This window comes from Salarias fasciatus, chromosome 13 (assembly GCF_902148845.1).
Source record: "Salarias fasciatus chromosome 13, fSalaFa1.1, whole genome shotgun sequence".
NCBI classification, from domain to species: Eukaryota; Metazoa; Chordata; class Actinopteri; order Blenniiformes; family Blenniidae; genus Salarias; species Salarias fasciatus.
In genome coordinates, this window is record NC_043757.1 from 27896807 (window position 1) to 27957754 (window position 60948).

At 44.5% G+C, this 60948-nt stretch overlaps 1 protein-coding gene across 1 annotated transcript; it reads right to left on the reverse strand.

The window, feature by feature from the left end:
* Window positions 1–17806: 17806 nt before the first annotated feature.
* LOC115399602 (cytosolic phospholipase A2 zeta-like) lies at window positions 17807–57913 on the reverse strand. Its single transcript, XM_030107091.1, has 21 exons — window positions 57734–57913; window positions 57062–57187; window positions 55075–55153; window positions 53732–53868; window positions 52709–52840; window positions 49484–49524; window positions 49344–49386; window positions 48311–48365; window positions 48102–48223; window positions 35535–35639; window positions 34902–34936; window positions 34662–34800; window positions 30290–30426; window positions 29984–30206; window positions 29786–29903; window positions 27870–28007; window positions 27669–27776; window positions 23879–24058; window positions 23108–23280; window positions 20200–20386; window positions 17807–18609 (listed from the first exon to the last, which is right to left on the reverse strand). The coding sequence occupies exons 2-21, from the start codon at window positions 57089–57091 to the stop codon at window positions 18401–18403; spliced, it is 2391 nt and encodes a 796-aa protein (XP_029962951.1). The 5' UTR covers window positions 57092–57187; window positions 57734–57913; the 3' UTR covers window positions 17807–18400.
* Between the last annotated feature and the right edge of the window lie 3035 nt (window positions 57914–60948).

Consider the following 60948-nt stretch of genomic DNA (forward strand, 5'->3'; position numbering starts at 1 on the left):
TCACCTGGTGTGATACATGGTCATGGTAACAGGTGTACTTATGCAGCGATGCCAGGTGTTGCGCTGGCACTGCTCATTATATATTGAGAAAAAAAAAACAGGTCTGAAAAGCCACGTTACTTCCCATATGATTCTTTAGTGCAGCAGTTTTCAATGTGTGAGGCGCGCCTCACTCCCCTGGGTGGGGGGGGGGGGCTTCTTGCACGTGGGCTTCCGTAGCAACCACTGAAGTGTGTTCATGTGCGGCTTCCATAACCCGCGTGCGGGACTTTTTTTTTTATTAAAACATTTGTTTTAATTTAAAAAAACACACAGCACCTGAAAAGATTGTTCTGAGTGAGCTCCCCCCCCCCTCCCCCTGCCCACGAGTCCATGACTTTGGAGAGGCTCGCTATTCCACACTTTGAAAACCCCTGCTATTGTGGATAAAACACACAGTTGCCGTCCTTACAGAAGTAGTTTTACTACATAATTGAATTTAACCAAGCTAACCTTAGCATAAAACGAGCTTAAAGCTAATTCGTGGTGTTCCGGAAAACTTTACTAGAGATTTGTCATAAACAATTGACATTAATTAAAGCTAGCAAATGCATACATGGGATGTTAACAGGACTTTGTGTCATGTTAACTTACCATTGCATAAAGTGCAGCATGACGAGCCTTTAAATGCCTCTTGAGGTTGGTCGTGTTCTTGCCACCCAGTTTGTAGCCACATTTTACACCTCCGTCTTCCACTAGGCATTCAGTTTTGTTTTCTGTGGGATTATAATTAAAATATATCCATATATCATTCCGTCTTTTCCTCCCGCCTAGCCCCTGCGCTAAAGTTGCTGTCATCATGCTCTCTGCTGCTGTGCCGGTGCCCGGTGCACGCTGATTGGCGTCAAACAAGAACAGGAAGCAGCTCGTGAATTGCTGATATTTTCAGAGTAAAGCACACCGGGTGCGTGAACAAGCTGAGGGAATCGTGTTTGTTTTAATTTATTTTGATAGTCAAAATACTGACATTTTCGTCTCGTCTCGTTAACGAAAACAACAGATAAGTCTCGTCAAATTTCCGTCTTTAAAGAGATGTTTTTAGCTCGTCACGTCTCGTTTTAGTCACGGAAAAAAGGGGCATTGACGAAATGTTTTCGTTGTCGTCATCGTTAACGAAAACAACACTGCATCTGGCTTGAAGGACCAATTTATGTCAGGTTCTTGTCCTTAAAGAAAATTAGGACACAAACATACAATAAACCAGGCAGAATCGAGAATACTTGCAAGGAGAGGAGAATCCTTTCGCTCAAGAGCTCACTTCATTTCACTCTGCCTGAGCTGAGTTTTCTCTCAGCTTTTATTGAGAACCACAGGGGGGGGCTTACAAGTGTTTCTTGGGATACATTGGTTTCAGCATCCTGCTTGAACAGAAACAATGCAACAGATGCATCAGTGACGACAGGACGCACTCAGTCAGCAGAGATAAGACATGCCAGTCAGCATTTAGCAGACTGCAGGCAGATCGCTCATCCTGCTCAGTCAACTTTCAGTTTCCTGTGCATGTTCAAGACAACATTTAACAATGAATGCATTTAACACTGATAATCAAACAGAATATTTCCAACACCTTGCCCTTAAAACTGATAAAAAAAAACATCAAAATAAAAAAGGCAGATTATGTTCTCTTTGAGATCGGTGTAGTTTCCCTTCATCCTTAAGCCTTTCTGCCTTGGCCAACAACTCGGGGTCCTCACTGAGGACCTTTGAACATTCCTGCACAAATACACTCATTCTCTGCGACCTGGAACAGCCCTGCAGAACATGGCAAGCTCTGGAATGGAGGCGCGGGTCGTAATGGTGTTTCTGTCGGCGTCCACAGCGTTGTAGCTCTCAGATTTTTGCCCTTCTGGAAATGACCCAGCACCTTCTTGTACCTCTGAACCACCTGGTGGGGATTAATCGCTGAAATGAAAAATACAAAGAGAAAAATCATTTTATGAAATTTGATATAGCAGACCTACTATTGTAGCTGTAAATCTCTGCTGTTATTTCTGTAGTTTTTCTTGATACAACAGCCATTTTGACACCAAATTACATAATACGGTTGTACCCTTTAAACTAACCGAAGACTAAAAGATCTAATATTTAAAAATAAGTTGATACAATAAAGCACAAGTTAGTAAAAAACACAGATGTGTGTGTATTGTGGTCACCAAAAAGGTCATGTTTGCACAACCCAGTTACCTCTGCGTCTTCCTTTGTCCTTACTGGACTTTCCCTTCTTCCTATTTGGCTGATTCTTCTCTTTCTTCCTCGCCTTCTTCTCTTTCTTCTTCTTTTTCTTCTTTCTCTCCTCCTCTGAGGTTGAAGAGTCAGAGGATGACAAAGAGGAAGATGTGAAGGTTGTGGAAATCTGGGAGTCACTGGATGTATACTCGTCTTCATTTGCCTTGGCACTTTTTTCTTATCGAAGAAAGCAAAACAATAGATACAAAGACAAACAACGAATGAGACACAATAAAGAGGGGCATCTTAGGGAATACCACAGCACAAACACTGAGCATGCAGCAAGGCCTGCATCACATCACAAACTACAAAAAGGAGCAGTGGGGCTCCACTAACCTGAACGATAGCAAGGCTAACGCTAGCTAGGTCTACACTGATGTTTGTGATGAGTTCATCGTAGTATTTTGGAGGACAAAATAAGTTAACAAATACACGTTTCAAGCAAGATATATGGCTTTCGTACAGTAGCTTACCTGTGCTGCCACCTTCTTCCTCATCTTCAATAATCGACTTTGGACGTTTAGTTCGTGCTCGACGGGTAGCGGTGTTCATTCTTGCAAACTTTTGATTGATTTGATTGAAATCCAGGCGCCTCAGCTCAGCGGCTCAAGAGCTTGTGCTTGACCCGCCCTTTGCGGGACATGATTGGCTAGTCGTCTGTCAAATCAAAGGCAAGCATCCTCCCTGCTTGCACGCTGATGTGATTTTTTTTCCTTTTTTTGGTTACATATTCTGGCGGGACAATATGAATGTGTGGCAAAGCTTTACAGCAGGGGTGGGGAATCCTGGTCCTGGAGGGCCGCAGACCTGCATGTTTCCCATGTCTCCCTGCTTCAACACAGCTGATTGCAATGAGGCTCGTTATCTGGCTTTCTGCTGGACTTGGCCATGAATCTTGATTCGATTCAGGTGTGTTGAAGCAGGGAGACGTGGAAAACATGCAGGTTTGCGGCCCTCCAGGACCAGGATTCCCCACCCCTGCTTTACAGCAATAGATGAGAACTGAAAGTGAGGCTTGCTGCAGAGATTTTTCGTTAGTGAGCTTGTTTCTGCCAAAATGCCTGGTTTGTCCAGTAAATTAAGAGAATTGACAGAAGGGAGGAAAACAACAAAAAACACACACAAACTGATTAAATGGCTGCAAAAGAAAAAAAATACTGAAAAGGAAGGTTAAATTCAGTTCATGCAGGCACAATATGAAGCTTGTTTGGACAGATTTGAGTGGTATGTATTTTATTTTTATTTTTTAAAATAGATTGTATTTTTAATGAAAAAGGCTAAAAATATAATGGAGATAACTACTGTTATAAGGATATGTGTGTGGCAGAGAGAGAGAGAGAGAGCGCGAGGGTGAGTGAGTGAGTGAGTGAGTGTGTGTGTGTGTGTGTGTGTGTGTGTGTGTGTGTGTGTAAGTAGTGTATATCAAGTCAGGTGGGCACTCCAGACATTTGGGCACCATATTGGATGACTGGGTTCGTGGACAACTGGGCGTTAATATTGTAACGGACTGGATTTTCATGCTGTGGCTTTAAGTTCTCGAGAGCTGTTGCTGAGTTTTCCCTTATGCCATTGAATGTATCAGAGCAGTGTTGGTTGTGCTGTTTAGTTGTCACTTACCGGTTATGCGTGTGATTGGTTGTACATGAATGAGAGGCGGGTGTACTACGTGGGATGTGTGTGTGTGTGTGTGGAGCGGCAGAGTGTGGTGGATGTCGCGAACGAGCAGTGAGTTAGTCGCTTTTCCTGGCTGTTTTTGTTGGCGTTGTCTACGGCCTACAGTAGCCTGTGTAACTTTCATAAAGCAGCATTAATCTGCACCGTCCTGTGGCTTCATTGCGTAGCTGCACGCTACAATATTTTCCTTTTTTTTAACTACTTCCATTGAATTACTTCCTACTTTAATTTAATTGTTATATTTTGGTACTTTTCTTTTGGCAAATACACTCTTCTATTTAATTGTGAAACTCTGATGTTATACTTTTGACCTCAGACCTGTCATGTTGAGGGTTTAAAGAACAGTGGGTCAAACAGCATGGTATAAATGTAGGTGTCTACTCGTCCAGGTGCCCACATGTCCATTGTTCCCAGTTGTCCAGATGCCCACATTTCTCTAGTGCCCAGATGGTTTGGTGCATAGACAGATAGATAGGAATATATGCTTGTGTTGTGTGTGTGTGTGTGTGTGTTACTTAAGTAGCTGTCAGGTTGTTCAGTAAACAATTAAACAGCATGTTTTTTGTTGTACATTTAAAAAGAACACCTGAATTATCCAGTATATGTTCCATTTCACATTTTCTTTTAGGATATGTCGACGCAACCACCGAACAGTGAGAAGGTCAATTCGGTACAAGAACCTGTTTTCCAAAACCAAAATCTCACTGTGCAATTGGATGAGATTCGTGTACAGGTTAGACAACACATGCCTTGTCTGTTTTATGTTTATATCTATGTAGCCAGGTATTGAGAACATCATTGCAAATTAATTAATATAGCCTAAATTGTCAGTTGTCAAATTGCCGCCTCAATTCCTCACTCCTCAGAGCCCCCAATTTCGCCACAGACTTCAGTAATTCCATCCGCTGTACCTTCGATGCCCTGGCTTTGGACCAGAAGAGTGATTGGCAGACCTTTAAGGAAAGTGTGCTCCAGTCAGCTCAGAAAGTACTTAGGTGCTCACGACCACCACCCAAAAAGCCGTGGATTTCGGAGAAGACACTCAACATCATCGAACAGCGGCGCGAGGCACGACTCCGAGGCGACCCGACGGAGTATCTCCGACTGAACTACGTGCGAAATGTGGCTATAGCGGAGGACAGGGAGCGGTTCTGGCAAGCCGAGGCCATACATCTAGAGTCTGCAGCCAACAGCAACAACATGAGCCGCGTATACAATTTACTTCGTCAAGCTCGCAATGGCCCCCGCATCAAGTCAGCCCTGGTGAAAGACTCTGACGGCAAAATCATAACAACAGAGACAAACAGCCTACAACGCTGGAAAGAGCACTTCAGCCTCTTACTGCACCGCAACACCACCCTTGCTCCCTCCATCATACCAGCTGCCTCAGACACAGCCCCCAACCGCGCCTGTAACATGGACCCCATAAGATCCGCGGAGGTCAGAGCCGCCCTGAAAAAACTGAACAACAGGAAAGCCCCCGGCATTTGCTCCATAACCGCCGAGATGTTAAAGTCAGGCGGGGATGGCACTGTCGAGTGGCTGACCCACATCTTTAACAAGGCGTGGGTAACGGAGCGGCTCCCCAGCGACTGGACCAGAGGGATCATCCTGCCCTTCTGGAAGCGCAAAGGTGACAGGCTTGTCTGTGGGAACCATAGAGGCATTACACTACTCTCCATCCCCGGCAAGCTCTTTACTAAGATCTTGCTGACACGTGCTCTCCCAGCCCTTAGAAGTAGCCGCCGTCCCCAGCAGGCTGGCTTTATGCCCAGCCGCTCCACATCAGATCACATCTCTGCCGTCCGTCTTCTGACAGAGAAGGTCTATGAATTCCGGCGAGACCACCATCTCTACGTAGGATTCCTAGACCTCAAGGCTGCATTCGATACAGTCCACCATTCATCATTGTGGAGTATCCTACAAACCCTTGGCGCACCCCCGAAGATCATCACTCTCTTCAAGCTGCTCTACAGCAACGCACAGAGCTGTGTCCGTGTCAACGGCCGTGACTCCGACTGGTTTTCCATCTCCAGTGGTGTCCGCCAGGGCTGTGTAGCTGCTCCAGACCTGTTTAACTGCATCATCGACCACCTGATGCGCAGGGTCTGTGAGCGAGTACCCAGAGTGTCCTTTGGCAACTACCAACTGACTGATCTGGAGTACGCCGACGACACCATCCTGCTCAGCACCTCCTACAGTCAGCTGAGGGACTCTCTGAGTGTATACAGTGAAGAGGCAGAAAAGCTTGGTCTCCATGTGAGCTGGACTAAGACAAAGTTCATGCATGTCGGTGAGGGACCAGACCCACCTCCTATCCCGCTTGGTAACGGCTCTGTTGAGCTTGTGAAGAACTTTGTGTACCTGGGATCCACAGTGACAGATAACGGGGATCTTAAACCAGAGATTCTCCGCAGGAGAGCCCTGGCAGCCTCTGCCCTGCAGTCTCTCTGGAAACCACTCTGGCGACATCAAGCCATCTCACGCAAGACGAAGCTCCAAATCTACAACACCACCGTACTCTCCATTCTGTTATATGGCTCTGAAACATGGCCCCTAAATAAGACCCTGGCCACAAGAATAGATGGCTTTGACAGCAGGGCTCTCAGAACCATCAAGAACATTAGGTGGCCACAGCGAATATCCAACAAAGCGCTTAGAACCCGCACAAACCAGCCCAGAGCCTCCTGCCTGGCTGCACAACGCCGCATCCGCTGGTTCGGCCATGTTCTCCGTCTCCCCCTTGACCACCCGACAAAAGCCATCCTGAAGTTTGATCCAAAGGCCGCAGGCTGGAGACGACCACGAGGCAAGCCCCGCACTCGATGGCTTGACATTATTGCGGACGACCTCCAACAACACGGAGTAACCGTGAAGGACGCAGACCTGCTGGCACAAGATCGCCTGTACTGGAAAAACCTGGTTTCTCTGGTCGGCTCTACGCAACGGGACGGGACACCAGCCCAACGCAGGAGCATTAAGTAAGTAAGTAAATTGTCAGTGTTGTAGGTCTGCTATAAACTGGAATTGTTTTCATCATGATGTATTATGCTTTTCAAGATTCTCCCAAGGGCTGAGGTTGCGGCAGATCGACCTTATCAGTGATGGCATTACGGGATCATCAAGAACCCTGTCAAAAATGTTGAAGACCATGAGAGAGGTCTGCAAAAGATCCATGAACAAGCTGCAGAGAAGGAAAGGACAGCAGATAGGGGGGAGGAGATACTTTGTAGCTATAGATGAGAGTCACTTCAGGCATTAAAGAAAGGAAATAACTAGAGCTGGGCAACGGTTACATTTTTTTAATCGTGATTAATTGCACCCCAATCCCGGAGTTAATCGTGATTAATCACGATTTAAATGGCTCATTTGAAGTCTGCCGATTCCATTCAAAATGTGTGTGTGTGTGTTACATAAATCATTTTACAATTCATCAAATATGATTTATAATAGCTTAAAATACCAAGTCTTTACCAAGATTGGCCCCCAACACACACGCACACGCACACACACACACACACACACACACACACACACACCACCAATAACAGAGCAGATGAAAAATAGAAGTTTCTTATGAGCGCTCACTTCCTCAAACTTCATTCTATCTCCAAGACAGCCTAAATTCAGTCACGCCGAATTTTGCCTCATCCTTACCTTTATTAAACCAGATTGTGTGTCGAAGGGCAATGTACTTTATTACCTCCGCCAGGAGGTTATGTAATCATGTTGGTTTGTTGGTTGGTTGGTTGGATTGTTAGCAAGATCCTGGAAAAAGTAATTGACGGATTGCAATGAAACTTTGTGGAAAGGAGGGTCTTGGGCTAACTTAGAATTGATTAAATGTTGGTGATGATCCGGATCACTGTCTGGATCCAGGAATTTTTTAAAGGATTCTTTATCATTGAGAGATAGGGAGTCTTTCACATGGTTTGGCAGGCCCGCCGACAGGGGGGACAAACGCCTGGTTCACACAGGACGTCCCACTTCCACGTCGGAAGTGGGAAGCCCCGCGCACCGACTGTCAGATCGGCACCCCGTTAACCTATCTGACGGTTCATACAGGAGGTGCGGGACAGCACCGCGTCCGTAGCGGCTCGCACTGTGGACCGCGGCCGCTCTGCTCCTCTCTATTTTCTCCACGAGCTGCGCGCCGTGCACTGCCAATTAAAGCTGGACAGAGCAGATCGCACCTCACAGGAGGTCGGGAACGGAAAATACGAGAGAATCCGGTCAATTTTCAAATTAAAATGAAGTAAAATAACATAAATTATGTTGCTTTTCCGTTTTCCTTTTCAGATAAACACACACACACACACAGGGAGAGAGGGCGACAGAGAGAGGCACCGCACGCTGCAGCGCTCCACTCTGATCACACCCGCGATCACAATGTGTGATTATATATGGTGTTCTTATGATTGTTGGTGACTGATTTGAGCTGTGGCGGAGGTCTGCGCTCTCTGAGTGCCAACTTCTAGTTCTGCATGTTTTCAGCGCCTGAAAAATGCCCAGCTGGCCGAAACGCTGCACCAACAAAACACACAATTTCAGTTTCACTTTCATTTTCTTCATATTTGCGCTCCTTATTTCAGTTTGTGCCTTATACCAGCCTTTTCCTCGTGATTTTTCTGATAATTCGGCTGAGTTCAATATGGAAAATAATGAGGAATGGGCCGTGTTTCACCGCTAAAAGTGCGTGTGTATTTTTTTACGCTCAGCTTGAGCGCGGTGTGACTCTCGGGCTCGGGGCACAGGACAGATTAGATTAACGGCGACATTTTTTTTCTCGTGCAATAAGACTCTCGCGATACGATCTTGTCATACGAGATTGGGTACCAAGGCCCAATAACAGAGCTGAACACGAGTGCAGCTGACCTGAAGGAGAAGATCGTGATGGCCTGGGGGAACTCAACACCCTCCTGGCTGCCAAGGCTAAGTAATGATAAAGTACCATCGGAATCTCTACCGGAAGATGTGAAAACAGCACTGCTAACTATCCCTACCAGCACCATCACTGAGACCAATCAGCTGATATATGCAACAGTGACAGTCATCCTAGAGATGCTTGGCTACAAGATGAACAGCATGAGTAGCCGGAGTGACCAAGAACCTCCATGGAAAAGAAGGCTAGAGGCAAAAATCATGGCAACACGGAGAGAAGTCAGCTTCCTCACAGAACTAAGCAGAGGGGTGAATCTCAAGAAAGAACTGCCCAAAAAATACAGAAAGCTGTCAATAACTGAGGCACTGGAGACTGCTAAGTAAAGACTCACAGCCCTAGCTCCCCGCCTAAAGAGATACACCAGAGAAGTGGAGACCAGGAGAATAAACAGGGTGTTCTCCAACAATCCAGCTAAGGTCTACTCTCAGTGGCAGGGTAGTAAGACCACAGCAGACCCACCCAGGGCTGAGACTGAGCAATACTGGAAGAGTATCTGGGAGAAAGATGTGTCACACAACACTAATGCCCAATGGCTGGCAGGCCTGCAGGCATAGCACAGCAACCTCCCAGAACATGACCCAGTAGTAGTTACAACAGCAGATGTACAGGCAAGAGTGGCCAAAATGAAGAGCTGGACAGCTCCAGGGCCCGACAAGATCCACACCTACTGGCTTAAGAAGCTAACTGCACTCCATGAATGCCTTGCAGCACAAATGAACCAGCTGCTAATATCAGGGACCCCCCCAGAGTGGCTAACCCAAGGCCGGACAGTCCTCATCATGAAGGACACCCAGAAGGGAACAATACCATCAAACTGCCGGCCCAGAACCTGCCTCAGCACCACATGGAACTCCTATCAGGCATCATAGCGGCCAAGATAAGCAGGCACAGGGATCAGTACATGAGTAAAGCACAAAAAGGGATTGGCAATAACACCAGGGGGGCCAAACACCAGCTACTGGTTGACAGGGCAATCGCCCAAGACTGCAAGGCCCGCAGCACCAACCTGTGCACTGCCTGGACTGATTACAAGAAAGCTTATGACTCAATGCCACACACGTGGATACTGGAGTGCTTGAAACTGTACAACATCAACAGACTCTAAGGAGCTTCATTCAGAACTCAATGGGGCTGTAGAAGACCAGTCTGGAGGCCAACTCAAAGCCAGTGGCACAGGTGAGCATCAAATGCGGCATATACCAAGGTGATGCCCTGTCCCCCCTGCTGTTCTGCATAGGCCTGAACCCCCTCAGCCAGATCATTACCAAGAGCGGCTTTGGATACCGGTTCAAGAGCGGAACAACTGTCAGCCACCTCCTCTGCATGGACGACATCAAACTGTATGCCAAGAATGAGCGTGACATCGACTCCCTGATTCATACTTGTCTGTCTGCGACTGCAGACAGACAAGTTTAAAAAATTTCTGAATTGTGGGAATCATTTCGAAAGAACTTCGTCACATTCTTCAGACCTGGTCGTCACATCACAATCGATGAACAGCTCTACCCATCAAAGACACGTTGCCCTTTTCTGCAGTACATTGCAACAAAACCGGATAAGTTTGGCATCAAGTTTTGGGTGGCTTGCGACCTGAAATCAAATTACATCTGCAACGTCTTTCTGTATGTGGGCAAAGAACCCGGTCGTCCCAAAGAAGAGAGACTTTCTGAGAGTGTGGTGATAAAGTTGATGGAACCATTTCTGAACCAGGGCAGAACTGTCACAACGGACAATTTTTTTACATCACTGTCCCTTGCAAAAGGTGCGCAGCCAGAAAATTACCATTGTTGGGACACTCAATAAGATTTACAGAGAAATTCCCCCTTCTGCTCGAGTGATAAACAGCAATGACTTCTGCACCCAGGTGTTTTCCACAACTGACACCACTCTGATAGTGTATGCAGCCAGCCTGAAGAAGATGGTCTATTTGTTGAGCAGTATGCACAGAGTGATTCATACTGAGAACAGCCGCAAAAAAAAGCCAAGCACCATCACCCAGTACAATGCCACCAAATGTGGTGTCGATGCCATGGAACAAATGGTGCGGGCATACAGCGCACTGGCAGTAATACGGAGATAGCCCGTCACTGTGTTCTATAACATGGTTGACATGGCAGCCCTGAATGAGCTACTGGTCAGTGTAAATGGTTTAGCTGCACGCAGGGGCTATGAATATGCAACACAATGGGCTTGTTTGTAAAACAATGAAGGCAGCTAGCGGGCTGAGATGAGTGGGAGGCTAACACATTATGATCACAACGAGCGACTGGTCAGACCACATTCCATGGCGTGGAGAACGGATGAGCCTCTTCAGCTCGGATCAAATCATACCACGTCAGTCTTTAAGCATCTTGGAGATAGGTCGGAGCCATCCCATTTAGGATTTTGTAAGTGAGGAGAAGGATTTTAAATCTAACTCTAAACTCGACAGGAAGCCAGTGAAGAGATTTTAGAACGGGAGTAATGTGTTCACGTCTTCTAGTTCCGGTTAATAACCTGGCGGCCGCACTTTGAACCAACTGAAAGTTTTTTAATGCACTTTTTGGGCAGGCTGCAAGAAGGGAGTTGCAGTTGTCCAGTCTAGTGGAAACAAATGCATGGATGAGTTTTTCTGCATCGCTTCTAGGTAGAATGTTTCTTATTTTAGCTATGTTGCGCAAGTGGAAATATGCTGTTTTACAAGCCAGGTTGATGTGTGCTTTAAAGGACGTGTCCTGGTCAAATAAGACCCCGAGGTTCCTGACAGTAGAGGAGGAGGATACACTGACGTTATCTAAGGTGATAATCTGTTCAGATAGACACTCTCTCAGTTTATGGGGGCCTAGTATAATGACCTCTGTTTTGCCAGGATTAAGACGGAGATAGTTCGTAGTCATCCAGGATTTAATTTCTCTGATACAGTCACTGAGTCAGCCTATTTGATTAGTTTGATCAGGTTTCAGAGATAAATACAATTGTGTGTCATCTGCATAGCAGTGAAAATTGATATCGTGACTTCTAATTATGTTCCCTAAAGGAAGCATATATAACAGAAATAAAATTGGCCCGAGCACGGACCCTTGAGGAACCCCATAACTGACCTGGGAGCACGGTGAGGACTGTTGGTTAACGTGAACAAATTGGTACCTATTAGATAAATAGGATTTGAACCAGCAGAGGGCTTTTCCTCTGATGCCGACCTCACATTCTAACCTCTGCAGGAGAATATTGTGGTCAATTGTATCAAAAGCTGCACTGAGGTCTAAGAGAACCAGGACTGAGACTAGACCTGCGTCAGCCGCCAATAGCAAGTCATTAGTGACTTTAACTAACGCAGTCTCAGTGCTGTGATAAGCTCTATATCCTGACTGAAATTTCTCAAATAAACTACTGTCCTGTAGGTGGCGGTAAAGCTGTTAACCACGACTTTTTCCAGAACTTTTGAAATAAAAGGCAGATTTGATATTGGTCTGTAGTTGGCTAGAATATCAGGATCAAGATTAGGTTTTTTCAGCAGTGGTTTGATTACTGCGAATTTAAATGACTGTGGCACATAGCCAATTTCTAGAGACGTATTTATTATAGTTATGATCGTATTTAAGATAACTGGAAGAATATCTTTGAAAAGCTTAGTTGGAATTGGATCAAGGAGACAGGTCAAAGTTTTAGAAGACATTACAATCAAAGTAATCTCAGCCCCATTTACTGATGAGAAACTATCTAGTATTTCAGGTATTTCAGGTGGAGGCAGTGGCTGGATTCCCTGAGCTTGATCTGAGGAAAACGCTTCACTGATTTTACCCTCTGATGGTTATGATTTTATCATTAAAGAATTTAAGAATGTCATGGCAGTTTAAAGATTCTGGGATTACTGGTTCCACTACAGTATGACTGTTTGTCAGTCTGGCTACAGTGTTGAACAGAAACCGAGGGTTATTTTTGTTTATTTCTATTAAACAAGAGTAATAAAATGTCTTGGCTTTAAAAAGAGTTAGTTTATAGCTTCGCAAGCTACATTTCCAAGCCTTCAGAGATTGTTCTGATTTAGATTTACGCCACAGTCTTTCTAATTGCCGAGTTTTTTGTTTGAGAACACGGTTTTCAGAATTAAACCATGGAGCAACGCGCCTGGGTCGATTGGTTTTCAGCTGCAATGGAGCCACTACGTCAAGGGCCGATTTTAGTGAGTGCATAGCACTGTCAACGAACTGATCACTATTATCACCACTGGTCAATAAGCTCATTTCTGTGAGTTCACAAGATAATGCAGCAAATGCAGGCTGGATCAATTCTTTGTACCGAGCCACAGATTTTTCAGATAATGTCCGTATCAGCTGAATTTTATCTTTTTGAGCAGAGTAGTCTTCAATCAAAATCTAAAAAGTAATCAAAAAATGGTCTGAGAGTATGGGGTTCTGAGGGAGAACATTTAGGTCCCTGACCTCTATCCCATATGTTAAAACTAGATCCAGGGTGTGCTTGTGACTATGAGTGGATTCATCAACATTTTGAGTGAAACCGATACTATCTAATACTGCAATAAACACATTACTCAAACTGTCACCAGAATCATCCATCATCCCATAATGACTTTAGTGTCCCAAATACTGTCTGACAAGCCCTGCATCAGTTAGCTAGTGTTGATTACATGTAGTTTAACATAGATGTTTAGTTAGCCAGCCGTGCCTGAATTGACAGGGTGTGCCGGCGCGGGAGAGCCGAGCCAGGGGTAAGGGGGCTAACATGACTTGTTCATGGACTTACCGTGTACAGATCGCACGGGACTTAAATGATACTGGATGAACGATCGGGCTAGGTGTAGGTCATATATTTTTCTTCCCGAACCTAGTCGTATCCCATAACTTCAGTCTTGTGGAGTTGACAGCAGGTGCATCAACACCCAGCTGTTACAGGCGCTGGGCATACAGGTGAACTATGTAGATTTGAAGGTTTCCAATAGATTCTGGTAAGGGTCCTGTAGTCTTCCGACTTGCAGACATAGTTCACCTGTTCATCTTTACCCTTGGCTCGGCTCTCCCGCGCCGGCACACCCTGTCAATTCAGGCACGGCTGGCAAACTACACATCTATGTTAAACTACATGTAATCAACACTAGCTAACTGATGCAGGGCTTGTCAGACAGTATTTGGGACACTAAAGTCATTATGGGCTCTATGCACAACTCAACCACTTCCTTAACTTCAGGAGGCTCCTTTGCTTCCTACCTTTCATGATAGGATGAGCTGATTATGCAGGTGTGTCTGACCATTACTGTTGTGGTTACAGAAGTCAGACACACCTGCATTAATCAGCTCATCCTATCATGAAATACAGGAAACAAGGAGCCTCCTGAAGTTCAGGAAGCGGTGAAGTTGTGCATAGAGTCCATTTAGCTCATTTAGCTACACTAAACAAATTATTCAGCTGATACTGAACCCCATGAGTTTCACAGCAGTGGTGCCACCAGTGTGCCCTGGCTGTGCTTTAGTATCCGCTCTGTTAACAGCACCCCCCCAACCACCACCACAACACCCCCCCCCCCCCCCCCCCCCCCCCCTTCAACAACCACCACCATGCACACACTGCATCATGTCATGTCCAGCTTGGAAGCCTTGTACAGAAAGATGCTGCACATACTAAGGTGGACCTCTAATTTAATAGAATATTAGGATTCTGGGACCGATATGTGGTACAAGGAAGCCTGTGAGTAACTCCATGGGTCCAAATTTGGATTCTACATAGTGATAAATGTACGATTTGATACCAAAATCATTCAAATAGGATAGGTCTATGCAATTTTATTGCGAAATGCAATGTTACTGTATATTAAATGGCGGCCATCTTGCAAAATGGCCGCCATCATGAAATTATTGGTGGCTAATGGGTTTTATCAAAAAAGCAATGCCCAAGGAGCATGTGTGCCAATTTTGGTGCTTGTTTCCACAAGTGAACAATTCTCCTGTAATTTGCAGTTATCTGCCCCACTACTGCGACCACATGCGAGTTAGCCAGGCGATAGCATGCGCTGCAATGCTACGAGCAGGAGAGAGAGAGACCTTACCACAGTCAGTGTGGAGAACAGACTCGCACCAAGCAGAGACACACCGGTCACTCAGCAAACCCAGGTGAGCCTGATCACTTCTGCAGTGTGACAAACACTCAGAATTGCATGGATGTGACGCAGAGAGAGACACAGGGGAGAGACCGGAGCTTAAATAGCACTCCCAGCTGATTACTCATCAGCTGCAGCTGCAAAAAATTATGCCAAAGCATCATTTCTGAGCTGAAAGAACAGTTACATGAGTTTAACGGGGCAGTCACTTTGGACATGTGGACTGATGACTGTAGAAAAATAGGCTACATCTGTCACATACTACACTATATCAACAACAACCGGGAGCTGGTGGAACGAGTGCTTTCTAATCCCCAAATTCCACATACTCCATGTCCGGTCCGGTCCGCTCCGTATTCTCAAAACCCACAGCGCACGCATCGCTCACCTTTGTTCCGCTTTGTTCCGCCCGGCCGGAGAAGCAGAGAAGTGCATGCGTGAGGAGCACATTCAGGCCATTCAGAATAAAATGCATACATGGTCCTGAATATGTATTTTATAGAAAACATGAAATTTATGGACAATATCCTACAAATAGGCCATATATGCAGCTGTGGAAACATTCAGAAACATTTGACTATAGCTTGATTACAGGCAAAACAGAAGTTTATGTCATATAAAACTTGAAAGTGTGTGTTAATTTTTTGTTTGTACCGCTTTTCAAAGTGTATATTTTAATCAGTATTCTGTGTCTATTCGTGATACGTGTATCTGAAAATTAATGTTAGGACAAATAAAACATCTTTAAACAGTTTAAAGTTTTTAATAAAGACAAAATGATTTTATTTTGTATAAAGCCGGAGGTTGTTGGATTTCTCTTTCCTGTTTGGTGCATCTGAACTGTGGACATTTATGCGTATGGAGACCTGGACGGACCAGGCCAGAGAGAAAAATAGATCTTGGTTCTATTTTGGACTGACGGAGCCGAATATGGTGGAACGGAGGCTGTGGAATCAGCTACAGTCATTAAAATAGCAACGCATTTGCTGCGGGGGTCGGACCGGAATGGACCGGACCGCACCGGACACGGAAGATGTGGAATTTTGGGGTGAGTCGGAGTGGGACAGTACACTACGTAAAACGGCTGAAAACATCAAGCCAGCAGTCATCCAAGCCCTGAGAAGATACAACATTGAGGAGTTCTTGTCCAAACTTGTGTACGTTACAGACAGGGATTCAAACATAGTGGCAGCCCTTCGCAGAGTCACAAAACTAAGCTGTGCTGCACATGTGCTAAACACTGTACTGGCCACAACCACTGGGAAACCAGGCCAGGAGGATGTGTTTGGAGAGGAGGTTCCTGCACTTATCAATGGAGCAAAGTCACTGGTGACCTACACACAAATCTCCAGATGCGGCTGAAAAAAAAAAAAACTGGAGGCATCAGTGGAAACGCGCTGGAATTCAATCCATACTATGCTGGAGTCAATCAGCTGTCAGTATGAGGACGTTTGTTCCTTGCTGCTAGAAAGAGGGGAAGAGAGCTGTTTCAATGACTTGCCTGAAGAAACAGTGATGTTTCTTGAGAAGTTCAAGAAGGCTACCAAGGCACTGGAGGCATCCAAAACTCCATCCCTTCACCTCCCTGCTGTGTGGTTTGACCGCCTGAAACGCCACCTGCAACCATCCTCCACTGATAACCAAACATTTTCCTCTCTGAAGGGAAAATGCCGCAAAATCTTGCTCGACAAGTACGAGGTCCACCTCCTGCATAAGCTGGTCATGTTTCTGCAACTAAAGCCGAAAAGTCTTATGCCATGTTTCCACCGGCCGCGTTTAACGCGACTGCATTCGCACGACAAATGACACTGCGTCGTGCTGGATGCGCGAGCTTAAGCGAGCTTCTCGCTGTATTCTGAGCTAGCCACAATGGTCCCGCAAGAGCCAGGTTCCACCTGTCAGAGTGGTGCAGAGGGTCTGTCTGGTGACAAGTAAGGAGCTGACAGCCGAAGTCGCTGACATCCAGGGTTCCCACATCACTGAGGCTGCTCTTTGGGGGAGGAGAGGGAATGGGTCCTCGGGGGCCAGAAACTTCTCAAACAGAGACTCCATCAAGGCTTCAGGTATTGTTTGTCGTGAACTGTGGATATTTTCACCTTCCTCCATAAGCAATCTAATTATTTTCACGGACCCTTATTTTAGTTAAAAGATAAGTCCTGGTCAAAGGTCACTCCCAAGTTCCTCACAGCATTCTGGTCACGGTCTAAAGTAACTCCAGGTCCCTCTCAGTGGTTCTGCTCCTGGTCTGAAGTAAGTCCAGTTTCCTGTCAGTGGTTCTGGTCCTGGTCTAAACTGAGCCCAGGTTCCTCACACTGTTACTGGAGGTTAAGGTAACACCATCCAGAGTTACTAGATCATTTCTCTCTCAGATGCTTTGGGCCAAAAGTAAAAACTTGTCACGCCCTGTGCCCCAGCGGCCATGTGGGGATGCTCAGGGCCGGTTTTGGTTTTGTTTGTCCCTTGTGCTGGCCCTGCCCCACCTGTTTCTGTCTGCTCCTGCCTCCTTACCACCCTCATGTGTTGCACCTGTCTTGCCCTCTATTTGAGTCCTACTCCCCTGGTGTGTCTTGTCCGCTCTTTTTGGGTCTGTCTGTATGCTTCTTGCCTGCATGTCAGCTCAGCTCAGCGTTCCTGTATTCCTGCGTTCCTGTATTCCTGCATTCCTGTATCCTATTATTCTGTATCCTATTTTTCTGTATTCCTGAGTTCCTGTTCCTGAAAATAAATGAGTTTGTACTCCACCTGGCTGCCTGCGCATGGGTCCTTCCAACCTGCACCCAAGACAAAACTTGTGTTTTATCAGAGTTTAAAAGCAGAAAATTTCCACTCACTCATCCAGACTTTTATATCTTTAATATAGAAATTGAAGTGTTGATCATGCAAAGTTTGTGTTAAGGGAAAACTTAAATCACAAGTGATGCGATTGGGAGTTCATTGTCCTTTTGAAGTCAAAGAACCTTTAATTGAAACTACAGTTGGCATAAAAGAAGCAAACCAGGCAAATGTCCAGTTAAATAAAATGTTCTTCAACCCTCATCACATACGCACATTACCAACCACAACTGCTAAACAGATGCCATAAGGTCATCTTCATCAATAACAAGAACTTTGAAACATCATCCAACAACTTCATGTCTCATTCAAGAAAAAAACCCAAATCCCCAAACCAACTCAATCATGCTACAAGCTAACTATAATATTCCAACCACAGCTTCCCTCTTTCAGCATTCTGTGTCATTTATGAGCATCAAGTTGTGGAAACTGTCTCAACACTGAATTTCATTCATTAAGCAACTTCTTCATATGATTATTTAGACTAATATTTTACTTATTTTCAACCCAGTTCACAATAAGTTTGTCAACTGGATGCAGAACAAAAAACATTGTGTGTTTCCGTTTCATGTGAAGAGCTCTTCTTGGTCCTGGACTCAGACACTGGACTCCTTCTTCTGCAGGGCCTTGCGGAGGACCTCCTGGATTTTCTCCTTGTTGTTTAAGATGTTGTAGGTGGTCAAGTCCCCGAGAGCATCATAATCCTCCGGGGAGTAGGTGAAGTTGTTTGTTGTGTATGGAGAATCTTCACTGGTCACATCCACCTTCCCAGCCTGGATTTCCTCCTCAGTCTCTCGTTTCACACCTGGAAGGGCACACCATGAAGGAATCTCATTCAAACTAAACAATTCCCACGGAAATTGTGGCTTTGTGCCTGCAACCTGCTGCCGAGTATTCTTTAAATCACTGATTTACCAAGACAACCTGAAAATTTGGAAGTGTTCCAGAGTCAGTTTCACCAGTGGATGCTCAGAGGGGGACACCACTCTCAAAATACGTACTGGGCAACATGGTTCCTGTCATCACTGTTTCATTAACAGCACAACTTATCCAACCCATCAGGATCTGTCAGACTCCGCATGAACCTCATCTCTCTGACATCTTTGCATGGATCAAATATCAGTGGTGGGCACAGCTAACCAAAAAGTTAGCTTTGATAACGCTAAACCGATAAACTGCTAGAAGATTTAGCTGAAGCTAACAATTACAGCTAACCGCAAACTTTTATTATATGAGTGACTTGTAGACTCTGTCTATGGACTCAGTAAACTGACGAATTAGCACTCAAGATTCCATTGATGAGCCGGCGCGTCAAATGCACATGTGCATTTGTTGACGTCACACCATGAAGCAAGCATGTATGCGAGTCATTCAAATACCCCCGGAATCTTGAGTTCCAGGGCTTTCTAACAGTTTTTGAATCGTTTCAATTGGACAAACGGATCGGGAGTTATATGCATTACAAAATCCATGTTTTTTCAAAACAATTTTCAGTGTTTTTTTAACCACAGAGAGGAGACTTTTCATTACTTTGCACAGTAACAGAAGCACGTACGAAAGGCGTTCAAGTACCCTTGGAAACTAGAATCAGCCTACATTGGTTCCCAGAGCTACCACTACACTAATGTGTAAATTTAGCAGAAGCTAATTAGTCCGCTAATGTTTTTCAAAGTTAGCTGAACAGCTAATCCGCTAATGAAAATGTGAGCTTCGCTAATTAGCGGTTAGCTGATTAGTGGACTGCGCCCACCACTGTCAAACATCCACATGGATAACTCAACCTTTTAAGACCCAGTTTTTAGTCCTGCTCCAAACTCTGGTGACTGATGACCAGAGGTGGGCAGAAAGTACTTTCCCATGCCATGTTTTCCATGTACCCAGTCAGTTCTCGAAGAGCTGGGCTGATTGTGATCACCTGGGCCCAGAACTGTTTATTGCAGGTGATTCAAATCAGCCCAGCCCTTTCTTAACTGACTGGGCACAACAAAAACATGGCATGGGAAAGTACTTTCTGCCCACCTCTGCTGATGACCAGCTAACTTCTGGGATTCAGTACATTCAGACCTCTATTACAAATGGAGCATGAACTGTTGCACAAAACCTCCCTGGATACAGTTTGTTCACAGAGGAAATGTTTGGTTTTCAAAACAGAACAGAGCAGATGAAATCCCTCCACTCACTGACCAGCAGACTAAACTAACAGAGACCAACCTGTCAATCACAATGACAGACCGAGAGACAGCTGAAGAGAGAGAAAGTACTCCCAGCACAGCAGCTGACATTTACACCCTTGAGTGAACTAAAGCCAAAATGTACTACAAACAAAAACAGTTCAAAACACCCTTTACAGTCTGGTGGAGACATATAAAGACAGCACACGTTGAAAATCACTGACCAGGTTTTTTATGTTGTTGATATGAGAGGTTGATGAGTGGGAAATGCATCACGATGGGAGCCTTGGGGTTCTCCTCATCCTCAAAGACGTAGACCTCCTGTAATGGCTCCTTTTCCAGACCGGCAAAGTCTGCGTCGGGGAACGGGATGTCATGTTCTTTACAGTACACAGCGGTGTCCTCCAGGATCTGCAAGATTCACAACAGCCATTTTCTCTTTTAACAGTGTATTGTGGCTGTTTCTGGAACAGCTGGAAGAGGAAGATTGATCAATCAATCAAACTTTATTTCTAAAGCACCTTCCAACCGCCAAAAGGAGCACAAGGTGCTTAACAGAGTAAAATAAAATAAATAAGTAAAAAACACTTTAAGAAACACAGTACTAAAACGGCCTAAACATCAAACGCTAAACGAAAAAAGTGTGTTTTGAGATGACATTTAAAGACATTTAGTTCAGTGACAGACTTTAAATGCAGAGGAAGAGAGTTCCAGAACTTCGGGCCAAGAACAGCGAAAGAGCGGTCACCAAACTTTCTATATCTTGCCCTGGGGACAACCAAGGAGGTGTGGCTCGATGAGCAGTTAACAATACATCTACTGATGCTCAAACTTGGACACATCATCAGTGTTGTATCCTAAATTCGTTGGGTGTTTCGGGTCTTGCAACAGACACCCTCCTCTAGGCGACCCGACCGAGGTGGTCAATTCTCGACCTGTGTCCAAGTGGCATGCTACCCCCACTGCAACCACTGCATAGTGTCCTGGCGGGTTGATAAATTTCCAACAGCTCTGAGATGGAGGGGGGGCATGCCCATTTATAGCCATAAACACAAACACCAGAATCTTGTATTGGACTCGAAACCTCACCGGAAGCCATTCGAGAGCTTGAAGGACCAGAGTAATGTGTGAGTATTTTGAGGAGTTGGAGATGAGACGAGCTGTTGCGTTCTGAACCAACGGGAGTTTATGGATGAGTGAGTGATTAAGTCCAGTGTAATGGGCGTTACAATAGTCAAGCCTTGAGCTGATGAAAGCACGAGCAGCCTTTTCTAAATCTGCCCGGGACAGGAATGGCTTAACTCTGCTCAGAAGCCTTAGTTGGAAAAAGCCCGCCCTCACAACTGAACTGATCTGCTTTTCAAAGTTAAGACCATTGTCAAAAATCATACCCAGATTCCTAACAGCAGAAGCAAATTGGGGAACGGTTGAACCAAAATCTGGAGAACTGCGGGTTGGGTCAGGACTGAAGAGGATGTATTCTGTCTTTTCCTCATTCAAATTAAGAAAATTCTGGGACAACCACTGTTTGATGGTGTGGAGACAGTTATTGAGAGGCTCTAGCGCAGAGCGATCATTATGGATAACTGGAAGATAAATCAGGAGATCGTCCACATAAAAATGGAATTGGATGTTGTGACTGGAGATAAGTTGACCAAGCGGCAGCATTTATAATGAAAACAGAATGGGATCAAGAATAGAGCCTTGAGGCACTCTAGACGAGAGAGGAGCAACAGAAGACGCAAACTCATTTATATGTACCGCAAAAGATCTGTTTGAGAGATAAGAAGAAAACCAGTTGAGAACCGCACCCTGCAGGCCTACAGTGTGCTGAAGTCTGGAAATGAGGATGGTACGATCCACGGTCTCAAAGGCTGCGGTTAGATCTAGTAACACCAAGACAACAGAACTTCTGTTGTCTAGAGCAGCCAAGATATCATTATGGACCCTCAACAGAGCAGACTCGGCGCTATGTCTCGACCTGAAGCCTGATTGAAATTTGTCCACAATGCCATTAGAATTAAGGTGAGAGAGAAGCTGCGAAAAAACAAGCTTCTCCATCAGTTTGGACAAAAAAGGCAGGTGAGAGATAGGACGGAAATTAGATAAAAGGGAGGGATCCAGACCGGGTTTTTTAAGCAATGGTTTTACGATGGCGTGCTTGAGAGCAGCTGGCACAGTGCCCAAACTAAAACAGCTGTTTATGAAGGAAACAAGGCATGGGACAAAGATGTCAACAGCCTCCTTCATAATAAGAGCAGGGACAGTGTCTAGCGCACAGGTTGTAGACTTCAACCCCTGGACAGCTATTTTGAGGTCCACGTGAGTAACAGGGTCAAAATTCTCAAGCACACATTGTGCAGCAGGATTGGATGTGAAGGCTGTAGGAACAGGTGTAATAGCTTGCCTAAATAGACACAACTTTGTCCAAAAAATATTGCTTAAAGGCATTGCAAAGGCTTAAAGGTTTGTTCAGAAACATCATTCAAAGCAACAGACACAGGGTTAATTACGGAATTAATGGTTTTGAACAGTACTCCAGGGCGGTGGCTATTGTTCCTGATGAGATTGGAGAGATACTGCCCTTTAGCATCCCCTACTGCCCTCTGAAAGGCGGTGAGGCTGTCCCTAAAAATGTCCAGTGACACCTGTAACCTGTCCTTCTTCCATTTGCGTTCCGCTTGTCTACACCGTCGACAGAAGAGAATAAACACCGACGCTGGATAAAAGAGGCTATTGAAATTCGGAAACGTGCCCCTGGGACAGTTAACCTGGATGAGGGGGCCTTTTTGCTTTCATACACCTGGGATGCTGTACTCAAGAAGTCAGACTGCAGATGGCGCTGTTCTCCCGCTTCCACTAGTGGAAGAATAATGCCAAAATCTGTATAAATCAGCTGACAAGATACGTCAAAACAACATCACGTGACAACACTCTGAGGAAGATGGCTGACAGCCTTCGAAACCGTCAGTAAGGTAAACAAACAAATACCACCTGGTCTGAGAAAAAGAACTTTCGATTTGGATGTTTAAATGTATCTGATCAAGGAGGTTTATAAAAGGTAAGAGTCTAACTGAACACTAGAAAGACTTTATTTGGGCTTTCAACGGATGTTCAGGGTCGGCTGCTCACCTTCAGGAAGCGCTCTCCATCCCACGGGAAACCCAGAGATATGATGACGTCCACGTCTCTCTCTGGCCTCAGGACCGGCACACAGCCCTGCTTGATGGAATGACCGGCATCCACTGGGTGCAGAAAGGCGTCGCTGGGCGTCAGGCGACTCGGGATGGAATCAGGATGTAAGTCTGTGCAGAAAACAAAGGTAGGGGAGGATATATGACAGATTACTCCTCAATGACTCTTCAATCAAAAACAAATATCTGACATGTTCAGTTTTCCTGCAAATTTGAAATTTGTAGATTGACATTAGCTAGAATTGTTATTTAATGCCTAAAAAAAGCAACAATCATTCAGCTGATGTTAATGTGTGAATCAAATTTATGAGGCTTTAAAAAGACACTTTTTAAATATATAGTTTCTATTTTTCCATCTGTTTTCAAAGAGCAGGGAAAAATCTGAGGTTAATATTGAACATTGTGAGATTTTTTTTTTCTTTTACTGTTTGGGACGAATGAAAGAAGTGGAGGGTAAACATTATGAAATATCACTTAAAAATAACGAATTGTGTGTCGCGCATATTTTCTCTGTGCTGGCAATTTTTGTTGGTGAAAATGTGTTAGAAATATCAGAAAGTTATCATTTCTTTAGTTTATCTCATTGTACGTTCACATGAGTAGCTGTTGAAAGTACAAACATGAGTTCACACAATAATTTAGGAAAAGGTGAACCAACAACGTGCTTTTAGCAGGCAGCTGCTGCTGAACGTAGCATTTCACGGCTGACCTTTGTCCGTGTTGAAGTTGCTGTTTTCTTTGTAGTTCCAGCGCAGGGAGAATCCACGCATGAAGTTGAACATCTCTGCCATTACTACTTCATCCCGCAGAAAGTCAGACACCCCATCAGTCACATCTGATACAGGGTCAATGACCACCGTGTCCAGACCAGAAGGTTCAGAGTCCGTTTCTGAAAACAAAAGTCACTTTTCAGGATGAAAGGGAGAATGTGTTTCTTGAAAACTATTTCATTGGGTTGATATTTAGAGCTCAGTGGTAATGGTGGTTGCCCCATTATTGGTTACCATCAAGACTTCATAATGTTGTACGACTGACTCAAATAAGGCATATTTGCAAAAAATTGCTCGTTTGGCAGAAAATTCTCCAACGGAGGAGAACATGAGTTTTCATTTGATTCTGATCAAAATTTTTTGTTATTGTTCAATTATTCGAAATAGCAATTTTGTTTTGAAGAATTTCGACTCAGTCATGACAGACAAACTCAGCTTTAAAAGAATTAAAGCTGCTCTGTGAAGCAATGAATATAGAATGTACCGATGTTGAAAGCATTTTGGTTCAGTCATTTCACGTATGCTGTAGGTGGCTGAAACAAGCAGCGAAGCAGTGTTCTGAGGCAAGAATCTAACATTCAATATGTAAATTAATCTGTAAATCCCCAATGTCTGTTAAATTCTGCAATTTGTGATTTGCAGATTTTAACATTTGCAATATACATACACCATATTGCCAAAAGTATTTGCTCAGATCTCCAAATCCTTGAATCCAGGTGCTCCAATCATTTCAATGTCCACAGGAGAAAAAAAAAAAAAAAAAAAAAAACCCCAAAAAACCACCTCCACTGTTGAAGTAACTGTTTGGAGCTGTGGTCATGAGGTCTCCAGTGTCTGTTGTGACTGCAACCCCCGAACCTGGTGGTGGACACTATAGGTATTGACCGATGGGTCTCCCAAAGTGGCTGACGGGTACTGGCAGGCCAGGCGACTGCAGCTCAAGTGGTTGTGGAGGCAAAACTTTGAGCCTGGAAAGAGTTTAGGGAGACCATGGAGGAGGACCATTGGTCAGCCTCAAAGAAATTTTGGCAAACCGTCCGTAAGTGTCACAGGAGGGGAAAGCAGGTCTCCACCAACACTGTTTACAGTGGAGGAGGGGAGCTACTGACCTCAACTGGGGATATTATCGGATAGCAGAAGGAATACTTCAAGGATCTCCTCAATCCTGCCGACATGTCTTAAATGGAGGAAGCAGAGGCTGAGGTCTCAGGGATGGAGTCATCCATAACCCAAGCTGAAGTCACTGAGGTGGAGGGGAGGATTCGACTGATAGCTGAACCTCACATCCAGGAGGAACAACATGGTGTTTGTCCTGGTCGTGGAAAAATCAACCAGCTCTACATTCTCCATTTGGTGTTGGAGGGTTTGTGGGAGTTTGCCCAAGCAGTCCACATGTGTTTGGATAATATGGAGAAGATGTTCAACCTTGTTCCTCGTGGTCCCTTGTGGGGGGCGCTTCAGGAGTATGGAGTGCAGGTCCCTTTGCTAAGGGCCGTCTGGTCTGGCAGAGCCGAGAGCCCAGGGCCCAAGAGCTCAAGAGTCAACCCCACCCACTCAGGCCATGGCCATGACCATACCCAGGAGAACAGGCCCACACAGGCGTCTACACGCCCTAGGCCAGTGCCCCCCCAGCATTCGACCCCGAGATCTAAGGTAACACAACCCCCTGAAAACCACCCGTCCCCCGCCCTCCTGCCTGCCCAGTCCCCCCAGCCCACTGCCTCCCCAACATCACACCACCAGTCAGCTTTAACTCAAAAACTCTCACATTCCAGCATCATCTATCCATCAACCCCCCCTGAATGAGAAGGCAAGGGAACACCCAACCAGGCCCCCGACCACCCACAGCTGCCGCCCCATCTCCACCCGCACAGCTCCAGGGCCCCCCTACAAACACGCACACACACACCAGCAGGGACCCAGAAACAGGGGTGTGAAAGACCCCATTGCCCTCTTCTCTCCCACTCACGAGTGGTGATGAAGTCTATGCAATTAAAATTGAGGGGCAGTAACCATGTGGTGGTGTGAGCAAGGCCAAACGAGCAGTCCCACCTATCCCTCCCAAGTCCCCCAGATGTGCGTGTTGTATATATTTGGTCATGTTGGATGACGAGTTGTAATTAAAATTCAGAGGCGAGCCACCAAAGGAATGAAGTAAATGAGGCCGCTTAAATGGCGCCCTCCACCAAACCCAACATGATGAGCACACCTCCCAAGACCCTATGTGTGTGTGAAAAAGACCAAACTTTGCAGATCTTAGTGTCCTGTTGGCTTTATCGAGCCTGGACCATAAGATTGACAGGTGGATCAGTGCAGCATCTGCAGTGATGCAGTCATTGCATCAGTCCAATGTGGTGAAAATTTACTCATCAATCTATGTTCCCACTGTCGCTTAAGGTCATGGTTGTGGTCGACTTGAGACATGTTGACATTAGATGTCAACAGCAAGAGGGCTAACACAGCTGCTGTCTGACAAGTTGAGAACCAAGCAGAGGAAGGTCCAACAGCTCCTTCCACATCAAAATGGAATGGAATGCTATTTATTTAATGCCTGTCCCCACCCTTTTGCTGATGGACATTGGTGATGACCTGGCATACTGGGATAGGTGCGATGGCTGATCTGCTGAAATGAAGCAGAACTGAAGCTGGACTGTCTTATGTCTCACACTTCTAATCATGACTCCCTTTGGAACCGTGATCTGAATTGATGCACCTTATTTTTTGATTACCCCCCTTCCCCAAACTCTTGTTTACCCTTTCAAGATAAGGTGTCACAAATGGCTTCCTGGGTGTCTCTCCACCACATCTAATTCCTTGTCTGAGCAACTGTGCTTGGCGGATAAAAAAAAAAATTCTGATTATGAGCTCTTGCAGATGACTTAAACGACAAGGTCCCACGCAAAAGCAACCAAAATGAGCTTCCTCTTTAGTGTGGTTGGGCACTCCTACTACTCCTCCACATCCAGAGGAGCCAACTGAGGTGGCTCGGACATCTGTTTAGAATGTCCACTGGACGCTTTTCTAGGGAGGTGTTCCGGGCATGTCCCACCTGGAGGAGGCCCCAGGGAAGAACCAGGACACGCTGGAGAGACTATGTCTCTCACCAGGCCTGAGAATTCCTTTGCCTTCAGAAATTCATCCTGGAAGAGTTGAAGCTGTTACAGCTGCAAAGGATAAACTTGACATCAGATTAAATACTGAAGAAATGATGTCAGTCAAGTTCATTTGAGTGTGAAGGCAGCCGAGAAAATACTTTTGGCAATGCAGTGTAGCTATCAAAAAACAGTAAACTCCAATAGATGGCGTGTATCTGTGCACCTTTCACAATTCACATGCCAATATTCAGTATTTGCATTATCAGATGAATTTATGCTGCACTAGATCATGTTGACAATGTATCGAATTACACTTTTTTTCTGATATTATTTCAACATGAGCTCAAGTCAGAACAAATTGAATGAAAACATCAAAGTCAATTAAATGAAATCATACTTGTGGACGTGTGCTTGTATCTGGTTAAAATCAGATCCTGCACGAGGAAGAGTTCTGTTGTTTGGAAGAATGAATCCCAAAGCACAAATATATCGGTATCATCTAGATTCGAGATGAACATCACATGCTGAAGTCGGTTTGTGCTGCCCTGCTTTGCAGCGCTTGGTTGTTCCAGCCTCGACACTCACCAGGTGAGTTATGAACATAACTTTCCTCCTCTATATCTATTTGTTGTACCTGTGACTCTGACTTTGGCTTTAAGCTGGTCGCCCCATGGAGTTTCACGACCTGTGAAGAACTTCCACAGCTGAGTGATGGACAAAGCAAAGTTACTGCTCCATATTCCTGAAGAGAAGAAGAAACACAAGCAAACATGAATTGAATTTTTGTTATATTTGTGAAATTCCTCTGCATATTGAATGAAGACCAGAGTCTCACCAAGAAGATATGCGATGCGGAGCTCTGGGAGTTTGTTGATGATATAACCAAGGAAGAACTCACTTCCAAAGTTCTCAGTTTGGACAAACGCTCCATACTTGTGAAAGCCGACCTCATAGGGGGTAAATTCACACCACTCTGTCAAAAGGATCAGTTAGAAAGTCAGTATATTTAACAGCTGTTAGTAGTTTTACTGCATTTCTTTTTGCTCTTTTTATGGTTCAAGTTAATGTCAAAGAAACCTGATCTGATTGAGACTGAAGTTGACTAAAGGGGTTTGCTGAACCTGACACAAGACACGTCACTCCAATATTTAATATAATTGTTTAACACAGCCATTAAACATCGACAGCTTGGAGAAAAATGTAGATGATCCTTGTGTTTAATTACTGTTTGAAATCTCTGTAGGCATGATCACCTGTGTTAATGATTGCTTTTCGTTAGGAAAGTGGTCTGCATTTGAGTCCTGCTACCACACCTTTGATATACTACTCATCAACACCTATCAGTGTTTTAAGGGCAGAGCCTTGCAGTAAAAGAAGGCCAAGCTGACTGAAGCTCTGCTGTGTTCAACTGAGCACCGAGCAGGACAAGATCAGCTCCACACAGTAATTCTTAGTGCTGATCAAACTGTCCATGAAGTTGGACACTTCTGGAAGAATTTTGTGGCTCACACTATCAGAAAGCCAATATCTGACTGTAACAGTTTATTAGTTCATAGTTTAAAGATCTTTCAGTGACAGAAACTCCTCACTTCAAACTGGAGTTGATTGATCTGATGTGATTTGAGTGCAATTTATGATTTACAATAGCTATTTGTGAAGTAGATCATGTGATATGATCATGTGCAGAGCTGTTTCATGAAATCTGAGGGGCCCAAGCAAGGCAGACTTGGAGTCAACCCAAGAGCAACTGTTTTCACTGACCCCACACAAACTACCAATTCAAGAATTCTGGGACAGCACAGGAGCAGAGTAAGTTCCTCAAGATATTCTGGCTGTGACTTTATTGTATGATGGTGTTGAGAATGGTTTTGGGTTAGCTAAGTCATTTCATGCACAGAAAGTCAGATATTGGATGAATTAAACATTTGAAGCACCCATCATCTCTCACAATAGTCCGTGTTGCAGTTCATCAAAATGTCATCAAATCTGACACATTATATTTGTGCAGTAACTCAGTAAGATGTTTGTTCACAAAGTCCTGTGTGTTTTATGCTCATGCACTGCCCCCCAGTAACTGGACTTGAGTCAGGTTGTTTTTGTTGGGTTCATTTCTGCATGGAAGCACGGTCACTCCACAGCGTGGTAAAATGACAATTTCATCGGCGGGTTACCCTCAGAAGATCTTTGTCCAAAAGTCACCTTATGTTGAGGTATTTTAATCATGTTTTAATTAGTGATATTGAGTTTTATTTGTCAGCAGTTCATGAGGAGTTTTGAATGAGTGGAGACTTAGCATGTGTGTTGCTAACTGGTAGCATTTGCTAGATTCTTACAGATATATTGTCTGTTGGCTGTGTACACAGAAATGCTGTCCGATAAGTTAAAACTGTTCAATGTGTTGGTTGAGATGTGTTTTTTGAGTTAATTCATGTTGGTGTTTGAATTACTTGTTATTATGATGTGTACATTGATATATATTTTCTTGTGTTCATTTTATCAGTTTTACTTAAAAGATGAGAGCACTTCTACAGCTTGAAGTATTTTTTGTTCACTATCTGTCTAGCACAATCCAGTACGACTGTGTAAGGACATAATAATTATCTTTGTTCATTTCAGATGTAAAAGGTCCAGTGGTGTTGGTGCAGTTCCACCTGATCAAACTTTAGTGTTGTAGTACTGATGAGAGCAAATCATGGTCATCAGCATGAAACCAGTTTTGACACAAATCAAAACGTCTTCCAGAATATTTACCAGCTTCACTTCCACTGCCGTGCAGGTCCTCTTTCATATTGACAGCAGCGTAGATTGGTAAAGGGTTTTGACCTTCATTCACTGCCATCTGCTGCTCAGACAGGGTACTCTCGACTTTCTGCAATCATAAACTCCATGTTATAACACTTGGTAACCTTTAAAATATTTGATCAGCCAGCTTAACTTTCAGCTTCTCACCTCCCCAAAAACAAGTTGCTCAACAAACAGTCCGGCAAAATCAATGAAGGATGAAATGTGTCCCTGCTCCTTTTTCTCTGCCATTTCTTCTCTGTAGTAGTGCAGCTTCTCGGGTGAGAAGACCTCCAGGACGCTCTTTGTCATCTGTTCTTTCTCAAATGAGATGACTTTGTTTAAGCCTTGCTGTGACCAGTTTGCCTCCCGATACAGAGCAGACAATGCCCTGTTCACCAAGAAAAACACTGATGTTACTTTCCTTTTGGCTGGCTGTAAAACACAACTGAAGGTCTCTGTTCTCTTCCTCACCAGGTGGATCCAGAAACACCAGTAAGGTAAGTGACAGCATCCAGGACCCCTATTTCCTTCAGACCCCTCAGGCTTCCCAAAAAGCCCGTCATTGCTCGAGAGCCTCCGCCTGAAGATGCCACTGCTATAGTTGGAACCTGGACACAGAGAACAGACAGGGATTCACACATTGCTATGTTAACGGAGTCAAAAGGAGCAGCATCAGAAAAACAGCTTAGAGGTCGGTGAAACTCAGACATGATATTCAACCAAAGCAAGTGTGAGGAGAATAATATGTATATTGTAAAATGAATATGTTTTGCCAATATTAGTAAAATTCATGTTCCTTTGTTAAAAATTGCCCCCCCCCTGAACTACCACTTCAAAGTGGTGCGAGAGTTTGAGTGCCTGCGTGGTCCCAGGAGCTATGTTGTCTGGGACTTTATGCCCCTGGCAGGGTCTCCCATGGCAAGCAGGTCCTGGGTGATGGGCCAGACTAAGGGTCGATAGAGGTCTATGAAGCTCCTATGATGAAGTTACAATCGAGGTCCGTGACGTCGCCCGGTATGGCGCAGCCGGGGCCCCACCCTGGAGTCAGGCCTAGGGTTGGGGCAAGCGAGCGCCTGGTGGCCACACCTTTGCCCACGGGGCCCGGCCGGGCTCAGCCCGAAGGAGTGACGTGGGCCAGCCCTCCAGTGGACCCACCAGCCGCCGAGGGAACCGTACGGGCCGGGTGCAGTGTGGATTGGGTGGCAGCCGATGGCAGGGTGCCCGGCGACCCGATCCCCAGACACAGAGACTAGCTCTAGGGACATGGAATGTCACCTCGTTGAGTGGCCCGGGAGAACCTCAAAGCCTAGCAAAGGTCAACAGTTGGGTGTAAAGGAGCAAAACCAGGCCTATCGGCTTGCCACATCCAGTAACCACCACCCCACCAGCAGCAGTGCTCAGCCAGTTCCCTGTGAGAGGTTATGAAGGTACCTTTTAAAGTCACCCCAACATTTTTCAAAAAGATGAGGTTTTTTTCTTCATATTGAACATACATTTTTCAGAGGTCATGTATGACGCAATTTCCTTCAGCCACATTGGAGCAGTGGGTGGGTTTTCACTTTTCCATAATATTGCAATGCGTTTATTTCCAGCAATTAGGGATATCCTAAGAAAATGTTTTTTCCTCATTCCATCTAGAACAGATAGGTCCCCAAGCAAAATCAGTCTTGGCGAGTGAGGGATCTCTATCCCTGTGACATTAAGAATGTGGTCCCAGAATTGTTTAAGCTTTACACAATACCAAAACATATGAATTAGACTCCCTACTGCGACTTTACACCGAGGACAAAGCTCAGAGATTGTACTATACATTTTGTGTCATCTCTCAGGTGTAAGATAAACTCTATGAATGAGATTCAACTGAAGAAGCCTGTGACGACTATTAAAGGTAAAGTTTTGAGCTGTACTGCAGAGTGTTTCCCATTCAGAATTTGTAAAGCTGAAACAAAGGTCCTGTTCCCATTTTGCTCTGCATTTCAGGGTTTTATTGGTTAACAGATCTAGTATCAGAGACACCATGTCCTTCGGGTGTCGGATGTCTTTTAGGATCTTGTCAGATACAGGAGGTTCTAGAGATGTTACGCATCCACCTTATTGGGAGCAGATAAAATGTCTGACCTACAGATACTTAAAGAAGAGTGCTGTTGGAAGATTGAAGGTGTCTCTTAAGTGTTCAAAGGATTTCAGTGTGTGGTTTTCATAGAGGTCACCAAATGTTTGAATCCACCACTTCCCCGTCAGACCGTCTCTTAGTGCTGGTGGCAACGCTGGGTTATTGTGGAAAGGCATGTTATTATGTAGATATGTCACACTACCAGTGCGGAGCTGTATAGTTGACCATAGTTAGACATATGATTAATGACTGGGTTATCTGTGCCGTCTTTCAAAGTGTGATATAGTTTAATATACGGGATGCCAGCCAGTGGTACCTCCGCTGCGTAAAATTGCTCTATTTGCCTCCATGCTGGAGGATGGGGTATCTCTATCTGCCAGAACCAGAGGGCTCTAAGTGGAGCAGCCAAGTAAAAGAATTCAAAGTTGGAGAGGTTTAACCCACCATGACAAGAGGCACTGTACAATGTTTTGATTTTAATTCTGGGCACTTTACCTCTCCATATAAACCTGGATATCACACCTCCTAGTTTCTTAAAAAATTTAGTTGGAACTGAAATGGGAAGTGTTTGAAACAGGTAAAGGAATAGCGGCAGCACATTCATTTTTATACAGTTGACACGTCCTATCAAAGAAATAGGTAGATGCCTCCATCTGTCCAAGTCCTTCTCCACTTTCCCCAGCAGTGTAGTGTAGTTAAGTGAGAAGGTCTTTTCTAACTGGTTGGGAATCTCCAGACCCAAATATACAACACTTTGACACACAATTATATCGTCTGCATATAAAGAGATAATGTGGTTCACACCCCCAATCACAACCCCCGAGATGAGAGGGTGGGTCCTTATTGCTACAGCCACTGCTAACGCAAAAAGTATGGGTGATAGTGGGCATCCCTGACGTGTACCTCTTGAGAGAGAAAATGGAGGTGATATTTCTGTGTTTGTCTGTATCATAGCTTTGGGGTCACGGTATAACAGCTTGGTCGTATTAACCATATTTGGGCCAAAGTTCATTTTACGAAGGACCACAAACAGAAAGTGCCATTCAAGGCGATCAAAGGCTTTTTTCGCATCAAGTGAAACTGCCAAAACTGGGTCATTTATAGATTTAGCGAAATGAACTATGTTGAATAATTTTATGACATTGTCTACTGAGGACAGATTTTGAATAAATCGAGTTTGGCCTTTATAAACCAGATTGGGAACTATCTTTTCAAGTCGAATTGCTATAATTTTAGTAAGCAATTTATACTCGGATGAAAAAAGGGAGATTGGTCGGTAGGAGCTGCACAGCTTGGGGTCCAAGGAGCTCCAATGTTCCCATCCGAGCTAATTGTGCGTAAGTTAGCGAAAACTGTCAGCTGACCCACCTGAAGACGGTAGACGAGCTGACTTCATGATAACACTGGCAATGGATGAAGAAATATAGCCGAAATGAGCGATTTTGCAGAGATTATGTCCCGCGCTGAAGCTCCATTGCCGTGGCCCCCGTTAAACGGTTGGATCTAATTAACTTCTGGAGGACTCCGAGCTGCACGATGTTTGTCTGAGTGAGTATATGAGCATGACACACCCATAAATAAGGTCCAGGTGTCAAAAAAACAGACTTGCCCTTTAAGTTTTGGGCCTCACCAATCCCAAGCGTTGCTCAGGCCTGCAACTTTGGTGGTTTGGGGATCTACTGGATTAAACTGTCTTTCCACCACGGAGCTACCGGACTGGTGAGGAGGCGCCTTGCAGACCAGCGGACTGAGGATTGTACCGGCGTGAGTAATTATCGGCCGCCGGCCACTCAGTCGGTCCCCGCGCAGGAAAGTGCACCTCGAACTTTGGGGAACTTCGGGTTGTAAAAGACAGGACTTTGTGTGCCTCTGAGTTTGTTTTGGACTTCCCACGTTGTGCAGCGTTTTCTGTTTAATTTATTAGGAGGAGCGCTCGAGCAACGAGTTGCTTGATTTCTGTTGGGAGGGGGTTTTCTAGAATAAATGCGGGTTTTTGTTACCAATCTTAAGTTTGTCTTCTGCCTATTAATCACCCCTGCTGATTGGTGTTTTCCACCCGTGACCTCTTAATGCATAGTGGCAAGATCGCCTTGGAAATAACAGGTGGATTGTTACATTGTGCACACAAGTTTGAGCTCCTTTCAAGTTCTCAAGTAAAAAGTTAAAGATCTTGAGTTATATTGTTTGTTTGTTTTTCCCTCTGTGAGGCTGTTGGAAGGTTTCTGGGTCCTGGTTGGTAATCTAAACCCAACAGGTCCACAGTTCAGCAGAGTAGGTCCAAAATAGAAACACAATTTTTAAAAGATTTTGGTTCAAAGAAACACAAGAGCAGATAGAAAGGTTAAAATTATGAAATATGGCTTGAAAAAGGTCCAATTGTCAAAACAACAAGAATACCGTAAAATCTCTCATAGTGGCCGGGGCTTTTATTTGTCTCAACTGTAGCTGGCACCAGGCTTTTAATGAAAGGAGGCATGTATAAGAGAGAGGCTTGTATTTTAAAATTTTCAGAAAGAGCAGAAAGATGTTTTGTGTCAAATGTACTGATCTCATTTATTGTAAACAAGTATCAAACAGAGGTCTATAAGCAGAGGTTTCTGAGCTGTGCTATCTACATTTTAAAGTTGGCACAGGTTTTCTGGACTCAGGTAAACTCTGCAGGATGCCACCGTTCAGCCTGAGACAACTCTTGTAGTTTTTATTTGAATAGATTATCAGACATTGCTGTACCTTCTTGGGGTCGAGTGGAGAGGTGAGGGACAGAGTCTTCTCCAGAGCCTTCATCACCAAGGCCTTCCTCTTCATCAGGAACTCTCTCTCCTGCGCCGGGAGCTCATTATCTAGCCGAACGGCAAGATGCTCCTCCTGGCTATTTATAAGGTACGTATATGAAAAGCGTGCAAACATACACACGTATACAAACACAGAAACTTCCAACAGTTCGTCACCAGTTTTGGATCATCACCATACCTCTGCTGTGCTTGCAGGTCCAATACCACATTTTTCTGGAAAGACAAAGTGTCATGAAGATTAGCATAAAAATTCACTGCTCAACATTGCAGCGATGCTTTTCAACACTACAAATTAGGAAAATATCACTATATACCTTATGTGCCCTGGAAAATCTGTTTTAACTCTAAATAACGCTGCAATCTTTATCTGTATGTCTGATATATGGAGAGAAAAGTTGAGATAAACAGTTGTGATGAACTGTCTGAATGACTGAAATGACTCAGATTTGATCAAATTTAATCTGAAATTTAGTCTGAAATGCCTTTAAATGTCATAAAATCATTTCCCCTTCATAGGACAGATAAAGGAAAATCTTCTTATCAACTGAAGCTTGGTAAATCTATTAAAACTAAGTTTTGAATCTTCAGGCTGATTTTATTTGGCAGTCCGAATGTCTCTTCTTGTCCTAAAGTTGCAGACCTCTGCATGAAGAAGACGTATGAGTGTCTTTCTGTTGGAAGTGGAACAGTTTGTGAAAAGCGAAAGGAACCATGTGGTCACTGTTTTGTTCTCAACACACACACAGATTCACTTTCTCCCCGCTGGTCTCATTGTTCTCAATTTTCCCACCAGCATGAGCAAAAAGGTCACCTGGTCAATAGCAAGAGTGGCCGTCCCTGAGCATCGAGCTGGGAGAGGCGGGACGTTGGCAGCAGATTCCAGAGGAGCATCAGCATCATCTTCTTCAGAACCAGACTGATGGACACCAGAGAAGAGAACCACGTCGTGAGATATCATGTGTGGGATGTCATGTCAGGTGAAGAAGCTCTTTGCTTGAAGTGAGTTGATACAGAAGATGAGGAGCCTGTTTTGTACAGAAACATGGAGCTGCCACAGTTAATAAATATGTTTCTGAGCTGGTTTTCATTATTATGACACAGTTGTCTCGTTATTATGTGAAATTTTCTCATGAAGATGACACAGATTTGTCGTTTTTCCAAGAACGTTTTTTTGTTAATATGACATAGTTAAAATTATGACAAATCCATCCATCCATTTTCAACCACTTATCTGAGACCCGGTCGCAAAGGCAGCAGTCTAAGTCGAGATGCCCAGACTTCCTGTCCCCAGACACTTCCTCCAGCTCTTCCTGGAGGATATCGAGGCGTTCCCAGTCCAACTGAGAGACATGGTCCCTCCAGCGTGTCCTGGGTCTTCCCAGGGTTTCCTCCTGGTGGGACATGCCCAGAACTCCTCCCCAGGGAGGTGTTGAGGAGGCATCCTAAATAGATGCTCGAGCCACCTCAGCTAGTTCCTCTCTATATGGAGGAGTAGCGACTCGACTCTGAGCTCCTCCCCCTATCTCTCACGGAGAGCACAGGCATCCTACGTGGGGAAGTTCATTTCAGCTGCTTGTCCTTTCGGTCATGACCCAAAGCTCATGACCATAGGTGAGGATAGGAATGACGACTGACCGGTATATTGAGAGCTTCGCCTTTCAGCTCAGCTCCTTCTTCACCACAACAGACCGATTCAATGACCGCATCACTGCAGACGCTGTACTGATCCTCCTGTCAGTCTCGCCTCCAGTCTTCTCCCACTTGTGAACAAAACCCCAAGATACTTAAACTCCTCCACTTGAGCCAGAATCTCTCCACCGACCTGGAGAGGACAGACCACCTTCTTCCAGTCGAGGACCATGGCCTTGGATTTGTAGGTGCTGATCCTCATCCCTGTCGCTTCACACTCACTGTGAACTTCAATTAAGCCAACAGGACAACATCATCTGCAAAAAGCAGGGATGTAATCCTGTGACTAATTATGACAAAGATTTTTTTAAATCAAACCAAGTGTTGTCGTCTGATCAGCAGGAGACAAGTGAAGGCTGCAGTTATTTTGGTGACACTGCAGTGAATACCGGTGACCTTGTTTTATATTTTATAGTGTCTGTCATTGCTGTTGCAGCGGTTTTGTTGTAATCACAAGAAAAATCTCAGAAATATATTATTTTACTGTGGCAGTCCCATGTTTCCACAGTTCAGTATCTCAGTGACGCCAAAAGTCACATCGAAGTTTCTGAGATTTTCTAATCTTTAATGTCTCTGAAATAATACTTGTGGCCATTGGTTTAAGGCCAACTTATTTTTTTCTCAATTTCTGTTTCATTTGTCCACATTGTAAATATCATACTTCTGAATATAATGGAAGGCAGATCTTAAAGATCTGCCAGATTTCTTGGTTGATCTTTCGATTGTTGTTGCTCGTAATTACCAATGAGAGAAATATTTAGTCAAACTGAGATCATTGTTCAGTGAAGATGGATCCTCTGTCTCTTTAATAAGTGTTATACTGTAGTTTAAAAGAGAAGCTGCACGAGCTGATTGTTGACATCTGGAGAAAGTAAGTAAGTAAGTAATTTTTATTTATATAGCACCTTTCACAGGTAAAAAGCCACAAAGTGCTTCACAACACAATAAACAACAATAAAAGCAACAATTACATACAATTAAATAGTCAGATAGATAAATAGATAAATAGTCAAAAACAGATCAAATCTGGCCCGGAAACTAAGCAAATTCTTGAGCCAGCAGAAAGGTTTTAAGTTGTGATTTAAAAGTGTCGACAGATGTAACTGCGCGGAGAGAGAGCGGGAGATCATTCCAGAGCCTGGGAGCAACGGCCTGGAATGATCGGGCTCCTCTGGTCTTGAACCGAGTACGTGGCACCTTTAACAAGTTCTAATGCGCAGACCTTAAAACCCTAGCAGGGGAATAAGGCTGGAGCAGGTCACAGATATAAGAAGGAGCTTGACCATGCAGAGCCCGAAAAGTTAAAACCAGGATCTTAAAATTGACTCGGTAAAAAACTGGTAGCCAATGAAGCTCCTTTAAAATGGGGGATATATGAGTCCACCTGTTTGTGCGGGTCAGTATTCTTGCTGTGGAGTTTTGCACGAGTTGCAACTTTGAAAGCTCCTTCTTATTCAGACATGAGAACAGACTGTTACAGTAGTCTAAGAGGGAGGAAACAAAAGCATGAATGATAAGCTCTAGGTCGGTGCATGATGCCGTTTTCCTGAGTTTAGAGATATTTCTTAATTGAAGGCAACAGTTCCTGGTCAGCTGCTTGCAGTGCTGCACCAGGGACATGTCTTTGTCAAAGAAAACACCCAAGTTTCTAAGGCACGAATTCGCGGACTGCCCTAAGTCGCCAAGGTACTGCTTGATCCCTAGAATTGAAACATCAGGGGCAACAATGAGTGTTTCAGTTTTGTCTGCGTTGAGCTGAAGGGAATTTTCACTGAGCCATTGTTTTATTTCTGCCAGACAATGGAAAAAGGAATCAAGCTTCTGTATCCCATCCGGCTTAAAAGAACAATAGAGCTGGATGTCATCGGCATACAAGTGGTAAGAAACATCCTTGAATCTTTGGATGATCTTACCGGGGGATCAAGTACAGTAAAATAAGATAGGGCCCAGGACGGAGCCTTGAGGCACCCCACACCCAAGATTCATGGACTCTGATTTAATCTGGTTTGTTGACACACAAAAACTACGTCCAGACAAATATGAAGTAAACCACTGGAGAACCAACCCCGACAGTCCCACATTGTCCCTCAGTTGACTTATCAGGACGTGATGGTCAACAGAGTCAAAGGCTGAGGACAGATCCAAGAGAACTAGCACAGTGTATTTACCCGAATCAGCAGACATCATAATGTCACTGGATACTTTCAGAAGGGCTGTTTCCATGGAGTGGTGCTTACAGAAGCCAGATTGGAATTTGTCAAAGAAGTTATATTGATCAAGGTAGGGAGACAGCTGGTTGCAGACCACCCTCTCAAGGATCTTTGACAAGAATGGCAGCTTGGAGATGGGCCTATAGCTATTTCGGTCTGCCGGGTCCAAACCTCCTTTTTTCAGTGAAGGCTCCACAATGGCGTGCTTGAAAGCATTCGGAAACATGCCTGATGACAAAGAGAGGTTGATCATTTCAGTAACCCAGGGACCGACTGCCTCCAGTACCTCTAAGAACAGTCTGCAGGGGATGACATCAGAGGAACAGGAAGAGAGTTTTGTCTTGTTTACCAAAGCCAAAACATCACCAAGAGTAACAGAGTCAAAAGTAAACCACATACTGGAGATAGGCTCAATAACAGCCAGGGCACCACGCTGAGGAGGTGGCAAATTATCCTTGAGCTTCTTGATTTTGTCAGTGAAAAATTTCAAGAAGGCCTGGTTATCGACTTCAGTGAAAGCAGGAAGTACAGTCACAGCAGGGTGGACAAGAGAATTAATTGTATCAAACAACACTTTGGGGTTTTTCTTGTTCATTGCCACCAGTTGACGGATGTAGTTAGACCTGGCATTCTCAACCATTTCATTGTATGAGGAAACAAGATCCCTGAGATGGAGTCTGTGTACCTCAAGGTTAGTGGATTTCCACAGGCGTTCAGTCTTTCGGCACAGTCTCTTAAAGCTTAAAACATGCTCATTCATCCAAGGGCATGCTTTTTTATGTGTAGCCAGATTATCTTTAACAGGGGCCACTTGGTCCAAGATCTCTACACAGTGGTCATTGAAACGCTGGATTAGGTCATCTACATCAGAACAGTTTGTTAAAAGAAGAGGATCAAACAAAACAGACCTTTCTGCAGTTTTGGCAGTGATGATGCGCCTCTGAGACCTTGCTTCTAGAGTTTTGGGCTCGGAGCTGAAGTGCAAGTCACATGAAACAAGACAATGATCACTCATGTGAACATCCATCACAGACACATTTGAAATGTCCAGGCCGAGTGTAAAAACTAAGTCTAAAATGTGGCCCTTTCGGTGGGTTGGCATTGAAACATGTTGCACGAGTTTAAAAGCTTCAGTCAATGATAAAAATTCCATTGCATAGGATGAAGAGGTGCTATCAACATGAAGGTTAAAATCTCCAAGGATTAAAACAGGTTCCAACTTTATAATAGAAGATAAGAAGTCACTAAAATCCTTTAAGAAGGCAGCAGCAGAGCCAGGAGGACAGTAAACCGCAACATAGTAGAGAGAGACTGCAAAGTTCCCACCTTGACCATCTGTGATTCAAAAGAACAGTATTCCTGTGAAGGAATCACTTTACACACATAATCCTCCTTGTGGACGAAAGCCAGCCCCCCTCCACCTCGATAGGGGCATGGCTTCCCATGCACGGCAAAGCCGGCGGGGCAGAGCTCGTTTAAATGGATAAACTCCTCTTCATTCTGCCAAGTCTCCGTGATGCACGTTATATCCATGTTTTCCCTTGAGATTAGATCGTTCAGGGAAAAGGATTTGTTACCAATGGAACAGGCATTCCGAAGACCAAGATGGATCGTGGGAGACGTCATGGAGGTTGGGTCCGAGGTGTGCAGCGTGATTGGGCGAAGGCAGCAGTTACCAGGACACCAGCTGGACCGTGCAGATGGAAACACGGAAGTGCGCTGCACCGATGAACATCCATGACCAGGATTCAAGCGCTGTACAGAATCCAGGACACTTGTGGCCCGGGCAAACAGCGGCGTGGGTGCTCTGTCGCAATCATCGAGGAGCAGGACATGGCGGAGACATCGAGCGCGAGAAAGGAGCAAATGCCACAGAACTGGAAAGACGCCATCATTGTACCCATCTTCAAAAAGGGCAGCAGAAAAGAATGCGGCAATTGCAGAGGCATATCGCTATTGTCAACTGCTGGGAAAATTGTGGCACATATCATCCTCAATCATATAGAGGAAAAGGTGAGTAACCTTATCCTACCTGAGACCCAATGTGGATTCCGAAGGAACCGTAGTACCACTGACATGGTATTCAGCCCTCGCCAAATCCAAGCGAAATGTACAGAACAGAACATGGAGCTCTACGCAGTATTCATCGACTTTACCAAAGCCTTTGATACAGTGTCAAGAGAAGGACTTTGGTGTGTACTCAAGAGGTTTGGTTGTACAGATAAAATTATCAATCTGGTGAGAGCATTTCATGACGGGATGAAAGCGAAAGTAGTTCAAGGAAAGGATACTTCAAAGGAGTTTGAAGTGACAAATGGAGTTAAGCAGGCTGTGCTTTGGCTCCAACACTATTCTCAATATACTTGGCTGCAATGTTACATGTGGCATTCAAAGGTGTTCACAAGGGGATCTACATTCAAACAAGGCATGGTGTTGATCTCTTCAATGTATCACACTTCAAAGCTAAATCGTGCACTACTAAACACTTAGTTTGAGAGCTGCTGTTTGCTGATGATAGTGCACTGGTGGCTCACACTGCTGCGGACATGCAACTACTAGTAGATAGATTCTCCATGGCTGCAAACCAGTTTAGCCTAAAGATCAACATCAAGAAAACAGAGTGCATGTATCAACCGGTCAAACTAATCTGCCCTCCACCTGAGCCGATAGACATCACAATTGACGAAGTGCCTCTGGTCAAAACCATTGACTTTACCTATCTCGGTAGCACTGCACCCAGCTCCTCCAAGATAGATAAGGAACTCCGGACACGGACAGGCAAGGCGAGTGCGGAATTCGGCAAACTCCACCAAAGACTATGGAACAACAAACATGTCTCCATCTGGGTGAAATGCAAAGTCTACAGAGGTGTGGTACTGTCTACCCTTCTTTATGGTGCAGAAACTTGGACTATTTACAGAGCCCAAATTAAGAAACTGCACGCTGTTATGATGAGGCAATTGAGGGACATCATGGGCATCAAATGCTGAAGTCCTTAGGCGTGCAAATATTCCATCCATGAAAGACATTCTTATTGAGAAGAACCTAAGATGGTTAGGCCACGTTCATAGGCTGGATCAAGACTGATTCCCTCGCCAACTGCTGTATTCACAACTCTGTTCTGGAAAGCGAAATCAGGGAAGGCCAAGGCTGAGATTCAAAGATGTAGCAAAGAGAAACATGAAAGTGAAGAAGATCCCAGTCAACTCCTGGCAGACAACCACGAGCAACAGAGATACATGGACATCTGCCATCAAACCATAAACAGTCTTAGTCGCATCGACTGACGGCAAGAGAGAGAGAGAGAGAGAGAGAGAGAGAAAATACTCAGATGGCGGCAGAGTGAGTGACACGGCAACCACCCCTCTCCACCCTGCAACTCAAAACTTAACCTTCACCTACTGCTTTCACTCAAGCGACGAGAAAGACATCTGACCAAAATGCCACCAAAAGTAGCAAAACAAGGAGCTAAGGACCGTGATAATCTGGATGCAGGATGTGCCTCGAACCAGGCTAGTATTAGTCCCATCTCTATCTCCGGCGGAGCTAACAATGCTACTTCTGACACGACTCCGGTTTACGTGACTGAGGATCTGCTAAAATGTATTGCTGCTGCGGTGGCTGAGGAAGGACAGCGCATACTTCACTCTGTGAATATGTCAATCGGAAAACTTGAGTCAAAGATGGACAACATTGTAAAACGTATTGATGACGCAGTAGCCACCACTGCCACGCTTGTTGCTCACCAAGCGGAGGCAGAGACGCACATCTCCCGCTTGGAGGATGACATAAGTCCGATCATGAAGAGACTGGACGCTCTGGAGAAAACGAACAAAGAGCTGCGTGACAAAGTAATGGACCAGGAATGCCGGCAAAGACAAATGAACATCAGGCTGCTTAATGTGAAGGAGACAATCGAGGGAAAAGATCCGCTCATGTTTTTTGAGGATTTCATCCCAAAATGACTGCAGCTACCTGTCCGGTTTGTACCCATTGACCGTGCCCATCGGGGCTTTGGATTACCTTCAGAGGGACGTCCGCGCCCAGTTGTTGTAAAGCTGCAGCGCTCCAGATATGTCTCCACGATTTTGGAAGCTGCCAAGCGCCTGGGAGATCTCCAGCATGAGGGGCGATCTGTGAGGATCGTCCGTGACGTTCCACCTGATGTCCGGGCGGCAGAGGTGTCAAGAAAGTACTTTCCCATGCCATGCTTTTGTTGTGCCCAGTCAGTTAACAAAGGGCTGGGCTGATTTGAATCACCTGCAACAAACAGTTCTGGGCCCAGGTGATCACAATCAGCCCAGCTCTTCGAGACCTGACTGGGTACATGGAAAACATAGCATGGGAAAGTACTTTCTTGACACCTCTGCCGGGCGGCGAGGAGAGCATTCAATGCGGTGTGCGAGGTTCTCATTAAGAGAAACATACGATTCAGGATGGCATATCCAGCAACTTTGTCCTTCACGGCAAACGGGGAGCAGAAGACATTTAAAGATCCGAAAGAGGCAGAAGTTTTCCTCAGTAACTCACCGTGACTGGTAATGTAGCCCTCTTTCCCATAACTGAGCAACTTGAGTGCACATCGCCCCTTGACCCAATAGAATTGCTCTAAGACAGAGTCAAACATGGGGTACTGCTTTTTTCCTATACTTAGGTGATAAATAATATATATGGTGAGTGGACGTTACTGTAAATATTGACATATTACCATTATGCTTATTCACTGTTTTTACTTTTACCGACAAATGTAACATCTTGAAGCCCTCTGAGGCAACTGTTGTTGTGATACTGGGCTATACAAAAATAAATTGATTGATTGATTGATTGACATTGCAACTGAAAACAAGGGATGGAAATCATTTTTTGTTTAATTTTATGTTTTATGGTCATACCTTCTTGTCACTTCACTGGGTGCTTTAATAAAAGATTGTTAATGGCCATAGGTTTGCTAGAGTACTACATTAAAAGTCCAAATTATTATGTTGTAATATTTTATGGTAGTAAATGATTGTGACATTGATTTAGACAGTTGCTTTCATACCTTAACAAATCCTACCTGTAATTATTATACCCCCAAAGACCTTAATCAGATAAATGGCTTCCCCTTCTCTGCATTACATTTAAACATCAGGAGCATCAATAAGCACCATGATGAATTAGTGTCACTCCTTGCCAGTATTGACAAAAGTTTTGATGTAATAGCTTGCAGTGAAACATGGATGAATGAACAAACATGGACATGGACAACATATCTACAGATTAGAGGGCTATTCACTATATTTTAAAAACAGAATAGACAGATCTGGAGGAGGAGTATGTTTATATATAAAATCAAATTACTTGGTAAAGGTTCGTAATGATTTGAACTTTGATGATGGTTTCACGGACATGTTATTCCTTGAATTAAAAACGGGATCTTCAAGCGTGGTTATCGGTGTAATATATCGACCACCTAGTTCTGATACTGAAACCGTCAACATCAAATTTGGAAATATCTTAGTTCTCCTAAATCAAATGAATAAAAAGAGCATCATGTTGGGAGACTTCAACATTGATATCTCTAAAGAAGATAATAAGGCGACAGATTTCCTAAATACTCTGCACTCTACATCATTCTACCCAACAATCAACAAATACACTCGAGTCTCAAAGACAACCAAGACAATTATCGATAACATAATAACACACTTGCAGAGCTATGATTGTAAATCAGGGGTATTATATTCTGACATATCTGATCATTATGATGTTATGTTTTTCACCAATTGGATTAAAAGAGCTCCTCAATCAAGTATGAAAAGGAAAGTAATGGTACTCAACAATAAAACCCTCACAAATCTAAATCAATTTCTTCAATCCAAGAGCTGGGATGCAATTTATAACTCTGCTGATCCAAATCATGCATATAATGTCTTGATCCATGAATTAACTGTATCCATTCAGATGCAAATTCCTGAAAAGACAATAAAACACTCTGAGAGAAATAATCCATGGATCACAAGAGGTATCCTGAATTCAATAAGGAAGAAGAATAAATTATACAATCGATACAGGGAAAACCCAAATAGTTGTAACAAAAATATTTACACTAATTATAAAAACAAATTGACAAGCCTAATAAGAGTGAATAAAAAAAAAAATTATACTAACCATCTTAAAAAGTCCTTGGGAGATCAAAAGAAGTCATGGGGGGTGTTAAATGAGATTCTTGGCAGAAACAATAAATCCTCAATATTGCCAGACACTGCAATGCAACCTCTACCAAATGCTTCAAACATAAACGATGATCTACCTAATACTTTCAACAATTATTTTGCCTCTGTTGGAAGGAGATTTTCTAAACAAATTAGTCCACCAGGGGGCATCACCTACAAACATTTTATGCAAAACAGTTTTCCCAACTCACTATTCCTCAAACCTACTTGTAAGGCTGAAGTAACAAATATAATTAACAAAATGAAATGTACATACACGTCAGGTGCCGATGGCATATGCAGTAAGATCATTAAAGCTATTGTAAATCATATAGCAGAGCCGCTTGCGCACATAATCAATTTGTCCTTGCAGCAAGGTATTGTCCCTAACAAAATTAAAGTAGCAAAAATAATACCAATATATCTGGGGACAAAAATAATGTAGAAAACTATAGGCCTATTTCAATCCTGCCTACCTTGTCCAAAGTTTTTGAAAGAGTGATTTATTCAAGGTTAACAGGTTACTTAGATAAAAACGATATTATAGTGCCATCACAATATGGCTTTCGTAAGAACAGGGACACGTGTACGGCCATTCTGGACTGAACTGAGAAAATACATGAGGCTTTTGAAAGAGGTGAAAACAGGGTCGGAGTCTTCCTCGACCTTTCTAATGGTGCATTCACACCGGACGCGTCGCAAGCGTCGTGAGCGGCGCTTTTCTATGCAAAGTCTATGGTGGACGAGCGTCGTGGAGCGGCGGGCGGCGGGGCGGCGCGTCAGGAGCGTCATGAGCGTCGCTTTTCCAGCGTTTCGAGCGGCGACGCCCACGACGCTCGTCCCCGGCGTCAGGAGCGTCGTGAGCGTCGCTTTTTGAGAGTTGGGAAAACTGAACTTTCGACGCGCTGCCGCTGAGCGTCAACCAATCAGAGACGATCCCTCCGGTGCTACGTCACTACGAGTGATCCGAGCACCGATGCGGGCCGGCCAGTGTTGCTAACTTGACGACTTTCTCGCTAAATCTGGCGACTTTCCAAAGCCTCTTGGCGACGTTTTTTTGTCAAAAGCAACTAGCGACAAATCTAGCAACCTTCTCTGGTGCTCTGGAGACGTGACAGGACGTCTCGTTGCTGTCGTCAATGAGCAGCGGGTGCTGCGTGAGCCCCTCCCCCGTCCCAAAGCGCTCACAAGCGGTCAGTCTCAGCAGCGCCCCCTGCTGCAGGCAGAGCAGAGAGGAGCAGAGCAGCCAATAGCGACTTTTCCGACAACGACGCGGTCTAGCTTTATTTAACAAATAAAGCCAAGCCGCTCTCCTGATGCGATCCGCCATAGCTGGAAACAGAAATCAGCCTCCAGTGCGCCAATTAACTGACGTGCATCAAGAGCGTCGCGAGCGTCGCGAGCGTCGCGAGCTTTGTGACCACCCGGTGTCAAGCGTCGTGTTTAAAGCGTCACAAGCGTCAGCTTCGAGGCATCCCGAGCGTCGACGACGCCCGCGACGCGTTCGGTGTGAATGCCCCATAAGGCTTTTGACACCATCAGTTTTTCTATCTTACTTGACAAGTTGCATCATGATGGTGTGAGGGGCACTGCCCTTCAGTGGCTCAAGAGTTATATCTATGGAAGAGTGCAGTATGTGAACATCAACGGTTTAAACTCCGAAATGGAAAGCATAGATACTGGGGTACCACAGGGATCTATCCTTGGTCCACTCTTGTTTATTTTATACATACATGACTTTGTGTACTCCTCAAGATTACAGAAAATACTCTTTGCTGATGATACTTATTTTTTTCACATAAACAAAATGATCATCTTGAAATTTTCCTTAACAACAAACTGGCTAATGTAAATACTTGGTGTAGGTGCAATCAATTGTCCCTAAACATAAATAAATCATACTATATTGTTTTTTGTTCAAACAGAAATAAAAACATTGGACATATAAATATAAATATTGACGGCACACCAATAAAAAGAGTGGATTCCACTAAATTTCTTGGAGTATATCTTGATCAATATTTAAATTTTGCAAAAGATATCAATGAAATAAGCAAAAAATTATCCAACATCGTAGAACTATTTTACGAAGTCAGGAAATTTCTTTCATTCGAAGCACTGTTGACTCTGTGCAGGTCACTATTGGAGCCTCATTTAAATTATTGCAATGTTGTCTGGAATAATACATATCCAACACATACTACAAAACTACTCATATTGCAAAAGAAAGCAGTGAGAGCCATTTCTTGGGCTTCTTACAACGCTCCCAGTGACCCACTCTTCCATAGATATAGACTATTAAGACTCCCTGAAATTAATCTCTATCATAATGCTTCTTTAATTTATAAAGTTATCTATGGGTTGAACAATAGATTGACTGAGCTCCTTTCATTATCCCTACCCTCTCATCAACATGACACCAGACAAAAGTTCCTTCATAGAGGGAAAAATAGAACACTACAAATCACTGGCTTTGGTGTGTGTTATAGAGGGCCTCGGATATGGAATGAGTTGGAAAGTGATCTAAAAAACTCTGCCACTTTATCTATATTTAAAAGAAAGTTAAAACAAAGGCTTCTGGAGAACTACGCTGGATGAGATACTAATGAGTGGGTAAAACTGATTAATAATAACTATTCTTTCGTGTTTACAGATTATTATGGGATGGACTGACACTTGCCACGGACCAACTACAGTACATAATATGATCTTAACCACTCACTCTGTCATTGTGTGCACTGTGATGTTTTATTTTATTTTCTGACATTACCTAGAGTTTGCAATCAGACTGTACACAGTGCAATTACTTGGTGGTGGGTTGGACCCCTGTTGAAAAGCTCCAAGCTTCTAGGGTGTCCATTTTCACAATATGCAATGCAGTTTTTGTAAGTTACAGTTTTATAATGCTTATAAAATTGTGAAATAAACACACAAACAAACAAACTCACTGATTGAACTTGAGATCAATCACCAACAGTTACAAAATGAAAACACATCATAAAGTTTACAGTAAGTGTAGTGATGTAAAGATAGCCACGAACCTTCCATGTGAGTAACTCACACACATCAAATCAACATTCATGTCACCACAGACTTTAACAGACTAAATATAATCACACAAAAACTAATAGTTGACATGAACAGCATTAATTCAGTATACTGTTTTTCATGTAGATGAAAAACAGAGTGAGACTGATTTATCGCACCATGTTTTTGAACACAGGTCAGTGACGCATTAAAACTTCTTTGAAGCTGTACAGGCAGAGGAAAGATGTTGCCACTCACCAGGACTCCCAGTTCAGTCTCCAGGTCTCGGTTGATGTAGAAACACAGGTCCGTCCCCTCAGAAATGAATCTCTGGGTTTCATCATAAGCCCCTCTCACCTTCAGGATCCTGTCTTTCAGACCTGGTGGAGAAAATGAGACGCACCAGAAGCTCAGAGACAGGTTGTGTCAAACAGGAAGTCAGGAATCATCCAGGAGTGAAGACCTACAGTCACTGTTCTGATGGTTCCTCATGCTGAACTGCAGCACAGAGAGCGGGGCAGCCTGTAGGAAACCAGAGGACACTCACCATCACAACACAACCAACAACCACTCAACTCCCTCAACCCAAACCACTCTCTATTATGGTTCACCCTGAAAAGGCTCCGGTGGCACCTAGCACGCTAAGCTAGCTCATCTGTTCAGGACCCCTACTTGTCCATGGGCAACACATCAGTCAGCAAAGAGGTCAATGTGACTGATGCAGAAGCTGGATGATATGATCGCAGCAGCTGGAGCTTCCAGCTAGACCGAGCTGCTTCCTCCCTGGACTGTGAGTGCATGGAGCAGGTTGGCATTCCCCGTATACGCCTCATGGAGCTCTTCGTCCATATGGTGAACTACATCCTCCAGGAACCCCACTCTGCTTCCAGTACATCATGATGGAGCAAGCCTATAAGCACTGGCTTGGCTCCTCAATGCTCGCAGGTTACCAAGCTGAACGATGTGGCGATATGTTGACCAAGCTTGACCCGGCAGTATGTGACAAGATTATCATGATGACATATCTTCTGCCACGTGCAGCACTGTGCGCTTCAAACCACTGGAAAGTCTCCGCCGATGATGGTGTTGCAGGAAGGAGTGTGATGACTCAACATGATCAACTCATTTGACAGAGAAGAACATTCTGGACACGCCTGCTGGCCTGTGAGCTCATTCTACCCGTGGCCTGACTGCATCCTGGTGAGATGTCTCTTCAGACAACCCTTCTTACTGGGCAAAACAAGCAGAGGTGCTTATTTGAGTGACGGTAGCCCAGGATACTTTGGGGTCGGTGGCTCCACCCAGTGCAGGCGTCATTATCACCAGCCAGTCAGGGCTGGCATAATGACGCTGGGGGTGCATCCTACAATGAAACACCTCCCTCGCTGCACTCTAAGAACCAAGATTACCTCAAGAAATTCATCGATTTCAATGATGTACGGTGTCTACAGAAAGCTAAGTGTCGCATTAAACAAACTTTTCAGTGTGACATGATGTTACCATGATGATGCCGTTGCTGATGTACTCCTGAGGGGCTTCATCACTGCAAACAAAGAAGAAAATGGGATTAATTCAGATGGTATTTTGGACAATATGTTCAGGTTTATGAACATATGTACAGAAACCTGTGTGATCCGAACCTCTGAATGGGCTCGAACTCCATGACAAGTTTATCATTTGTCTGAAAGAAAAAGAAAAAGAGAAAATTCATCACAGCTTCTGGTTCTCAGTTTGACAGTCTTACATCAATAATTATCTGGTGAAAAACTCCAAATAGTGACTTAACCTGAGTTTAATCAAGCTGGAAGCTATTTTTAAGTTCATGGGCAGACACAGCTTGGCACTGTGACAATTTCTTGCTAAAACACTGTGCGGAAGATGTGCTGAAAACTGACCAGATGGAAACTGGTCTATTCTCTGCACAGATGATGCACGCCTGGTTAGTGTTGGTTTGGTTGACAGGCTCTCACGCCACCAAAACCTCACCGACAGGTTTCCAGAGTGTTAGTGTATTCTTTTTTCAGGTTGTGTAGTTCAGTTCTATTCAGTTCAGCTTTATTTATATAGGGCCAAATGCCCTCCATCTATTCATCCATCCATCCATCCATGCATCCATTTTCCACTGCTTCTCCGGGACTAGGTGGCGGGGGCAGCAGTCTCAGCAGAGATGCCCAGATTTCCCTGTTCCCTGACACTTCCTCCAGCTCTTCCGGAGGGATCCCAAGACATTCCCAGGCCAGCCAAGAGACTTAGAGCCAATCCCAATTCTACCCCTTCCCCCTCCCCCTCCCCCTCAGCCCTTGGCCCTACCCCTATCACTCTCCTACCACTTTTAGAATAGGGCTGAGGGCTAGGACTGTCTTTGCAGCACTATGAATTGGGATACCCCTTGGCCCTTTAAGCCCCGCCACGCTCCTATAACAACAAACAATTATGGATATTAGAAATGATAGAAATTACATTAGAAATTACTTTTATTTTTTAATAATGGTATTATTATTTACCTTATATTTATTTTTGAGGTTCTCCCACTTTTTTGAAGCTTGCTGGGCTGTAACTTCCCCTTCCAAGCCATTTTCTTTTATGAATATCCTGAAGTAATACATATATGTTTATATAAACACGTTTTATTACTAACATATTATAGCTTAGACGAATAATATAACTTACTCCCAATGTGTTTTGGCGCTGTATTTTGATTTCAAAAACTTTTCTTCATTTTCACCTCTAAATTGAATCAGAAGTCGGGTTTCATCGGGGTTCCTGTGTCAAACATATGACGTTAAAAACGTGATAAAAGATGACGTTAATACAGTGATTAGTGCTTTTCAGAAGTTACAAATTTACGATTGGAAACGGTGCTACGCAGCGCTAAAACGTTAATCCATGACTGGGACACTGTCACGCTAGTTTATCTATAAATTTCAGTGAAGCAAATACACTTTTTATAGCTTTTTAAATAGTATACAGAAAGCAATCTTACATTTGTGCGACTCCGTGGTGGGCGCCATGTTGTTTTTTTCTGACCAATGTGAAACTCCGCCTACCCCTATTGAGAATAGGGAGCATCGACTTTGCTGAAAGGGGTGAAATAGCCCTTCCCCCTACCCCTATTCAAAAAGTAGAATTGGGATAGCCCTTAAGCCTCGTGAACGCACATAGCATAGGGGTAGGGCTGAGGGGGAGGGGTAAGGGGTAGAATTGGGATTGGCCCATAGTCTCTCCAGCGTGTCCTAGGTATTAACCGGGGTCTCGTCCCAGTGGGACATGCCCGGAACACCTCCCCAGGGAGGCGTCCAGGAGGCATCCTAAGCAGATGCCCAAGCCTCATCAGCTGGCTCCTCTCGATGTGGAGGAGTAGCGGCTCTACTCCGAGCTCCTCTCTGGTGACTGAGCTCCTCCTGACTTTCCCACCCTTATGTGTCTGCACCTCCAGCAACTTAAGGTACTCGGGGTGAATCTCATCCAACTGCTCCTCAAAGCTCCTCAAAGCTTACCAACCACCTCGGTGACTTCAACGAGGGTGATGGACGAGTCCACCTCTGAGACCTCATCCTCTGCTTCCTCTATGGAGGACATGGTGACAGGATTGAGGAGGTCCTCGAAGTCTTCCTTCCACCATCCTATGATATCCCCAGTTGAGGTCAGCAGCTCCCCACCTCCACTGTAAACAGTGTTAGTGGAGACCTGCTTTCCCCTCCTGTGGTGCCGGATGGTTTGCCAGAATTTCTTCGAGACCAACCGGTAGTCCTCCTCCATGGATTCCCCGAACTCCTTCCAGACCCCAATTTTTTTCCCCACCCAACTGCTCAGACTGCAGTTCGCTTGGCCTAATGGTACCTGTCAGCTGCTTCTGGAGTCCCACAACTCATGTCCCCAGCGTCCCTCGGGACATGAGAGAAGCTCTCCCGGAGCTGGGAGTTGAAAACTCTGCTGACAGAGGGTTCAGCCAGACGTTCCAGTAGACCCTCACAACACGTTTGGGTCTGCCAAGTCTGTCCGGTTTCCTTCTCCGCCAGGCCTGGCCAACAGGCGCTGGCTTGCGCCAAATACAACACAGTCATTTCAAGGTCGCTTTCACAGAGAAGACCCAATAGATCCGCGACTGTGGAAAGGAAAAACTCCCTTTTAAAAGGAAAAACAATGATTGCAGAACCAGGCTAAGAGGTAGCAGTTTTCTGCTATATAGGTTTTTAGTTTCACTGACAGTTTATTCTCACACTGCTGGATGATCAAGAGGAATATTTTTGAGGACTTTCAGTCTGTTAAAGCTAGGGTTGGCGATCTTGGAAAACTAGCATGGAGCACGAATGTAGCATCTCCCCAAGGCTCCGCCCAGCTCCCGCCCCATTGGAGGAGCTCCGTTGGGAGCGGAGACGCAGAGACGTTCCGCGCGCGCAGTGTGCGCGGTGCGCGGTGCGCGCAGCACTTCCGCGTCCAGTGCGTTCCTGGCGTAACCTGTCCTCAGCGCTTCGTTTCTTTGTTTTTCTTTATTTGCACTATGCCAAGTATGGCGCACTCACCGGTAAGTAAAGCCCCAAACATTCTTCTCCGCCATTCTGCAACGACGCTCCGTCCTTCTACGCGCGCACTGAATCAGGGTCAGTGCACGCCATTGACATGTACGCGCAGGGGGCAGGTCGAACGGCGAAGGGATTTGATTGGTTTAAAAAAAGGTGTCCTGTCAAGACGATTGGTTGCTGTTTTTCCCGTTTTACTCCTGCTGTAGATAGCGGATATTTTCCAAACTACTTTAAGAACACGCTATGAATTGTTTCCCATCGGGTCATAAAGATCATTTTAACCAGTATTTTAAAAAAATGTATCTCATTCAAATCGCCAACCCCAGCTTTAACATGTTTTACCTCAGAGTTCAACTCAAACACCTTGGTCTCCTTTTCCCCAACACGCAGGTTTCCCAGGTCAAACAGGACTGTTGAAATGTGGTCGTCAGATGTGACGGGATCCTCATCATGGAGCTGGATCTCCAGAACATTCTGGGAAAACAGGAGACAGTGTTTGATCACATCACATCCTGCAAAACAAAGGCAGAAAAGCAAAGCTAGCTTCCATCATATGATTTATCAGCAGAACACACAGGAACAACTTGTTTATATAAGCAAAGAAATTGAAAGATTCAATTGTATTCATGCTTGGATAAAACAAGAAGACCTGCCCAACGGATGATCAGGGTAAAGAGTAAAATAGCAACAGACACTGAAGCAGATGAAAGAAGCAGAACTGTCCTGAATAGTTTCAATAAACTGCCAAGTACAAAGACACTGGCTGACAAGACTCACGAAGGGTGTACAGAATGAAATATGGACTCAGGTAGAAACTCTAATCAAGATTTACAGAAAAAAAAATAAGATGTAAAAAAGGTACAAGCAAAAACACATTGTTTCCTGTTAATCACATCATCACAATTCCAGTGACTGAAACAATACAAAATGTTACATACAGATAGATAATGTAAAATCTGAACCATGTTGGACAAGATGTGGTGTACCTCAGGGGTCGGTGGTTGGACAAAAACTAATTGTTTTATTTATTAATTACCTTATTTCTCTGCGCAAATGTATTCTCTTGGGAAATGATACCACTTTCCATGCATGAAATAAAATAAACGCAGAACAGAGAAAATATATTTTCTCTCTCTTCTGGCTGTGAATATATTTTGTTTTTGCATGACTGTTCAGAAAGTGAAGGAGGGATTGGTTTTTCTGGAAAAATGAAGAGTTCATTCTTTCCTTCAAAGGGAGAAATGTCCTGACCACAACCAGAAGAAGTAGTGAACATATCCACCTGTAATCACCCTTCATCTTTTAGTCAGTCCAGTCACACCTAATGTTCTAGAAGTTCGACCAGCAGGGAACAAGATGTCCTACTTTGAGCAGGACGGGGACCCGGAGGGTGAAGGTTTCCTTCCACTCCGGCTGGTTTGTGTTTGACACAGTTCTGGTGCGGTACTTCCTGGCTGTTGCCGTTGGAAGGAAGAAAGTGACGTAGCAGTCTGAATTTGAAACTAGAACACAGAAACAGAAAGCCAGTGAGAGTCAGTGACACATGAAGATAACGCCTTGGTTTCAAACTCAGCCAGAAAAATTAGGTTCTGGTGACTGTTTTCATAGAAGGTTCATAGAAGTGCAAATACCAGCCGAGCCCGTGTGTGTGTGTGTGTGTGTGTGTGTGTGTGTGTGTGTGTCCAGGATGTATCCTGCCCTTGCCGGTAGCTGGGATTGGCTACTGGTTGACAAAATGAGTGAATGAGGACTGCAAGGTGAAGGGATTCTGGCCGTTTTCACTTTACATTAAAATGTGTGTCGGATGATCCGAACATAAATGTTGAGCCCTGAAGACCTCAGAACTCTTCCCACATATCTAGGCACATGTTTGGTAGTAGAAACAATATGTGTCTTGAATGCTCCCTCGGACAGCGACACATCCGGAAGATACGTCACACACAGTGAAGCTGGAGGTAAATTTCTCATGAAATATGTCGACACATCTCTGCCACAGTTTGCTGGTGTGTGTGTTGTGTGTGTTGTGGTGTTGTCCTCTCCTGGTTCCCCTTCCCCTCTGTGACTGTTGGGCGGAGTCATCTTGTCCGGCACCCAGCAGAGCTGCACACCAGTGAATCATCATCATCATCATCATCTCCTCCATCAATTCTCTGGACCTTTCTCCACTCCTGGCCGGATTGTCCCGTTGCCTACGTGGTATTCTGCTCTGCCAGGATCCAGTTCTTGCTTAGGCTCAGCTCAAGTAGTCCATGTCTTCTGATCCATGTGACTTCTCTGTGCACAGATCCCGTGCGCTCCGTGGATTTCCAAGTCAACTGCGCTCTCGTTTTATGCGATGGGTCCGACAGCAGCCCCAGCCTATGATCTTCCTTACAATCTCATGGCATCCAAGCAGCAGCAACCCAAATAAAAAGTTGTTGCTCACTCACCTCCAGCTCCTTGTCAGCTCTTGGGTCCAGCACTCACACAACCGTAACAATCACAGTTTTAAAGACAAGACTGAAAGTAATCAAATGGCTGGGCAGCCTTCAACACTTCAATGTTAAAATGAGAGCTTGTGTCTGAATAAGTTTACCTGGATGAAAGCTAAATGAAGATGAAACATCAGCTCAAATACATGAAACTCCCTCCATCCAAATGATGATTACAGTTCATTTAAAAATCAAGTCTTCATCAGAAATATCTTAAAAACATAAATGTGTTCTTACAGTAATCTTCAGAGGTGTGCAGGCGTGCTCTCAGTACGGTGACCTTCAGGGTCCAATAAGAGACCTTCTCCTTGTGAATCTGTTTAAGGAAAACAGAGAAGCCAAGATCAAATCATTCCGTTCATCCTTCAACCCCCAAATAAAGTCATCTTAAAAACAGAGGACTATATCATAAAAGTGATAAACCTTTCATCCCTTCTCATTTGACGACCCTGAGACTGTCCAACAGAATGTGGGTACTTGGAGTCCATAAAGGGTCTTCCAGTCCACTCTCCCTGCCACTTAGATTTGTCTCTCCATGTTTACTGATCCTGGTTGCATCCGACACTCTACTACGGTATGCTAGACTGTCTCTGGGGCATCTTTCCACAGTCTGCACCTGGGATCTGGTCTACTATGGTAGACCCTGCAGGCCTCTATGACCCTTGTCTTCAGTGCTTGTCCTTGTGCTGCCATGATTATTGTGTCTGTTATCTGTCAGTATTCTCTAGCCATCGGATGGCCTTGATATCAGCCACTTCCTCTATCTGGTGGCGGTACAGGCCATGTGGGGCCTGGGTCTCCATGTTACCATGTTAATTTTTATCAGGTTTCTGCTGTTTGGTGCATGAAAACAGCTGAATTATTTGTAATTAATAATTTTTCTTTTTTTAACAGGGGAACAGAAAGACGTGAATTGAGAGAGAGTGTGAGGGAAACGAACAAAAACAAATAAATCAACAAACAAAAAGAGTGGAGAGAAGGAAGAGAGTGCAATGATACAACGATTGTTCAATTAGAACCGACACTTCAGACGACTGGCTACTACACCTGAACAGAGGTAGACAGAGAACATCCTACGGACTTTTGTTAGAGAACATAGCTGGCAATGATCTGGGAGGTGAAGCTGAAGATCCAGGCATCAAATTACAAACCAGAGCATCAGAAGAGACCTAATACAGCCAGCCACAAGACAACAAGGTGACTGAATCCACATGCCAAACATGAAGAGTGATTAGACATGAACGTGATCATGCAAATCTGACCTCTGCCCTCTGAGAAGATCAGAAGCGGCAGTCCCAGAGCCCAGGTCCCAGCCACCACCCCAGGAAGACATCCTCACACCATTCCAGAAGGGGGCGGAGGACCTGGGCCGCAGAGGACCAAGACCTGCAGTCACCGACCCCACCAGGCACCAGATGCCTGGAGGGAGTGTCTGAACATAGACCAGAACCAGAGACACTGAACATAGACCGGGACAAAGGACTCTGAACTCCTGACTGCAGCCAGAGGCTATTGTCCTCCTGGCTACAAGCGCAGAACAATAGTGTTTGGTATGGCGGTGTGTGTCAGTGCGGCCGTCTGCTGTAGCCTCGAAAAGGTGGTAACGGTTGGGTACTTTTAGCATTGTCCACATCAAGTGGAAACACATGAAAAACTGTTCTGTACCGTTCTGTACTGTACCATGCTGGAGTGTTCTGCACAATGAGACTATCTCAGTACCAAACAACAAATTAAGACCATCAGATACCATGACAAATTGCTGAGTACATTTTCATTTTACACTTTGCAATGCATCTAAGATTCCTCAACTGACTTGAACACATTTTTGCAGCGATCCCAAACCTTTTTGTATCACTAACCGGTTTTAAACATTACTTTTCTTTGGGCCGGCAGGACAGTGACCAAATTCACCTTAATGAGGACTTAATGATGAAAAAAACCAAAAAGAAAACTGACCGAGTTGACGGCAGGAAAGACGCGCTGATGGAAATGAAGCTATTTTCAAAATAAAACTAAATGAGCACTCTAAATGTGCACTTTCAAAATAAAACTCAATATAAGACTAAGGGATGTGTAAATGTACACTTTCAAAATAAATCTGTTTATTCTTTCTGTGCGGCCGGTAACAGAGGGTCCATGGCCAGCTGCCACAGTCTGCTGCTCAGAGGTTGGAACCCCTGCTTTAATGTGTCGACTTCATAGATTCCAGGTGGCTTGGACCTACCGTCCGGCCCTGCTTCACCACTCCATCCATTGTTGGCTTCACCGGGAAAACAGACAGGAGTTGTCCTCAGCAGCCTCAGGAACAGGAGCTTCACGTCAGTGTGGATAACAGAGAGCTGCTTTCTGCCTGTACAAACAGCCACAGGACAGGTGAGGAGAGAAAATCCTCCATTAGACAGGAGCAAGACCACATTCCTCCCAGATAGTCTTATCTCACTTCCTGGACGTTCACAGACAAAGAGCTATTACACCAAACATTGTCCTGTCCCAGCCTTTTGTTGGACATGTCGCTGTCATCCAACTCAAAATAATTAAATGACAACATATTTTAAATCCATGATCAGACATGATGTTTATATTCTACTCTGAATGAAACATATTTTAATAAAATAGCAGGAAGAGCTGAAGCTGTTTCAGGTGACTGAAGTACTGATTCCTCTTCTGTTTCACTTTGCACTGTGACAAATTATAAATATCGCTACTAACATCACTAAGTTTGAGGTTCTTTCCTGCAACAGTGATAAAATGTGGGGAAGCTTCAGGCAAAAGCACAAATGAAAACAGCGCAGCGTCCAACTACAGTCACGACAGATACTCTTCTTCATCCGGTCTCTAACAGGTCTTCATTTTAAAGCAGAACACAAATCTCCTAAATCAATCTTTAAAGTCTTACCTGTTGTTCTGTTGGTCTTCGTACTTTGAGTCAGTGCACTTCCCAAAGATCTGTTAGTTCTTGTTCTAACTGATTGTTTCCTTTATGGCTCCTTCTTGATGGTAGCAGAAAACATTCCTTTGTCTTGGATCCTGAACAGACAGATACCAGATGTGCAATGCTCCGTTGGAACTGCATGAATGGCCTCAGACTGTGTCCTCATCACATGGAGGCAGGCCAAGCCCTTCTTTCTCTATCATGAGCAACCCGTCCAGCTGAGTGAGCCTCTGAGGAGCGCAGACGTTGGGCGTGACCTTGTCAAACCAGATCCAACAGTCGCTCGGTCGTGCCTCCTCCTGCTCCTCTTCCCGTGTTTCGCCTCACCTTCAGGTGTATCTGCTGCTGACTGTCACCGTGAAAAACAGGTTTGAAGGAGAAATTCACCTTTTGAGCTTTTTATCTGTTGTATTTGTGAGCAGACCTTCAGACTCTAACGTGATGAGGTGTGTTTTTCAGAGAAGGAGCCGGTTTTGGGGGGTGGCATGCAGGCTTTGAACTGTGAGGACAGCGAACTCGTGGGAGTGCAGCGATAGGTATGAAGTACACACTGCTTGGCTTGGTGCCCATCGTGATGCCAGAGGCAGACAGACGTCATTTTCACTGAATGCATCGCTGCAAATTTGATCCATGGTGCCGATTCATGATCTGCTCTTCATCATTCGTAGTGCTAATGATAAAACTAGAATTTGGCACTCAGGGAGCGCAGACCTCCACCACAGGTCAAATCAGTCACCAAGCCGCGCCGCATGCCGCACGCCCCCTGCGCAACTATGTCAAAGACTCCCTATCTCTCAATGATAAAGAATCCTTTAAAAAAATTCCTGGATCCAGACAGTGATCCGGATCATCACCAAAATTGAATGGATTCTAAGGCTACGTTCACACTGCAGGGCTTAATGCTCAATTCGGATTTTTTTGTGAAATCCGATTTTTTTGCGAGTTTGTTCACATTTACATTAAAATGCGACTTGTATGTGATCTCCCGTCTGAACGGAATACAACCCAAAAGTGTCCCGCATGCGCAGAAGAGGACATAACGACGTCACGCAGCAGCGCTTCAGTGTTTGCTGAACTCACAAACAACATAGAATCTGTAGCTTTTCAAGCGTCGATGATTTATTTAAGAACGGATCAAACATACATTCTTACAATTAAACATTGAGCAATCATTTGAGCGCTGTGCTTCTAATCAGCCGCGCCGAGCTCCTTCTGTGTGTGTGTGTGTGTGTGTGCGCGCGACAGAGAGAGAGAGAGAGAGAGAGAGAGAGAGCATGTTGATATTATTATTTTTTTCTCTCCATTGTCCTGGCGCTGTAGAATTTAGCGAATGAGAAGGAAGAGAGCAAAGTTTTTGGCCATGGCGTTTTGTGGGGCGGTGGTAGCAACATCCGTCCAGAGAAACGCAGCCAGGAGTGGTGGGACAGTGATGTGAGAGGAGTTCAATAATTACGGAGTTCAATAATAATTTTCGGATGACAAGAACTCCCTTAATGTAGGTCTGCAAGCACCTTTTTTTAACACTCACAGTATGACACACCCCACATAACAATCAGATGTTGGCCCAATGTTGGCCCAGTGTATACCTCTACATCGGCCCTATGTTGGGGCCCAATGCTGACCCAATGTAATTTTGCTCATCGGCCCAACGTTGGCCCAGTGTTGGCATCTACGCTGGCTGCCAACATGGGGCCAACACTCAACCAACCAATAGGGACTAATCGTGGCTCCCCCCCAATTACAGGATTTACTTTAAGTTAAATTGAAGAAACAGTCATTTCATAACACTTTATTTTATCCAAAAAAATTCACATAGATATACATAACACAAACACAGAACAAAACCCTTTTAAACACCAGTGACAAAAAAAACAATGCTGACACAGAAATCAATTATTGTCTGGTGCAGTTTCAGCAGCAGCAGCAGCAGCTTGTTTTCGGTCTGCACATTGTTTTCTGCCCCCCTAACGATCAGACGCAAAGCGGAGCCAGTCGCTCGCCAGGCGCTGGAACTCCGCTTCTGTCATGGCTTTTGTTGCTGGATTTCTACGTGCCGCCTCTGAAATGAGATGGGAGAAACACTGAGGACTCTGTAGAATTTAATACTACAAGCCTATTTATTTACTAGCGGTATGTCAGACAAATTTCAAAATGTTCTGTTTATAATACAGCAGTCAAGTGAGTGAGTAGAGGCCTACTCAAGTTCTTACTGTGTGTGGCGCGGAGCAGTAATGGAGTTTGTCAATTTCCCTATTTAAACAAAACCAACAACGCCACCCCAGGAATTGTACCTGGAGAATTAGACTTAAAGCACACAGGTTCGGAACTTTACTGAGAGGCGGAGACTAGTCAGTTGGTTTTGAGAAGTTTTATTTACAGAAAGAAAAAAAATATTTATGACCATACTTTATTATAACAGTCTCTTTTTAAAAGGCCAAGAATCTAAAATAATGAAGCTTCTTATCTCTCTCTCACCAACCCACACACACACACACACACACACACACACACACACACACACGCTTACAGTGAAAAAGGGGACTAGGAGCTGGGGCTTAACCGTGACTGGGGAGGGGGAGAACCAAAGGGGGTAGAAACCTTAAAGGTGTAATACAACATTTTGATTTCCGGGTGGATCACCTAAATAACTGGTGGGTCTGTTTGTCAATCATTCTGACGAGCTGCTTTCGTAAGGCGGTTCTCCGTGCTTGCGCCCAATCAGCTTCTCCCTTTTGCGCATTCAGAGTGTTTATGTAGCCGGTGAGCTTCTGAGCTCGTACTTACCGATGGCGAGTCTGACATAATGAAACTGTAGCTGTTTCGGAAAAAAAAAAGCTTTATTTATGAGCGAGGCGGATCGCAGAAACTGTACAGAGCCGTGCACGCCGGAGAAGAGGAGATCGCGCTCGTACACTTCCGCGTTTTCTGGGAGAAGCAGGAGAGCCGGGCGGATGGTCTGGCGCATGCGCGTTGTTCAAAAAGTGAGTAACAGACGTGGGGCTTCGTCTTTTCGAGAAAATGTTGTATTATACCTTTAAACTAAGGGAAAAAGCACAAAAGACTCAACATAGCAAACTGAAAAAAAGGAAGTGCACCACAAACTAAACGGGACGACCACCACCAGGGGGAATCCACCACCACCACCACTTAACTCCACCACCAGCTCCTAGAACAGAACA

Bases quoted from the DNA above. Each gene is read 5' to 3' on its own strand.
- LOC115399602 (XM_030107091.1), bottom strand. From the start codon at position 57,091: ATGGATGGAGTGGTGAAGCAGGGCCGGACG. The intron at 34,937-35,534 runs GTGACCTTTTTG...TTGTCTTTCCAG, and splicing joins CCACTCTTGCTATTGACCAG to AAAAATGTGGTATTGGACCT. The intron at 27,777-27,869 runs GTGAGACTCTGG...TCTTCTCTTCAG, and splicing joins CCGCATCGCATATCTTCTTG to GAATATGGAGCAGTAACTTT.